The sequence below is a fragment of the Vigna unguiculata genome, chromosome 3, assembly GCF_037176805.1.
Source record: "Vigna unguiculata cultivar grain cowpea cultivar isolate G323 ecotype 2 chromosome 3, ASM3717680v1, whole genome shotgun sequence".
NCBI lineage: Eukaryota > Viridiplantae > Streptophyta > Magnoliopsida > Fabales > Fabaceae > Vigna > Vigna unguiculata.
In genome coordinates this window covers 50839876-50899433 of record NC_140794.1, presented here as the reverse complement: position 1 = coordinate 50899433, position 59558 = coordinate 50839876, and the positions used below count along the sequence as shown (strand labels likewise).

Below are 59558 nucleotides of genomic sequence, written 5' to 3'. Positions count from 1 at the left end.
AACACGTATAATTTTTTTTAATTACAAAAATTAAAAAAAAAATAAAAAAGGTTAAAAAAAACAAAGGCTGACACGTGACACACTGTTAATGTCGTTAATATTTTTTTTTTAAAAAGGACATAATTAAAATAATTTTTCAAAAGTTGAGACGAAATTGAAACCTTTTTAAAAAGGAGTACTAAATTAAAACTTCTGAATAAAAATGAGGTACTATTCCACTAATTAAGGTTATACTATATTATCAAAGGTCAGGAAGTAACAACGGTTGAAGATCAGTCTTTATTTCTTTTCCTGCGTTAGTTTTACATAAACAAAATAAGCTGGAAAAATGAAAAAACAAAAAAGTTTCGATTAGGTGACTAGAATTACATGGCAGCGTGGGCGTTTGAATGGAGAGGCTTGGAGTTTTGGCGGGGTTGCTACTAGTGTGTGTTGAAGTAGGGAAGATAGAATTTAAATAAAATGAATATATAATTAAAATTATTAAACCAATATTATAGTTTTTTCTTAATATACTAGAATTAAAATATGTCAATACTAATTATTTTGAAATAACCGTTTACTCTAAAATAAATTATAAACCATGAATTTAGTGATACATGGAGTAGTATAAATTAGGTAAAAATGAAAGCAACGAACGAAAAGTAAAGTAAAATTTTAGAAAGGAATGAATCGACTACGGACAATGAATGAGAAGTAAGGAGATGTTACAGGAAGCAGAAAAGGAAGGGAGTGACTAACATAGATATAACTTAAAGTTGGTACTTTGAAAGGGGAAACAAATCACAAATAGGTAGTGGGCACCATTAATCATCCCTGCGAATATTTTCTTCAAAGTCTTAAAGAGTGGCTAGTTTTCACCACCCACGATTCCTTTCACAGACAACAACATCTCTAATCAAACATCTACATTACTTATTTCTTTACTACATTCGGGGTTTGGTTTGGTGGGCCACGCGATTTTGCTGTTTTTTTTTTTTATTATTATTATTAAAGAGTGCTAGATTAATGAAAAAAAAAAGACTTAATAAATTTTTTTTTCCAATATTTGAAAAGTTTATTTAATGTGATTTTTTTATTTTTTTTATCTGTAATTAAGTTTATAATTGTGATTCTGTTAAATTAATATTAACACGGTTGGATGGTGATCAAATGCAGTGATTTTGAGTTTCTTAAACCCTTCGTTTGTTTCTCTACTCACTACACTTTAAGCCGCCTCCGGAGATAATTGCTCTTTTAGTCCAACATCAATTTAACGAAAATTATTCTCTTTTAAATAAAACAAGGACCAAAGTAAGGAGAAAAATTATTAAGAAATCAAACATTAGGCAAAAGGAATATATTAAGTCAAAAAATAAATAATGTTATTTCGATTTTCTTAAAAGAAATGGAGATAACTTGAGACGAAGAAAAGATTGTGATATCATAAAACAATTCAATCGAACAAAAAATGAAAACAAAATGATTCAAAAGAAGAAAAAAAACCGATAAATTGAAGAAACTTAGTTAGTTAGACGAAAATAACTCAAGCGAACAACCTAAAAGCCAAAAACAGGCTACTTTTTATCCAATTATATAGCTTTTTATTTGATTTAGAAAACTAGTTTAATTTAATAAAAACTTATATTTATTTTATGTTTTGTTATGGGATATTTTAATATTACCCACTTCAAATTATTTTTACCATATAATTTATTATTCATTCAATATATTCAAAGAAAAATTAAATATAATTTATTATTCATTCAATATATTCAAAGAAAAATTAAAGAGTGTATTGAACTGTGATTTTAAATTTAACAAAAATGTTTGTGAGTTTTAAAACAATATATATATATATATATATATATATATATATATATATATATATATATATATATATATATATATATATATATATATATATATATATATAAAGAGGAGACTTGTCGTTCCTTTTTTATCCATATAACTATCATCATTATTTACACTACTTAAATCATACTTATCTTCTAACACCACATAAAATATTACTCATTATTTGTTTAACCATCATTTTCTTTTTTATAAATATGGAAGTGTTTTTTCACTTGTATGTAATAAAAAATGTGAATTTTATGCTCTAAGATTTGTAATGAAATTCTAATTTTTCCATAATAAAAATTTTAAGAGACTATAAATTTATAAGATTTGGAAAAACTTCATAAATTTCAATAAAGCATTCAAAATTATAAAAATCTATAAAAAAGATAATAAAAAAGAAAATAGAAAGAAAATATTTGGTTTCAGAGGTTTATATGTTCCTTATAATATTTTCCATATACATAAAGTTAGATCATATGTAGTAGGTCAAGTTTAATCTAACTTTAACTAATTTAGATAGATTGGGTTCAGTTTACTTAGCAGCGCAATTGAGACCGAGTAATTTAAAAAGATAATTTATTAAGAAAAATATTTCAAAATAAACATTTAATTTGCTCAAATCAGATAAAGTTATGTCTGTAACACGTTATTTAAAATGAAAAAGATATTTTTTTTATAAAGTTTAACTTAAATTTGAAAATACTCCTGATTAAAATTTGATCATTATTTAGTATGTGCATTTTTAAAATAATTATTTTTATCTCTATATTAATATATTAATATATATATTAATATTATTATTAACAATTATATAATGATATTATTATGATTATTATATAATGTTATTATTATTAATAGTATTATTATTATTATATATTAACAATGATTTTTAAAATGTATAGAGATTAGGGATCAAGTTTCAATCATAAACTATTTCTATATTATTCAAATTTCATGGAAAAAAACATATTTTTTTCAATATTTATGAAAAGCGTGGATTAGGTCAATGCTAGTTTTTTATTTTATATAAAAGATTAAATAACACGTGGCACGCCATCCAAAAATAAAGATAAAAAACAATAATTTTAAAGGTATAGGAAACAAATAGTAACCAAATTTTAATCAAAGACCATTTACAAATTTAGGTCAAACATCAGAAATCAAAAAATATATTGTTTTCATATTTTAAATATGTGATAGTTGTACCAGCTTTTTATAAGTATTTATGATAGTTAATAGCTAAGCATGCAATAATGCATATTTTTAGCATTTTGTATGATCTCTAAATTATATGTTGTTTAACATTGTACTAACTTTTACACTTTTTTAATAATCTAGAAGTTAAGTTTAATATAACATTAACTTTCGTGAAATGTTAAAGTATTCTGTATTTTTTCTAAATACATATTTCACTGTGGTGCGGCATGTATTTTAGAGATTACAATTTAATTATTATAAGTATTCTACATTATTTATAAACTAACTTTAACCCTATATTTTTACGTGCAGTAAAAATTAAATATAAATATAATAATTATACTCCAATAATATAGTTAGATTTGGTTTAAAAATAATGAAAGAAATATTTAATAAAAAAGTGAATTTTAATAATAAAAATTTTAGTATAACAATTATATAAAAATTAAATTTGGTTTCAATTTGGAGAGAGACAAATTTGGGTCTGAATTGAATATAAGACAAGTGACACTTGTATTGACTGAAACGTGGCATTGATATTAACTTAACACGTGACAGTGACATTGACTTGACACGTGATAATGATACTATCATGTAGCATAAATATTGCCATGTAATATAATGTTAACTTGCACGTGAAAGATTTTTTTTTATTCAAAAATAATTAAAAATTTTAAATAAAAATTTTATAAAATCATAAACTAACAAATAATACGCACAATTGATCATCCGTTAATAATTTAAACGTCGTTATAAAAAAAATAAAGTTTAACAAAATTGATAAAAATCATAACTTTATTAAATATTTGTAAAAACGAAACTAAATTAAACAAATTAAAAGGAAATATGGATCAAAATTGTATTAAGCAACAAATAAACTAGAGAAGGAGAGAGACGTTATCTTAAAATGAATCATCAATAATAATGGTCTTCGCCTGCCATTAAATGGGGGCGAAATGAGATTTTTTAACCCGGATTGTTTAGTCAAGAGTACATCCATGGATTTAATTGAACAAATTTGTGATTTCATTACATCATTTACCAAAAAATTCACGTCAATTTTAGTCTTTAAAATTGAATATATTAAAATCGGTCCATAGATGTAAACACATTAATAATTATTCCTCAACAATTAAGGATAAGGATCGAGTAAGAATTTTGTACTGTTGAAACTTGGGTTGTCCTTGTCAATTTTTTTAAGAACAGAATTAAGTGTTACGTATTTGCTTGATATTTATTCCTGAAGAATTTTTCTAATAGCTGGCAACATGCTTTGCAGATATAATAGCTAAGATGCAAAGTTTGTTGATGTTGATGTTGACTTGTTTGATCGATAAAATAGTCTAATTAAGAGTACAGTAGTAGAAGATATTTGAGTGTAGATTGGAAAAAAAACATTAAATGGTAAGAAAAATAAATTCGGACTATATAAAATGGTGAAAAATTTAAAGGATTTGGGGATAAGGATTCTTATTATTATTATTATTATTATTATTATTATATATATATATTATTTATTTAGTGTGGTGATTTTTTTTATTACTAGAATTTTTCATATTATTTTTTTTTAAATTTGATAAAAAATTTGGAAAGAAAAAATTATTTTTTGTTATTTTTCTAAGATTTTTAATTGACAAGTAATTCCTTCATGGATAATTATTTCCTACAAAATTATAAAACTCACAAGTATTTTTTACAATTTCTTTTTTTATAAAAAGTGTTTTACACAAAATATTTGAAAAAAAAAATGGAAGCAATTTCTTGCAATCGTTTTTTCATAACAAAATTTGAAAGTATTTTCTATAAAAAGAATTAAAAAAAAATTACAGGAAATATGAGTGTTTTTAATAATGTTTGATAATTGATGGATGGATGAGATAATTGGTTTGCTTGTTTGATATGTGGCATGGATATTGAAATAAAATGTAATGTGATAATGATGTCATTACCATGTCTAAATTGAGAAATATGATATGTGTTAATAAAATGTGATACTTGATTTTTTATGAATTTTGAGCATAAGGCTGATTAGATCCATGTAAAAGTTTTATTGTAGTGTGTTGTTTGAACTTGTTTGTAAATGTTTGAGTTAAGATTTGTATAGTTGAATGAATGATATTTGAATTAGATTGATTATTTTGAATCATTTAGAGGTCGTGTGACTGAAATGATTTTTAAAGATATTTTAAAAATTGGTTTGATTATACTGCTAGGTTGATTTTCTTGATATTTTCGTTGAAGTGAAAACGGAACAGAGATCCAAATCTTATTCTATCTCTCGCTCAAGCAAAAATAAAGTATAATATAATAATTCTTTCAATCCTATTTTTACTCAAGCAAATTATTTTTCACTCAAACAACTCAATCCAATTTTTGTCCAATTTTTACTTGAATGAGCATATTTTCGCTTAATCGAAAATATTTTTGCTCAAGCTAAAAAAAAATTCTTTCTTGTGATGTTTTAAACTTATTATATTTACGCTTTTATAAATATAAATGAATATAAATATTTATATTTGATTGATACATGGCTTTATTTTAATGGATTATATTGTTTTACAATTATTACTAATATTAATGAGAATTATATTATTGATATATATATATATATATATATATATATATATATAAAATTTAAATGAAAATAAATTAATATTAGGATATAACTAAGATTTAAAAGTAATGAGGGAAATTATATTTGATATAAGAAAGAAAAAAACATTTTTTCACGTAAAAGAAATTTTGAACAAAATTAACAATTTAAGTCTTTTATAATATATCAAATAGTTTATAAAATTACGTATTATAAAAAAGGATAGCTTATTTTATCATTATATAAAGGTAAAATAAAATCGTAGATTTATGATACCTATGTTTGACTGTATTTCATTCTTAACTAAGGAAAAATCAAATAGTACTGGTACATATGAGTTATGATGCAAAGACATAACATTATTGGTTATATGATCCGTTAGTTATATTTAGACATATCAAATTAAGACTTAATTAAGAAAGACAAAAAGATTTTTCAAATATTACATTGGTAAGAGAGAAATTTACCAGCTCAAAATCTGCCGTTTTAAATTAAATTAAATATATAATTATATATTATTTCTCTGGTAATTTATTCAACACATCTAGCATTAAAAATTCACCACATGTTGGTAAAATTTAAAAGTACGCCACCAAAAAGAAAAAAGTTAGGATAAGTATTAAAAATATATGTTTTAATTCATGTTTTCAAAGGCCTTTTATCGACATATTGTATTTCGTAAGTAAAACTTTATTATTTACGGATCTTTTCGTCGGTTATTCTGTCGTTTATTTTTGAGTAGGTTAATTTGGTTGATCCCTAGTTCAGTGTAATGTGTTTTCTAGAAACTGATTGGTGCATCTTGGAGAATATTTTGCGAACAAGAGACATGATTATCTATTTTGTGTGTGTAACGTCCCATTTAATTTAAAACGCAAAATTAAAGGAAATGTCACACCGAGATAACAATGTAGCGTAATCTTAGAGTCCTTAACATAATCCCTACTAACCGGACACACCTCGATGCCAAGGGAACACCAAATAAAAGTCTGACAAAAGAAAAAAGGGTAGCAAGGCGTAACAATACATGGGGCCGTAGCCCTAACGAAAAACATGAAGGAAAGAAATATAAAATCCAGCCCCGATGACTAAGCAGCGGAATCGCCATTTCCTTGTTGATCGCGGGAACCTCGCCCATATGCTCCCATCAATTAAATTGATGATCATCGCAAGGAAGAACAGCCACATACAATACAACCATACAACAAAACGGGTAAGCTAGAGCCAATAACATATTCATCATACAGTCAATTATATTTTCACCATCCCATACCCATACAACAACCAAGCATGTCATGACTCTTCATTCAATACACTACGATTCGACTCGACTCATCCGGATACGTATAACCTGGTCGAATTCAGTGGATGCTTGCACTTGTAGTGGATACCTCTGCTCACCTCCGAGCTATGTGTTACAAGTGTTACGATGGATCAATTTTCCCTCACCACAAGGTTAGCCCTTAGTGAATTTCAGGCCTCCTGCTACTCTCACCACAGGAGTCAGTCCGCTCTAAGTGAGACTAACTGGCTCCTTAGAGTGTCAGGATGCAACCTTAACTTGAATCCTTACCTAGTTATACAGATGGGACACCACCATAGGCACCCACTACCAGGGCCATGGGATTACGTCCCGACCACTGAAGCACAACCCTGAAGGTCTCACTTAGAGACCCTAAGGAATTTACACGCTGACACAGACCAACATTCATAAATCAGAAATAAAAGAACATTAAATCATATTTACAATTCCATACCAACCCCTGAGATTAATTCCTCATACGTATCACATTTCGAATCCATACCTTTAATCATCACCACCCCATGAGTCTAGGGCCTCATCTCATATCAATACCATGTTCCTTTAGTTCCAAACCACACATTCATTTCACATGCCAAGTTCCCCCAACACCCATCATTCATCATTTATGAATCATGTCACGCATACATAGCAAACCATTAGGCATATATCCATACATATGTACATGCATCTCATCATGGCAGTCATACCCAAACAATTCCAATCATAAGTGAGTAAATACACAACCCAACACCACACTGTCTCGCCCAATCCCTCGCTCAGGCTGAAGGGTCTCGCTTAAGCGAGTCCCCTTCGCCTAGGCGAGGGCTCGAAAAGAGCATCAGGAAGCAATGCAGGATCTCGCTTAGGCGAGACCCCTCTCGCCTGGGCGAGATGCTCGCTCGCTCAAAAATTTGAGCGGGTCGCCTGGGCGACCTCTCGCACAAATTGGTTTGGGCGAACCCCCGTTTGTCTCGCCTAGGCGAGACTGGCTCGCTTGGGCGAGATTAACAGGTCTCGCCATTGTTTCACCTGTAGCAGCCATGTTTTTCAAACCAACCAAACATACAAAGTATTCTCACGCATCAAATCGAAGGACTAAACCATACAATCAGCAACCAACTCAACACAGACCAAAACGACTGGAACTAGAAACCCTAACTTTCTGTACCTGGAAAAGGGCTAACAGAACTTCGACACGGGACCTCGGAGCACAGCAACTTGAAAGACGGACTTGTAGAACTGGCGGAACAGCGGAGGACACGATTATTTTTGAACTTTAATCGGTGGAAAAACGAATGTAAAGCTTTAGAAGTAAGTACAGTAGGTTTAGAGTCACTTACGTGGAGTAGAAATCGCTACTTGAGCTCTTGGGACGAACTGGTTCGAGACGGGAACAAATCCTAGCAGAGCTCTAACGTACCAGTTAGGGAAACAGTTGAGGGTTATGGGAATGCAAGGAAAATGGAGGCATTAGGGTAACTGAAGCAAGTTTATCAGTTGGGCCAACTCTAGGCCCAAACACAAGGGGCAGCCCTTTACTTTATGGCAGAAAGTAATAAGCCAAAATTAATGGGTCTTACGGTGTGAATTGGTGCAATGATTAATTGAGGTATTCATAGTTTCAAAATTGACTTAAATTGGGTGCAATCTAGCTTATTCGTGTTTGGTGATGCAATAAGTTTTAAATATTGTGAATTTTCTGTAATTTCTACTTGGAGATATAATATTGGGTAGAATTGTATGGAAAATATTGTTTGTTAAACATAGTTCAAGGAAAACCAATGTATAGTTAAATTGGAAGAGGGAAAACCAATGTTATGGCTATTTTAAATTGGACGCAAATGTTATTTTATAGTTGCAGTCGAATTGGAAAAGAGTTTTCCATACCTCTCTTTATGATTGTACTAGTTAAAAAAACATGGAAAATTATGTTCAAGGTGGCCTAATCAAACGGTTTAGACTTTATCTTTTGATAAAACACAAGAAAAAGACAATAAATTAGCGAATTTAACTTTTTTTACTCTAGAACTTCTAAATTTGAGCTTTCTACGACACATACTAAACTAACTATGAACATGACTCCCGGATTTACAGAATTGGGGATTTGTATTTTGCAGAGAGGGTTGTAGTTGTGCATGTTGATCCTGATAATGGTGGAAAGGGTAAGACTTTAAAATTTGGCACAAAACTTGCTCACTAGGTTTCTTGTTCTAACTTTCAACTCTAGAATTATTTTTTCTTAGTCATGTTGCTTTGTGTTGTAATTTATTGAAGTAATCTTCCTATGATAGAAATTCAATGCCATTCTATATAATATCTAACATTTGGTTTGGTTTATTATTATTATTATTATTATTATTATTATTATTATTATTATTTTTATTATTATGCATACTTTGTTTTATGAGAATGATATCATAGAAAATATTAGGCAATTAATGAAATTTAATTAACTAATCTCTTTGACATACCGAAAAGGTTTTTTCTATAAATAAAAAGGAACAATTCTATATAAAAGGTTATCTTTATATATTTTTACAATGAACTCTATGGCATAAAATGTTGAATAAATTTCTAAATATATTAAACACTCATTAAATATTTTTTTTTATTTCCTTATATGTTTTTTTATCATGTTATCTATCCAAGAATTGAATGCAGTGTTGTATGGGCCAAAATTTTCTTTCTTTATATATGATCTCTTATGTGTGATCTCTTTCTCTCAGACACACACACACACACCAAAGAGTAGTTGTGTTTCCCTTCCTCACGTACACTCTCAAGAAGACATTTTTGCTTCTCTCACAGTGATCAAATTCTCAAACCATGTCAGAAGATAAAAAAGTGCATGTTCTAATGGTGTCAATGTCCATACAAGGCCACATCAATCCCATGTTTAAGTTCGCCAAGCACCTTCTCTCAAAGGGCGTTCATGTCACAATCGCCACCACCGAAGATGGCCGCCACCGCATGCTCAAGAACACAAAACCCTCCAATCTCACAAACAACACAAACCTCAACAATTCCGATAACTCCAACAACGATTCAGGAATCGAACTCGTGTTCTTTTCTGATGGCCTTGCCCTCGACTTCGACCGTTCCGACACGGAGTCACTGGTGAATACTATCCGAGAAAAAGGTCCCCAAAACCTCTCCATTCTCGTCACCGACCTCACCAAAGTTCATAATTATTCATGTGTTATTGTCAACCCCTTCGTGCCTTGGGCTATCGATGTGGTAGTGGAGCATGGTATCCCATGTGCGCTGCTTTGGATCCAAGCTTGTGCTGCGTATTCCATTTACTATCGTTATTTGAAGAATATTAATCCTTTTCCTAATATGGATGATCTCCATGAGAAGGTGCACTTGCCAGGACTGCCACCGTTTGAGGTTAGGGATAGTCCTTCTTTTATACTCCCTTCCACCCCTTATCACTTTAAGACTGTTATAAAGGAATTGTTCGAGGCTATGGATAAGGTGACTTGGGTTTTAGGTACTTCGTGTTACGAAATCGAGGAAGAGATTGTGAATTCAATGGCCTCATTAACCCCTATTTACCCTGTTGGACCATTGGTGTCACCTTTTCTGTTGGGAGAAAAGGAAAGAAGTGATGATGTTAGTGTGGATATGTGGGTTCCTGAGGATTCCTGCATAGAGTGGCTTGAGACCATGCCAGATTCTTCTGTTATCTATGTTTCTTTCGGTAGCTTGCTTTCGTTGTCACAGAAGCAGGTTGAGAACATAGCAGTGGCTCTGAAGAACAGTAACAAGGCGTTTCTGTGGGTGATTAAGCCGAGTAATGGCGAGTCCAACTACGTTGCTGAATTGCCAGTTGAGTTTTTGGAGGAAACTAAGGAGAGGGGTTTGGTGGTGAAGTGGTGCCCTCAGGAGAAGGTGTTGATGCACCCTTCTGTGGCTTGTTTCGTGACCCATTGCGGGTGGAACTCCACGCTTGAGACTTTGGTTACTGGTGTGCCTGTTATTGCTTGGCCTTTTTGGTCGGATCAGCACACCAATGCCATGCTCATGGAGAAGGTGTTTCGCAATGGCGTTAGGGTGAAGTATGGGGAAGATAGGATTGTGGAGACAGAAGAGATTGAAAGGTGCATTAAGGATGTTACAGAAGGGCCAAGAGCAGAAGAGTTTAAGAAGAGAGCAATGGAAATGAAGGAGTTAGCAGTGAAAACATTACAGGAGGATGGTACTTCAAACAAGAATCTTAATAAGTTCATCATTGACCTGATTGTTGGAAATCCAGCTAGGGCTTGAACCCTATGTTTCTCTCTTACTTTAAGGTGCAATATGTATTGGTCATTTAATAAAATCATAGTTTATTCACATATATGTTTCTCGTCTAATTTGTTGTTAGTTAGGGTTTGTTATTATTTAGAGGTACAAAACTAGTAGTGATGTCTGTTTCCTATTGGTTATTTCCTTTAGTTTGTATCTCATGTGCATATTAAGAAAGTATAATTGAATTTGTAAAAGGAAAATAATTTTTTGACAGATTTGATTGACAAAGTTGACAAACTTACCAAATAAAGTAAGTTTTTTATTTTTTAATGGAAGTTAAGATAATAAAATAATAAAATTTTAGGGTTTTTTTACCAAAAATAGTTATTTGTCAAAAAGTTTGTCAAAAAAACTTTGTCAATGTATCATCTCTCTTTGTAAAATGTTGTAAAATGGTAGAAAATCAGAATGTTCATAACTTTATTGGTGGAAAAGAAATTATCATTATTGGAGATAAACAAATATTAGGATTAAGATTGGCTAATCAAGAATTACGGATACTCCTTTTATCTATTTCCATTTACTTATAATTTGTTTCCCTATGTTGTTATATTGTTGAGAGTGTTCTTTTTTTTTTTTTGAAATAGATAACTTAATTCAAATTGAAAAACTGGTGAAAAATGGCATTTTAAGAGTGGTAATGGATTAAAAATACTGATATTTGATTATTTTAATATTAAAATATTTTAGTATAAATAGAATTTTTATAAAAGAGTTTTATTATTTCAAAAGACATTATTTTTATAGAAACAATTTTTTAGAGCTCTATTTTGTCTTTCTGATCGTCTCATTGAAAAACTAAGATCGTATGATTGATTATCTCTTTATTTATTTTCATCTATTTATAATTTATTTCCTATATTGTTATACTGTTGATAGTGTTTTCTTGAAATAGATAACTTAATTCAAATTGAAAAACTTGTAAAAAAATACTAATGATCAAATTGGAAATTGTTACTGATACCACTAGAGATGTCAAAAAAATTATTTTCTGCTAGTATCCACAGATAAAACCCGCAACGGATAAAAAATGGATACCCGTGAATAATGAGTACGGATATCATAGTATCCGTACCCGTGGATACTCGTGCTCACAATACTCTATTTAAATTTAAAAAAAAAACATGGTTAAAATATTAATACATGGATTTTTTAGTTATTTTTTATTAATTGGTTTTAAAATAAAATCTTATTTTCTTTGTAAACTATCATTCAAAACTATTTAAATGAGTTATTTAAACTTTGTTTGAAATTTATAAATGTTATGTGTATTATATTTTATTTGAATGTATGGTTAAAATATGTTGTTAATTTTTTTTTTGTAAATACTCGTGGGTACCTGCGGATATCGGTGGATATTAAAAAAATATGCAGGTATCCGCATAACGAATACCCGCATGAATATGGAGACGAGTACGAGACAAATATTTATCCAACAGATATGGTACGAGGAAACTACTACCCCAATCTTACTCGTCTGGTTGACATCCCCAAATACAACTCCATAAATGTAATGATAATAGTCCACACATATTCCGTCAATCTTTCAAATTTAGTGACTTCGTGTCTCTTTGATTTTCGTTCAAGAGTTCAAACTCAAGTTTATTTTACATTAAAAATCATAAATAATGTTTGACAAATTTTTGTTTTATCGCTGATATCCGCATAACGGATATCCGCATAACGGATATCCGCACGAGAAAACTATCACTAAATACACACATACTTGATAATAGTCCACATATACTTGATCAATCTTTCAAATTTAATGACTACATGTCTGTTTGATTTTCGTCTAAGAGTTCTTACTCAAGTTTGTTTTACATTAAAAATCATAAATAATGTTTGACAATTTTTTTCTTCTTCATATAATTGGAGACATAGGTTGCTTTGAGATCAAAATCATAATTTTTTTTTCCTGAAATCTTCAATTTTATCCTACCAAACCTAATTTTTCTAATTGTAACCCAAACACACCCAATAAATTTTCGAAAAGTATCAAATTTTATACATAATTCATTCCCAATAATTTATCATGATGATAATTTTTCAATCTTATAATATTAATAGCACAATTTGTTATTATAAAAATTATTAAATAATTCTGAAGAACCCAATTTTTTTATTTTATAAATAATAAATTAGTAGTGTTCTGCTTATTAAATAAAAGATGAAAATTGCTTTTAATTTTTGTAGAGAACCCAGATAACATTTCTTAAAAAAAATTATTTATTTATAATTTTAAAAATTAAAATAACAGTATTATAATTTAAAATAAGCTTAATATCTGATAAGATTAAATAAATAAGACCTTTTAATTCTACATCAATTTTCAACTAGTAATCTTTAATACTACTAATACAGTCTTTAATTCTCCCTATTATTATTTTAAATATTTAATTAAAAAGACAAAAATATTTCTCACAATATTTAATGAACTCTCATTTCTTAAATTTATTTTAAACGGCTTTCATTCTAATATTTTTTTCTCAACTCTCTTTAATTTTTTCTCTCTCAAATCTCATTGTTAATTTCTTTTTCTTCACTGTTTTTTTTTCTACTTTTTTTCTTTTTCTCCATTACTTTCCCTTTTATCACAATAATTTGAACATGTATATTCATCAAACATTTCCTTTTTATCTTTACACCTATTATCTTTTATTTCTTTTCGTCTTTCCGTTCCAAAATTTTCTTTCAATTTGTTCTCCTTAAAACAAAATCATTAATAAATAATTTGTAATATACGTCGAGCTGTGGAGTATCTTTAAAACTAATTCTTGCCAGTTCAAACAATTAAAACAAAAATATGAAAATAAAAGAGAAAATAATTGACTGAATATTAAGAGTGATAAGTCAAATACCAAATAATAAGAATTATTCTTAGCCACAATGAATTTTAACTCTTATACCAAATAATGAGAATTATTTTTAGTCACAATAAATTTTAGACTTAATTAGGGTGTGAATAAATATGAACATATATGAATTTTATAAGATTATGTTATGAATGATGAATTCTACAACTTGCAAAATTGAAAAATAGAGATCTTGACTTGTAAAATTATAGACATACAAATAGATGTCACAAACAATAGGGTTGTGACAAGAAAAAGAAAAATTGTTATAAGTCACAAACAAGGTTGTCACAAGAAAAATAATTTTTTTTTTAATAAAATTTCTCAAACTAAATGTTAGAAAGATAGATTCTTTGTTTCTCCTTTTTTCATAAAAATAATTAGAAGTCACATAAGAAGACCAAAAGTGAAAGTTTAGGACGACAATTAAGTGATTCACTGATTGTGTTGAGTTCTATCTTTTATATTACACGGTTGAATATTCTCCCGTTAGAGAGCCACATGTTTTTTGAATTATCTATTTTAAATTGTTTTTTTTATGTTAATTTATTTCAATTACCGTAACATTTGATCTATGTCATATTTATCTATTTATTTATGAATAATTTTTCATTTAGAAAACTTTTATATATATATATATATATATATATATATATATATATATATATATATATATATATATATATATATATATATATATAAAAATTTATGTTTTGAGTGTTTAAGCAAGAAACCTCTTAAAATGTCCACCACTTTAACATTTTTTAAGTGACCAATTCATCCTTGACTGATAAGTTATATATGCAAATATCAACAAATCAGGATTAAATTTAATTTAGGATTTAGGATTTAAGTTAAAAATATATTTTGATAATTTTCTTATAAAAACATATTTAATCCAATTTACTTTGAACAAGTATTGTGAAATTCCAAAACATTGAGATATAATATATCTTTTCGTATTACTAACATTCCGTGAACCAGTTGAAATTATATAATTGGCAAAATATTTAAGTTGATGTTTAGATTGAATTTATGGAAGGTAAAGTTATCGCCTAACATAACATAACAACGTCATAATCTAACATTAATGACTCAATTAAAAAAAATTTAAATTTTAAAAAAATCATAAAAATTTAATAAAAACTCAATTAAAAATTCTCAAATTTTTATTTAATCTAAAATATAATTAAACTTTTTAATAATCCTCTCTCTCCTTATTTATTCCCTACTTAACTTTCACCCCATCTCTTTCCTTATTTCTTCCTTCAGCAACCTTCACCCTCTTCCAATTATCGAGACACTCTCTTAGGAAAAATACTGGATTTGGAAGGTTAAACAACAAATTTTAATTAACTTAAAAATGCATTAAATCAAATAAATTTAATTTTTATGTTAATTGAAATAAATATTTAAAAAACATACTATGTATAATATTTATTAAATTTAAATATAAAATAAAATTTTAACTAAAAAAGTAAACTGGAAACCCGATTAACATATATTAAATTATATTAAAATTTAAAATTAAACTAATTAAAATATTAAATAAATTTTATTTAATATTTTATTAAATTATAATTGATGCAAATCAAATAAATTTTTTTTATGTTAATTTAAATTAATATTTAAAAAAATATTATACTAATTAAAATAATTATTAAATTGTAATTTAAGACAAAAATTTAATTAAAATGTTAACCAAATTTTAAAATTCAGCTAAAATTTATAAAATTATATTAAATATTTAAATTAAACTAACTTAAATATTAATTTAGTTTTTTATTAAATTAAAATTGAACTAAATCAAATAAATTTTATTTTTATATTAATTCAAATTAATAATTAAAAATATATAATAATTAAATTATTTATTAAATATTAATTTAAAATAAAATTTTAACTAAAAATGGGTTAACATATATTAAATTATATTAAATTTATAAATTAAATTACTTAAAGTATTTATTAACTTTTTATTACATTAAAATTATAGCAAGTCAAGTAAATGTTATTTTTATGTTAATTCAAACTATTGTTTAAAATCGTATATTAATTAAAATATTTATTACATTTTAATTTAAAACCAATTTTAAATAAAAATTGTTAACCAATTTTGAATTCGGTAGAGATAGATAAAATTATAGTAAAATTTTAAATTAAACTAATTAAAACATTTAATAAAATATTTAAAGGCAATAAATTAGAGAAAATTAATAAAATTAATAAAATATTAAAAACTAAAAACAAAAAATAACTCACGAAATAAATGAAATTAACTAAAAACTAACAAAACAATAAATTAAAAAAAAATAAAATAACTTTTAAAATATTAGAAGAAAATTAAAAAAAAAAATAAAAAATAAATGTAATATACATATATCAGATTTTGAAATATGGTAAACTACTTAATCGGATTTCAAAATTTCGAAAGAAGATTTAATCGAATTTCGAAATTCAACAAAAAAGTTAATTGAATTTTGAATTCAAGTAAATTTCTAAATTGGATTTCGAAATTAGGTGAGTTCTTAAATTAAATTTCAAGATTTCTTAAACTAGAATTCAAAATCCAATAAATTCTTAATTCAGATTTTGAAATTGGTGTTTTTTTATATCGAATTTTGAGATTCGATGTTTTCTCAACTCGAATTTTGAAATTTAATGTTTTCTTAGATCAGTTGAACTACTAAATTGGATTTTAAAATCAGGTGGTTTTTCAAATCGGATTTTGAAATTTAATGTTTTTGTAAATGTCACTTATTCTTTAAAAATACTTGGAGGTATAATTTCAATAAATATATCGGATGAAGACAATAAATAATAAATGAGATTGATAAAAAGTAATTATCTTACTTAATTAATTTAAAATTTAAGATATAAATTCGATAGAACATAGTTGGAATCACAATAAAATTTAGCTGTAGACAACAACATTCACGGCTGAACAAAGTTTTTGATATTAAAATCCCATGAATTAGACTAGATCGTTCAAAAAAGTTGGTTAAAATTAACCAAACTCAATAAGCGAGTGATTATTTTGACAATTCTACTCTTTATTATATCATTTGCCACTATCAAATATTTCAAGATTGATGAAGATACATTTTCTCCTACTTATTGTTTAAAATTTATCTACAGAATGTCACTTTTATCTGACTTAGGAAACAAATTTAACTAAATCTTTCATGCTTGGAAATAAATATATTCCAGTGAAAATAAAATTCTAAATTAAACTAACATACAAGTCAAATTTAATTTTTTCCTTTTTATCTACAACATTTTTTTATGATTAAGTGGTGCATGAAAATCGAACTCATCACCACATTAATTTCCAACCACGGACAAAATAATATATCTACAAACATCTTACATCTTGAAAGGTTTGACGCAATATAATTAAAATGATGTAAATTTATTATCACTATCTATCTATATATATATATATAAAGAATTTGTAGTATAATATACAATTTTTTTTCAATTTTACTCTTTAAATTATCGTTATTTTAAATTAAAATAATTATGTCACTATTTTATCTTTTTAATAACTGCTTTCTTTAATTCAAATAATTTTTTATAATAAAAACTAGGTTTAATAATTCATTTAATTCTTACTTTTGTGGATAAGTATTAAGTTGGTCTTCTAATTTTTTTTTCTTAATTTGTTCGGACTTTCTAAAACATGATTTAATTTGGTCCTTTATGTGAGTACAATACAAACATGATTAAAGTTAGTGTCACATGCCACTTTGTGAATTTGTGAATGTTTTTAATTTTAATTTTAATTTTTTATAATTTTTTTCACATGTCATCTCAAAGTTGTGCCACCCAACACTGTTAGTGTGACATGATAATAGCAGTGTGATATAACAGTGTCACGTGGTAGAATTTTAATGATTAAAAAAATACCTTTTTGGTCCCAATTTTTGTCAAATTTTATCAAATTAGTCCTAATTTTGTTTTTCTGCTCAAATAGGTCATAATTTTTGTCAAATTTTTTCAATTTGGTCATTTTTTGCTAACACCGTTTAAATCATTAACGGTCATGAACAATGATTGGCACACGTCACTTCGTGGTTTTTTTAATATTTTTTTTTATATTTTTTAATTGTCCACATGTCAACCCAACAATGTGCCGGTGCCACGTGTCAAAGTCAAATTTTATGTTTGTTCAATTTAGTCGCAATTTTTGTTAACTTGAATCAATTTTGTACCTCTCCAAATTGAAACCAACTTTAATTTTTATATTAAAATTCACAATTTTTATTAAATGTTTTTATTAAAATTCACATATTTATAACTTATATAAAAATTAAATTTGGTCTCATCTTGAACAAAGACAAAATTGGTCAATTTTAAACAAAATTGGAACTAAACTGAACATAAATAACAAATATAGGGGCCAAATTGAATATAAAACATTGTCTTTGACACGTGGCACGTAGCTGAATTGACACGTGTACATTTAAAAAAATTTAAAAAATTAAAAAATCACGAAGTGACACGTGGCAGTCACTATTCATGACCGTTAATAATCTAGACGGTGTTAGCAAAAAAAGACTAAATTGAACAAATTGACGAAAATTGGGACTTATTTGAACAGAAAAATAAAATTAGGACTAATTCGACAAAATTTGATAAAATTTGAGACCAAATTGGAACTATTTTTATTAAAATTAAAATTTTTATTAAATACTTTTAAAAGTATTTTTAAAATAAATTTAAAATCTATATAAATTTATTTAAAATTACGTTAGTTAGACTGATTAGTAAATTTAATGTGAAACGAAACGTAAATTATACACAAAAAACAACATGAAAAAATTAAAATATTTAAGTTGAATTGAATAATTCCTTAAGATTCAAGTATTGAATATATATATATATATATATATATATATATATATATATATATATTAATTGTAATGAATTTAGGTTGCAAAATAAAAATTCTAAATCTAATTTTTTTTTTCCTGACGAGTGCCAAAAATTTTGAGATCAAAACTCAAGTATAAATTGCAGATGAAAAAACTACTCAATATACTAATCATTAAAGGTTTTAAATACAATCTTTTTAAATAATAAGTTTAAATTATTTTATATATTCCAATGTAGTATAATATTCTACACAACAAAAATGATTTTCCAAGTCTTCATTTCACACATAATTCCAACTATCCCATTTATTCACCTTTCCAACGACAGCGTAGTGAAGATAGTTTTTCTCTTTTTTTCGTTTTTCATGTTCAAAATGTTTTCGATACTTAAAAAGGTCAATATACTTGGGCTCGACCATTTTTTTCCTGGCTCATCGTGAAATAAATTGTAAAATTTCTATATAATAAGTTATTTTATTCATTATACAATTAAAATAAAACTACAATTATTTTAAATATTTTTTCAACAAAAAATTATTTAGCATTGAGATAAAAAAAAACGGTATCGTTGAGAGTGATTTTGTGTACTCTCTAATCTATTAATTAATAATTTCCATGAACACTGTAGTAGTATACTATTATACATCACTTCTTGACTGGTCAGTGCGACCTTTGCGAACGCAGCCCTCACCCTCTCTCCTCTTTTCTTACGCATGTTTATTCATTTTCTTTTCTTACATTTCTACACTCAATTCTTTTGCTGACTCAAACTCAATTCTTTTTCCACAAATTCAACTTTACCCGAAAAAACACTTTTTTTTTTTACATTTTTTTATTAAAACATATCTTATATTTATTATGTTATCATTATATATTTCAATATATGCAATCTAACGTGCTATTTTGGTTTGAGGTGTTTGAATTCAAGTATTAGGCTACAACTTACTGGTCATGGTCTTCGACTTGAAGCAGTGGGCACCAAGGAAAACTCAGTGACACGAGTTTTATTTACCAACTTACACAACTTGGACCCGGAATTATTCCATTTTCTAATTCCTTTCGTGCTATTTTTCTTCCATAAGTGTGCAGTGATGCAAGCCTTTCTCCAAACCTACAATTTTTCACATTGACTATAATCTTTCGGAACCACCTAGGTTGCTTCCTCGGCCAGAAAAAAAACATGTACACAATTTGACTCTGCATGTTAGATTCATTTTAGTCGACAACTTTTTGCTTCTCCCTCTATATAAACGACTCATTGCTTCTCAATGCTACACAATTACCAAACACAACTTTTCCCTTCTTCTCTCACTCTCTTAGATTCCCAAACAACCACACCAACATTTCTTTTGTAAATTAAAGATGACAAGCATCATCACCAAAACCCAGGCCTTTGCGGTTCTCGTTTTACTGGTGAGCACTGTTTTGATGGGCTTAGAAGCCCGTCCACTGAGTATCATTGAGACGGGAAACTCCGCCACTGGAGGAGCGGTTCAAGTGGTGGGCTTCTTCGATTGGTTGGGTCTGGGAGCGATTAAGGATTCTGGGCCAAGACCTGGAGTGGGACACAAGTTCACCAACAGTGATACCCTTGGAGGGATTAAGGACTCTGGTCCTAGTCCTGGAGGGAAGGGTCATCAGTTTACAAATAGCAACACCCTCGGTGGAATCAAGGACTCGGGTCCTAGCTCCGGAGGAGAGGGTCACAAATTTACCAACAGCGACACCCTCGGTGGAATTAAAGACTCGGGTCCAACCCCTGGGCAAGGACACTAACATGTTCATGCTCCACACACACCCTCTGTTTTAGGGACTACACTACATGCCAAATAATTCTTAAAAGATTACTTTAGTTGGAAAATAGGTTAATTGATTCCTTCATTTCTTTGATATCTGTCTAAATTTTTCGTTCTTCGGATTTTAATATTGTAATACTCCTATCGATGGACTATAGTTCAGAATTCAGATATTGTTTGTGCTGTGTTATTTTCCGTAGTGGCAATGCAATTCACATGTACCATTATTTATTACATTAAAAATTTGTCAACCATTTTGCTTATATCACTCATGCATATAAGGTCTTGGTGAAATGGATGTATGGAACTGTCTTTAAAGTTCAAACTCACCAGTCACATCCACGTGCAGACTATGGACGTGGTTCAAGGCGTAATAGAGGGAAACCAAACACGCACGCTAGAATTAAATTCCACGCGGGGAAGAAAATGTAAAAATGAGATCAATAGAATTTATTTTACACATTTTAAAAAATTGAAAGATCAGTGAAAACGTTGAGATTAATAAGTTAATTTAATTTATATACAAATATTTCATTTAATTCATTTTTTTTATCTCATTGAAAGTGCATCCCATAGTTCTATGTTGAAATATAATATAGTATTTTAAATTTAGTGTTTCATATATACAGCAAAATTTAACTACTCCTGTGATGTTTACGTTGGATTTGTTTAGTTCGAATTTAGTTTCATTTAGTAACACGAATTTAAGGTTGTTTTAATTAGAAAAACTATAATGTTTAGTAAAATGAAAATTTTGTTTTCCTTAATCAATTACTTGTATGGAAAGAAAAAGATAAACAATAAAAATAAATAAATAAATTTGAAAGTAACACAAAAAAGATTTTAACGAATTTTGTTGAAAATTTATTGAGACTTATGTTATATCTGTCCAAGTATATATATATCGTATAGTATTTGCTTATTTTTGTATACTAAATATACTTCGTCGGTAACTATTAAATGTTTACAGGATAATTTGAAATTAGGGAATGAATCTTATATTAAGACCAAGTTTAATTAAGTTTTAATTTATTTAAAAAATTAGATATATTTAATTACATAACAAAAAAAAAGTTTTATTAACAACTAATTTTAATGATAAAAAGTTATTAGTCACGATAATTATTAAATTATATTACAAAACAAAAAATTATTGATTATTAAAATAATTACTATTATGAATAAAAAATTATAACTAGTCTCTAAGTTGGTTTCTAAAATTTAACTATTAAGATTTTAGCTATCAAAGGAAATTGGTCACTAAACATTAGCTATCAAAGTTTTTTCTATCAAAATAACTTAGTTTCTAAATTAGTTTCCAATTAATTAATGACCAATTATAATCTTTTATTTATAATAGTGACTATTTTAGTAACAAATAATTTTTTTATTTTGTAAATTGATATCTAAATTGATTTTTGTAGTGACTAATAACTTTTAGTCACTAAAATTTGTTGCTAATGAGACATTTTCGTGTAGTGTTAAGTTTTAATAATATTTCGTGATATATTGAGTATTTATATTTTTATATTTTTAATTCAGTCTTTATTTTTTTTACTGGATAATGTAATTGTTGCTATATATTATTTTGTTTATATATTTGTTATAAATTAATGGTTATCCATTGTATCTACATATATGATCTTTCTATCAATAATAAGACGAATAGTAAAGTTGTTCCTCATCCTCCCTTTTTCATTATCTTCTTCTATCTATTATTAACTCTATTTGATGACATGTTATCAACATAATATTTCAACAAATTGAGGGTTAGTGAAAGTTTTTTCTCTCTAAGGACAGTCTTTTGTGTGTCTTAATCCAGATTTTTTCTAATCATTTATTCATTTACACTTTTATCTTATATTTTTTATTTTTTGTGATAAGACTTGTTTGACTTTATCAATTTCATTTGTGTCTTGTTATTATTATTACTTTTATTATGATTATGATTATGATTATTTTATGTGTTAGTTCTAGACATGTCAAACCTTACAAAATTTGAATTTGTGAACTTGTTATTAAAAAGAAAAATTACTTTATTGGATATTAAATATTAAAATACATTTACAAAAAATGGGTCTTGATGATGTCATTAAAGAAAAAAATAAAGTATTTGAGCAACTAATTTGCTTTCGCAACAATAATATGGTAAAAAATAATTTCACAAATATTATGAATTTATTTCATGTCTTTTGTGATTGAACAAAACAATGAAATTTTTAATGAAAAATCATGAGACATGCCCAAGTGATTATATTTTGAATTTATTTTGTAATGAGAGGGAGCCACAACTCCCCCAAATTTTTTTAATTTATTATATATATATATATTTAAATTATATTTATATATTATTTATATTAAGTTTATATTATGGAAATTATAATAAAAGATAAAATAAAAAATTTAATGAAGACATTGATTTATCATGAAAGTGTGTGAGGAGAAATAAATACAAAAAGATAGATTGGAAAACAGAGGTTGGGGAACACATAGATTGAGATTGACATATACATTCTCGCATGATCTCTCAGATATCAAGGTTAGTATCTTATTATGATTTACGTATGTTAGAGTTATGATTCTTTTTAGGATGTTTCTCCCAAATTAAGTTTATCCCAAATTAGTATAAACCCAAATTGTGATTTTAGGGATTCTTTTATGAAATTGGTATGAACCCTAATTATACTTTTCCCAAATTATTATAACCCTTAATTATGAAAATTAGGGATTTTGTGTTTTCCGCTACCTATGGTAATTTTTTTTTTAAGTTTTGAATTTATAGAGTGTTACTTATTTAATTAAAGTGGTATGAGTTTTGTTTTGTTTTGCATTGTGATAATATTGTGATTTGTGAATATAAATTTTATATTTTTTTCTAAATAGGTGATAGGTGATAAATTTATATTAAAAAGATTATGATGAAGAGTAAAAAAAATGATTTTTTTTTTTAAAAATAAGGTTTGTGATAAAGATGAAAAAAAAATGCATATACATTAACTAAACTTTTCATGAGAAATTTTATGAGAACTAAGAATTTAAGACAATGAAAAAAAAATATCTAAAGTTCCTATAGTTATATATAATGAATTTAAAAATTTATTAGAACGCGATCTGAGAAAAGCGTCCTCAAATTTGACAATACTCACCAAATTAAATTGATAAAGTATGAAGGGTTTACCTAAAATGATATTCATGGTTTGGTATCATGATATAATAACGAATAATAGTCATACTTCTTTGAAATCTATTATTATGTGTCATTGTTTTGAGCAGAGCAAATGAAGAGGAAAAATTAAGAATTTTTTTAACTAAAAGAAAATTATATATAACAAATCTATTATTTGACACCCCTAAATTTTTTGTCTAAGTTTCGCCTCTGAATGCAACAACAACAAGATTCGTTCTTGTGAGAATTTGTCGAATTTATTTACAAAGTCTTTAGAGAGGAAAACTTATGAGTAATTGGTTCATAAGATTAAACTTCCATCTTAATGATGTGTAAGTTTAGGTGAGATAAAGAAATAAAATATGTGATGAACTATATTATGTTGGAAAATAATGTTGTATTGTTATACTGTTTTTCTTTCACTAAATTTTTAACCAAATGAGTAATGAGTTATTTAATAGTTTTATATTATTAAATGAGATGTTACACATTTAACACATGTATTTTTACTTTTTACTAATAATTTTATAATAGTAATAGTATTCATACATACTTACAAAAAGTAATACCTTGCAGCTCTCTCAATTACATAAACTTTAATAATGTTATTTAAAGCACTTAATGCTATTTATCTAATAATGGTATATTATCTAAACTTTAATATAAATAAAATTATCTTATTTATATTAAGGCTTAATTACTTCATTTGTCCAAGGTTTGGTTCAAAAGTTTCAACTTAGTCTCCACTTGAATTTTTCTTTTAATTAAGTCTCATTTTTTTAAAAAATTCACTCAATTAGGTTTTTTCTATTTGTGTTTTACCAATGATGTTAAAAACATGTCATGTGTCAACATCTCCATTTTATAACTTTTTTTTTAATTTGTTGTCCACATTGTTAGATATGTGACGTGGCAATGACAGTATCATATGTCAATGTTAGTGTCAACTCCATGTATCATTATCTAGTTTTTATATGTCTTTTTTATTCAATTAAGTCTTAATTTTTTTAAATAGAATAATATTGTTTGCATCCAAATATCCAAATTTATTATTTGTATAAATGTTATACGGATACATAGACATTTTTTTTTTAAAACAATGTTTCTTTTTAATGGAAATGCTTGCCTATAACATGTATTTAACGTTGTTGATAGAATATTAACGAAAATTACTTAATTGAGTAAAATTTTAAAATTTAAGAGTTAATTGAAACAAAAATTCAAATAAAGATAAACTTGAAACTTATGAACTAAACTTGGTACGTAATTGAGCCTTATATTAAATAATAAAGAAAGTAAACTTAGAAAAATATAATTCTCTCTTAATTTGAAATTCTATTCCTTAAATTTATTATATTAGTTTTTCGGTTTTAACATGAAATTAACTATAATTAACAATAAAAAAAGAAAGATGATTAGAAAATGTCAAAAATTTTAAACTAACAATAATATTTTACAATGATTAAAAGCTAACAGTCTTGTTTATAAGAATTAAATTTATCATGTTTAACACTCAAAAATTTATTATGCACCTTAATTTTAATTAGATGCATTAATTGGAATCCAACCCATTAAGATAATTAACTCCAATTAATACACATCACCCATTAAAACTCTACAGTGTGACTTAGATAAAAACTTTACCACATCACAATTATCAAACCATTATGGGAGATCTACAAATGGTGAACTAAAGTTAGCAAAATATTAAGTTAGATTCTGTTAAAAAGCTTTAGGAATAAAATGTCAACAAAAAATGAATAAAGTCGGAAAACAAAAAAGAATGTAATGAATCCAATTAGGACTTTTCTTGCAACCCACGATTTCTTCCTCCACCCCCTCCCACAAAATTTTTAAAATGATATTTTAGTCTCCATAATAAATAATAAAAGTGTCTGCGATTACAAGTTTTACAAACTTTATAAAATAGAATAAGATTTTCGAAATAAAACTTTTGGAACAGAATTTTTGAAAAAATATTTTCAGAATACAATTTTGGGAACAAAATTTCGAAACACATTAAATACATTTTGAAATATGATTTTTAGAACATATGTAATATTTTTCTGTAATGATTTTTTCAAAACATTTCTACATGAAATATGTAAAAGATAATTCTTTTTTAAAAGAATTCTTGCTTTTTTCACATTTTTTTCTCTTCTTCTTTTTTGTGTAATGACAGTGATGATGGAAGTTACGATAATGACAACAATGGTAACGTGAAATGATAAGAAAATGTTTAAATATTTTTCTGTTATTATGGTGGTGCACTTAATAAATGGGGTGGACGAAACAAAAGCCTCCAATAAGTTATTGCGAAGTGGACCTCGACCCATGATACAGTGGTGAAGGATTTTTAGAATTTGCATACTAATCAGGGGTGCAGTCAGTAATCGTGGAATTAGAGAAAGCAATAGCACACTGTGTATCTTAATGCCTTATTAAAACACATGCACGTAAACAGTAAAGGATAACAAAATAATAAAATTAAAATAATATTTTATTATTTATAATTATAAAGTTAATAATAATATTTTATTATTATAGGTAACTTTTTAATTAAAACTTATTCAGTTAAACAAATGTGAAATTGAGAAAAAATATTAAATTTTTAAAAAAATTATTTAAAGGATGAAATTAATAAAATAATGATTTTAATTTAACACACTTTTATTTAAAAACTAAATTGTAAAGATAATTTACATATAAATATAAATGTATTATATATTAAATTATATATTATATAATTTTATATATAAAACAAAGGAACAATTGAAAAATCCAAAAATGGTCCCAACTCGGTAGAGTAGACACTTTATTTTGTTCACTGAGAGGTGTCGTTCCGTTCCCGCCCAGTTCCATTTCGCTCGCTCCGAACTCCACCATGGGAAATTCGTCCAAGGACGATTCCGCCACCTCCGCAGATGCATCCGCTGGCGACGTTCAGCCGTCCAATTCCGGCGTCTATTCAGAGGGCGAAAAAGTGCTCGCCTATCATGGTCCTCGCATCTACGAAGCCAAGGCACCGTTCACCTCTCCTCTTACCTTCTCCTTCAATTTTATTTCTCAACGTTCTCTTTTATTGATTTTTTTCAGTCCTCCTTGTTCCGTTTGGAATTTTATATTTACTGCATCCGAAGCAAACGGAAACTTTGCCGCTGCTAAATGCTCAGTAACCGCTCCGCACTGGGGTTTTTTCTGCTAGGGATTTGGCTAGTGTTCTTTCCTGTCATCTTTTTGTTTTTGTCTGTTAAGTTAACCAATTCTCCTTTCTTCGACCGAATTGTGACCTAACAGCGTTTATTGTTATGTTAAAGACAAACTTTTAAAAGGTCATTTCACAGCTTCTCCAGTTTCTCGCCCTTTACCCTATTTTCTTTTGTTCATTTTAATTAATATAAAGATATAAAGATTGAATGGTTGATTATATTGCATCACTTGTAATTTTCTAACGTGGGATCCATCTCATGTTGTGATATCCATCTTTTTCTAGCATTATTAAATTAAGAGTATTGTTAGGGTTATTCCAATCATCATTTTTTCTGCTACATTTGCCTAATGTAAGGCTTCGCAGTGAAAAACAATTAATCACTCTTCAGGCAGGGTGCGTTTTATACTTTTCTTTTCCCTTTGATTGTAGGTGTGTATAATGCAGACAGGGTGCGTTTTATACTGTTCTTTCCACTTGTCATTTTGTAGTTGTGACCTAATCTACTGTCTGATTTATGTCAGGTGCAAAAAACTGAGATCAGAAAGAGTGAATGGAAATACTTTGTTCACTACCTTGTAAGTTCAACCATAATATTTCTTCACCTGCAGCCTATTTTACTGCATTCTGTAACGGCTTTAGTAGTTTCTAGTGATTACCTCATCTCTTGAGTGATCACTGATTTAACTTTTCAAATTGATTAAAGTTTTAGCCTGAAAGATTTGAAGCCCTGAATCTCACTTAATGTTAAACATTTGAAAAGTGATTATGGGATATGGTATTAATTTTGGTTGTTTCATTTGCTATTTTTGCAGGGCTGGAGTAAAAAGTGAGTTTCTTATCTTTTACTTGTTTTTCATTTAATGTAACAGAAGTACAAATGGTAACCTTTCTATGAGAAGTCAACCTTTCAGTTCACAATTTGTTATGGAATATTGTAATTTTTATTTTGTACATGTGTGACTCAAAATTGCTTAAGAAAAAAGCATCAAGTGAGAATCAGAGTTAGTACTTGCAAAATTTCCAAGTGAAGCTCTCATTTTAAATGGCAATGGAAGTAGATCACGAGGTACTTGTTGGAAGGATTTTGTAATAGTTAATCTATTAATTTTGGAGAGAATCATCTTCATATTTTTGAACATAAGTATTTGCTATACATGATTATTATTACATGCAAAAGGTTACAAAGAATCATTATCATGGGTATTTCCAACAGTTGGGACGAATGGGTAGGTGAGGACCGATTAATGAAACATACAGAAGAGAATGTATTGAAACAGTTGGCCCTAGACAAAAAGCAAAATGTAGACAAGAATGTTAAGTCTGGGCGTTCAACACAAGCAAAGGGCAAAACGTCTACAGGTAATCAACGCTCTTTCAAATGGTGATAGTTTACGATGACGGTTTCTTGAAGCTTTTTTTGCTTATCTAGTTTGTTCATAATGAACCTATTTTGGCAAGGGAATCTGAAGTCCACTAGTTCATGATTGAAAATATTAAAGATTTTCTGTTCATTGCTCACTTGAACATTCGGATTGTGTATTTATTGTATTTATGATTTCAATTGTGTGTGTTTATTCCTTTTTTACTCTCCGAATGAGTGATCAATAATGACTGATGAGGTCCGCAAAGGGACCTATGAAAGTTTTGGTCATTATTTTATTCTGAACATAGATGATTTTTATTGGTAAATGGATATTTAGACTGGACTGTTCAAAAGGAAAAAGATTCCAGATTAAATATCTAGACTTATGAGATGCTTTGGATGCAAATTTCTACTATATAAACAATTCAGTAGGTTTTGATAAATGGTAATATTAAAAAGTACGTGTGATTTCCTTTAACATACTACTTTTGGGAAAAGAAAGTGAGTGTTTCCTCTGACCAAAACTAACTCTGGACCTTCCATATAAGCACAAGCATTTTTATGATGTCATTTCAACGTTGTTACGGATATTCAGCCATCTGTTATTTAAATTCAATTTCCCCTGTTTTAAATATTTGATAATACGTGTATGTAACAGATGCTCCTTTTTTCTGTAGCGTGTTGGGAAGAGTATACTTTGACTAATTTTTGTTTGCCTGATGTTTACGTTTGCTATGTATTCTGCAGATGTCAAAGTTGATAAAGAGGATGTCAAGAACAATGGTATTCATTAAATTTTATCCTCCACTTTCCTTTTTTTGTGTGTGCGTATGCTTGCTTCACACACATGTATATTTGCATTTTATATAGCAAATCATCATCTTTTTTTGTTTTTGAAATTTCTAACTTTACCTTCAGCCATCCCATTTTTATTTAGGCTTGGCCGGGCCCTCACTAGCCCAATATTTTTACTTTTACAATAAAGCCCAGCATATTGCAGTAATTAAAAGTTGGACCTCTTCTTAGTTGAATGCAATGGGATTGTCGATGTATTGAGTTTAAAAAATGTTATATTTTCTTGCACATTAGAATTTGTGTGTACTGATAAGTTTAGTACATCAAACTCTTTGCAGTGTCTAAAGGGAAGAAACGGAAGCAAGATGCTGGAGTTGAGGTTTGGTTTATTTTGTTGATTAATTGCATTCCTGGCATGTTTATTCTTTAACCTTGAAAGATTTATCATTCGCATTCAATTTCTCTTCATATATAATGAATTAACTGGTTTGCTTGCTTTTCGTTTCATATGATAAAATCAAAATGCCATAATAAATACCTGGTGTTTTAAAGGAGTAAGACTGAAACTAAAAGTAATAATAAGATGAAGAGATTAAGATTTCAATCTTTCTTCTTTTTTTCCTTAAAAAGGAAATGAGTTTGTTTGACATTTGATTTAATGTTTATGGAATTTCTAATTTTTTTCACTATTCCTAACTGAAATATTTTGCTAATTGTTATTTTCTAATTTTTAGAAGGGCAGCGGGTCTGTTGAAAAGCTTGTCAAGATTCAAATTCCTGCAACATTAAAGAAACAACTTGTTGATGATTGGGACTCTGTGACTCAGCAGGATAAGGTACAAGGAAAACTATTAAATTCACTCTGTAGTTGTCCTCTCATATTTACTAAGAATATGCACATTTGTAGAGTTAGAATTTATGCATGTTTATGGTTAAGGTGACCATAGCCCCATGAATCCTCGAGCCAAATTTTAATGTCACACAGCAATTTGAAGCAATCTGACTGTTTTAGGGGGGCGGTTAGTGTTAGTTGGTTAGTTAGGGCAGTCATTCTTCTGACTTTTATAATTTAAGAGAAAGCAATGTCTTGGTCCTTTCACAAGATAAGCCCTTGGAAGAGAAAAAGAGAATTCTTTGTCCCATTTTCTGTAATCTGTTCCATTTCATTCAGCAATAATCAGTTTTTGGGTTCCTAAACAGCACAGACTTAGTACTTTTACATTCTTGTAGTATACCATAAGAGTTCAATGAAACTTGTCTTACTTAGTAATAGTAACTTGTTGATAATATCGTTATATCTTAAGGTGTTGTTGGCTCTTCTGAAGTGCCGAGTGTGCTGTAGAGGAGGATTAAGTGTATAGTAACTACAGTTGATTTGGAAGTTAACATTGAGATTTAACGGGACTGCATAACAATGATCTTACAGACACCAGCACTGGTGTCTTCTCAAATTTTCCCGTATTTGTTTGGCCTTACTTTCCCCCAGAATGCAATCTTCTTTGTTCTACAGACTTATAATATTACGCTTTATTAATATTCTGAGGAAATTAAAGATAATTATGGCACTCAGATTCCATGGTTGAATTAATATGATACAATACATTACATACTTTTCTGAGTGCCCTAAGTATCATATAATTATCATATGAACAATATAATTTGAGTTTTTGTTTTTTGGCTTGCAAAGTTTGTTGAATGTATTGTTTTGGTATTGATGCTAATATGCTAGATGGACTGTTTAACATTTTGTATTATTTAATCATCACTTTAAAAATCATAATCCATTTTAATGCGTGAATCATTCCATAATGTTTTCTTTTTTTGGTCCCTGTAGCTTGTAAAACTTCCTCGTTCACCAACTGTTGATGAAATTCTGACAAAGTACCTTGAATACAAATCAAAGAAGGATGGCATGTAAGAATTGGTTGATAGTTAAAAATTCATATCCTTCCTCCCTTTCTATTCTGGCTTGATAGTTTTATATCATCTTGTACATTTCGTTGTTTCCATTAGATGCAAGCTTGGGACACCTTATACTAACGAGGAAACCATGTACTCTTTCTGTGTGATAACAGGGCTCCGGATTCAATAGGAGAAATTTTGAAAGGAATAAGGTGTTATTTTGATAAAGCATTGCCTATGATGCTCTTGTACAAAAAAGAACGCAAGCAATATAATGATACTATTTTGGATAATGTATCACCCTCAACCATTTATGGAGCTGAGCATTTATTGCGCCTGTTTGGTATGATTATTACTCTTGCTGATTCTAACTATATTTGAAAAAAAGGATATTGTTGTGTTCTTGGATTCCGTGTGTTTGCATTGTCTTGGGACACGCTTACTCATATCCTCATTTATATTTTTCTCTTAATCTGAGAGGCTCTAATAGGTTATTCTTTGTCTGCTAAATCAGAAGACAATTACTATTCACTCTCCCTCTCGCCCCCAAATTCTCTCTTTATACATATATGCCCTCTCCATCATGTTATGTTATACCTAACTTTTTATTTGCCTGTAAAAATGTAGACTTCTCTGGTCATATAATGTTTCCTGCCTAGTTGCAAGGGTTTAGTTGAGTTTCAATTCCATTAATGTATATTTGTATTTCTAGTCATTACGATGGTGGAATATAGGTACTATTAGGAGCATAGCATTTGAATGTTACCCTTGATCAACATATCTTATTGATTTTTATAACAAGTTTGGCAAAATGATAATCTATTGTTTCTCTTGTGTTTGCAGTTAAGTTACCTGAGCTTTTGACTTATGTAACTATTGAGGAGGAAACATTGAATCGCTTGCAGCAGAAATTACTCGACTTTCTCAAGTAAAAACCGAAACCCAGCTTATTCATTATATTTAGGAAATTAGAAACTATTACAATGGAATCTCATTACTTTTCAAAGTGTTCCAATACATACTGCACTATATCATCTGAAATAATAAGGACACAATTGTTACACTCAAACATTTATTAATGTATTTAATGGTTAATATATCACCTCTTCATAACCTTGATTACGTTCTCATGTTGATATAACACATTGAATTTAGTTTCCATCTAGAGATCAAAAGAAATTCATTTATTAATTACTGTTGGCTTACTGATATATGTTTTTGGTGATTAAGTTAATAAATTAAAATAAGTATGTCTACTTTCGCGGCATGGTTCCCCCTGCATCTCTTTTCCGTTGGGGAAAGTATTTCTTTTGCTGTCAGTCGAAACAGGGTAATGTTTATTATAAATTGTTTTGTTTCAAGGTTTTGCGGCTGATGGTTTTTGTTAAATAAATTTTTTGCAGGTTTTTGCAGAAAAATCAAAGTACTTTCTTTCTCTCCGCGTACGAGGGCACCAAAGTCTCTGAAGGAAAAGGAAAAGGGAATGATGAATGAGAAGAAACGTTGAACCCCTGGTCATCCTGTTGTATTCTTAATTGTTATAAAGAATATCATATTTCCCTTGAAAAATTTAGGGAAGAAACTCAATTGTTGTTGTAAGAATATTGACTAATTCATTCTTTAATTTTTAAAGTTTATACAAAAACATTGAAAGCTCTTGGTGGCTGAGGTATATATTATTATTATGTTACTTCTTAAGGTCTGGGATTAGGGGGGATGAGATGAGCCAAGGATCTCGTGCATGCATGTATCTAGCCTTGGAGTTGGTTGAGCTATCCCCCAGTTTCTTTAATTACGTTAAACGAAAGACAAGAAAGGTTATACTCTGACATCAGAAAATAGTTTACCCCGTTATTCAATTATGAATTATCTTGTCATGTCATGATTATTAAACTAAAAGACTTAGTTTGTTTCTTGTTTTTATAATTATAAAACGTCATATTGGTTTTTTGTTAATTACATTTAATTAGAATTATAGAAATACGGGTTTTGGTTTTACAAAAGTTGTTGATTGAATATTTTATTTTGATTGTTATTTAATATATACCAGGAACTATGAAAAGAAAAGAGTCTACTTATCCATGAATAAGTATTATTTGAATTTCACTTGTTAGCTCACGCTCAAATTTATCAATGAGTGAAATTTGTTTTCAAGGAAAAAATATTTGGGTTTTCATGATTTGCTATTTGATTAGAATCTGTTTTAGTCATCACTAATTTTTGGGTAAAATATGTTTTAGTTGTCACTAATTTTTGGATTAAATATGTTTTTATTCCGTAATTTTCGATAAAAGTTAGAATCAATATTTTCTCACAACTTTAGTCTAATTTAGTTCTTAAATTTTAAAAATGCATGAATTTAGTTATTTTAAAAGAAACTTATTAAATTTATTTAAAATTTTAAACGCATTTTATGATAATATTTGAGTTAAGATCGAAGTAAAAATGTGTTAAACAGTATAAATAATTCAAATACTATCATGAAATGTATTTAGATAAACTTTTGATTTAAAGGATTAAATTCACACATTACTAGAGATTAAATTGGTTAAAAAATTCAAAAAGACTAATTTCAAATTTTACGTACATATTTAACCCTTAATTTTTTGTTTGACATGACGATATTTCTGTCACAAAAAAATAAAATAAATTGAGGATGTAATTTGTGACGTTAAAAAAAGAAGATGCAAGTGATCAAAATTATAATTGAACTAAATGTAAAGGATAAATAAAACACTTTTTTTTTTTTTTTAAACAATGGAAGGAGAGTATGGCATCGATTAACTAATAAAAGCAAGTGAATCTATTTACCAATCAGGACGACCCTACTAGCAGTGTAACCAAAGTCTGGGAATGAGCACATTATGTGGTGGGGATGGCATAACGACGAACTGAATGGTTCATTTCAATTTCACTCTATAGTGACCCAGATTGAAGAAGGACCAGACCATAACTAGAATCATTAGACTCTCTGATGATGGTCGGAAGCTCCTCTTAGAATTTTCTATCTCAAGATGGAAACGCTTCCTTACTCGATCCCCTCCACCAAATTGCACTCCCTTCATTTTTACACCGGTGCTTCACGAATTCGATCCTCCAGGCTCCCTTTTCGCCCTCCCCGATTTTCAATCAAACCTTTATATTCCCCCAAATTTTTCATTCTCCCTCGTCACAGCCTTCGCTGCGTCGCTGAATCCTCCGACAATCACCATCACAGCCACCACCACGACCATCACGGTCACCACCACGACCATCACCACCATCACGACCATCACGAACATCAAGGTCACCACCACCACCACCACCACCATCATCATCACCACTCGCACGGCATCGATGTTGCTAATCTCACTGGGCCCCAAAAGGCGGTTATCGCATTCGCCAAAGCCACCAGATGGACGGACCTGGCAGATATCCTGAGAGAGCACTTGCATCTGTGCTGTTTCTCCACCGCTTTATTTGTGGCTGCTGCCATTTGCCCTCATACCTTGCCCAAGCCACTCGTCAGGCCTTTTCAAAACTCTCTCATTTTCATCGCATTCCCTTTGGTTGGGGTACGAAACAATCTCTCCTTTCCCCCACTTACTTCTCATTTTCGCTCTATTCCCAGACTGTTTTTACACTCTGCATGTGTGTTCCTATCAGGTTTCTGCATCACTTGATGCTCTTATTGAGATCAGTAGTGGAAAAGTGAACATCCATGTGTTGATGGCAATGGCGGCCTTTGCGTCAATATTTATGGGAAACTCTTTGGAAGGAGGATTGCTTCTTGCCATGTTTAATCTGGCGCATATAGGTGAGCTAAATTTTGCTTCGGTAACCGAGTTTCAAGTTTCATGTTCTCCAAGAAGTTTGAATAACCTGTGTGATGGATCCTGCAGCCGAAGAGTATTTTACCAGCCGATCTATGGTTGATGTCAGAGAGTTGAAAGAAAATAATCCAGATTTTGCCCTTGTTCTGGATACCAAGGATGATAAACTCCCCAATACATTTGACTTGGCATACAAGAGGATTCCCGTGCATGATGTAACTGTAGGATCATATATTCTGGTTGGTGCCGGCGAGGTAATTTTTTGTAAATTTGTTTCCTCGTCATAATTTTCTTCAGAGCTTAGAAGGAGGTTAAACAGCGACTGATGTCTTGTGATTGTTTTTGATGTTTTCAACTGGATAACCATTTTTTACTGTGATCGTTAACTGATGTTCATAGTAATTCTTGGTGATTTGGATATAGTTAACCTTTGCATATATGATTTATTACCTTGCTGCATAATGAATTAATATTTATAATAAATAAACCATGATTCCAATTCTTTTTATAATGTCCTTAGAATAATTACTAATAGTATGAAAAATATTTATACGACCAAACTTATTTTGCCGCTTAATTTGATCCAGAGTACACCCAACTCTTCTGTAACAAAGTATGTCACCGGGTGCTGAAAATGTTACGGACCAAATATTTGAAAACTTGTTTAGAAAGACTGACTTAGAATCTTCTCACTTGCTTCAGTAGTTGTTTCAGTCAATTCTCTTGCAATATTATTTTGTATTAAAAATTTAAAAACACCCCTTTATCTTTCATCGTCTAAAGAGCATTCCTGGTCCTCATTTTCTGTCTCCTTTGAATGATGATTTTTCATTTTTCCCCTTCCCTCCCTCCTAAAGAGCAAAAGGAAAAATAATTAGTTTAAGTCAAACCTTAAGTATCTTCTAATAAACAACACAGACTCACACAAACTCATACATGCACGATTTGGAATTTCAAGTTTTATACAGCAGATTATTGTTGAAGTATAATGGGGATGGTGTTGTGATTAGTCTGTACCAGTAGATTGTGAAGTATTCCAAGGCAGTGCCACAATTACCATCGAGCACTTGACAGGGGAAGTGAAACCTTTGGAAGCCAAAGTTGGAGATAGAATTCCCGGCGGTGCAAGGAACTTAGATGGGAGGATAATTGTGAAGGTATGTTGAACTGTACATCAATCTCTAGGGATTTCAGCAATTTTTGTATATTCTACTAAATTTCAAAGTCTTGTGTTTATATTTTACACTGGAAAAAGTGCTAAAATATTGGTACTATTGGAAAAATAAATAAATGCAAGTCTCTTATTGGCTATATAGATAAAGCAAAAAAAGCGTGTAAGTGGGAATAACCCTCATGTATGCTAGTTTTGTGGGGATGATTTAGCGCCAAATCCACATTCTGAAAGTAACTAATTACAAGTATCACTTGTCATTAACCATACCTAGTTTTGAGAATATATTCATATTGATGAAGATTGAAAATTAGGGCAATGAGTCATGCTCACAGATATGCATGAACAAGTTACTACAGATTGTGGTACTAGTGTTTCTGTAATAGTTTGTCATGTTAAACACTTAAACTTCTAAGTGGGTTTTTGTCTTGTTTGAAGTGTGTTTTTGTTGGAAACTAACCTTATAATACAAAATTAATTGATTGCAGGTAACAAAAACTTGGAAGGAATCGACTCTCAGCAAAATTGTTCAGTTGACTGAAGAAGCACAGTCAAATAAACCTAAACTTCAAAGGTGGCTGGATGAATTTGGTGAACGATATAGCCAAGTTGTTGTGGTGCTATCCGTTGCAATTGCTGTTATTGGACCACTTTTATTTAAGTGGCCGTTCATTGGTACATCTGGTAATTTTTGAATTTTTTTACTCTAGTAGCACTGTTTGATATAGTTAATAAATTTAAAAATTTGATTACTGATTGTGTTTTTATCCTGTTGTGAGTTTTGCTTTGTTTTTTGTGTGGGTTTGTATGTCATTCACTCCTTTACTTCAATAATCATTTCATAGAAACTTGGAATTAAAGTAGCAATGATCAAGTTGCTTACGAATTAAAGTAGCAATGATCAAGTTGCTTACAAGTTACATTAATTACTAAAATCACAAAGGAAGAGGAGGAGAAAAAAAATACATAAATTACTAGAGAGATTCAGCAAATGCACAAAATATCTCACTACTTCCCAAAAGCCCACCATTTTTCAATTCATTTCTACACCTTCTCACTCTTCTTCCTCAGATTTATCCCACCTTAGTTACTTCATTAATTACTCCCCTTTTTTCTTCTAATTGATATTGTGCTAGCTACTCAGGTTGTTAACAGCCTCTTTTATCTCTTTCTCTGTTGCGAGGATAGGCACTCCAATTACCTTTCCCACTTTGTCCCTCATTTCAAACACATGCAATCCTCCCTTCAACTTAGAACCAGCTTTATTATGGGGGTAGCACTTGTTTCTTTGTCTTTTATGGACTTGGGCAAGGCATGCGTCGTGGTTTAACAAGTGGTACTGAAGTCTCCTATTTATTAATGTTATGCTACAGTAATTATCACCAATTTAAAAAGTTCTCAATTCTCATGTTTTCTACTACCCTTTTGTGACAAGGATTTAGTATCCAAAAAATATGTTGTTGCATATCTATATATGATGTAACTTCCGTAATTCATTTTATTTAGTGTCTGATTGATGTAGCTTGCAGAGGTTCAATTTACAGAGCGTTAGGGCTTATGGTGGCAGCATCACCTTGTGCCTTGGCTGTGGCTCCATTGGCGTATGCTATAGCAATCAGTTCTTGTGCCAAGAAGGTACCAATTATCTACTCGATTATATAAATTCATGTCAAAATATATTTAAAAATTTAACATCATATAAGAAATTAGAGGTGTAACAGGTCTTCATCGACCTTGAATCCAATCAACTCAATCCAATCCAGTTTATATTTCAATAGATTGGGTTGGGTTGGGTCATTGTTTGATCTAGGTTTATTTTGGTTGATCCAATAAAATTATAATTGGGATATGTGGTGGGTTAATGAGTTTGAAACCCAATTAATTCAACCTATCTCAATATACGTATAAGAAGAGGGCTATAGGAATTCATTCTTTCTTGCACTCTCTCTTAATGGTTAAAATTTATTCGAAACTACACAGAAGAGAAAATCATTGAATTAGATCTAAGTCTCACTTTTTTGTAATTTCCAATAAATTTTAATCTATGAAAGAGAGTGAGTAAAAAATAAAAGAGTGTGTTTCTAGTATTTCTATACTTACAACATTAATAATTATTCTAATTCTGTTAGTCTGTATATTTGCATAACCCTACTCTACACAACTATTGATCAGTTTTGTCAAATTGTCCGAGACTTGAAGTATCAAACTGTCCATATTCATCTTTATTATGTACATAAACTAATTATTAAGGTTATTTGCGACATGTATTGTGCCATTGGCCGCATGTATTTTGAATGTTCTGACTTTGAATATATTTTGCTTGTGATGGTATTGGATTTGGAGAGGTAGACTTGTATTTTAATTTAGACTGTGCAATGTTTTTATTTAGAATAATTTTAACTTATTAGACACTTTCTGTATTTTATTTATTTATTTAGAATATATTATTATTATTTTAAACAGTCAATTTAATTACCCAACTCAAACTCAAACCAACTTGACAAAGTTCAAGTTGCTTTGGTTTGGGTTGCTTAACAAAAAACAGAAATCAAAAGACCCAACCCAACCCAATTATGTTTCATTGGATTAGTCTTGCATTAGACCAAACTCAACCCATGTCAAGCCACTTACACCCGTATATAAAATTGATCTTTAATTATGAAGTATTTGCACTGTCAGTGTGATTTTATGGCTTTCAATTTTGTATTCACCAATATATTTTGAAGATTCATAATCCTGCATTTTTTTTTTAAATCCTATGCTCAATATTTATAATTTCCTAAATTAGTGGGATCCTTGAGTTTGAGCCTTAATCCAAAAATCAAAGATGTTATTAAGAGTTAGTCCATTTCTGGTATACCTGAATTGCAACATTCCATGCACAGAGCTTTGAGCGTGATAGGATGTTTTGGAAAACCACTTTAATTGTAGTTACCCTTTAGCTTGCCATAATTTCTGTTTTAGTGGGGTGTGTTGAAATCTACATCATCCAGAGATACGACTTGAATAGAATATATAACACTTGGATAATCCTCACTTTACAAGGTAGTATTAGAGTTTATCCTTGATCTATTGTTGAGTTTCTTGCATTAGCTCTAGCCCATGGCCATGACCTGATGAGATGTGTTGAAAACTCATCTTAATTGTGCTAAGTCTCTTTGGAACACTTCTATTGTGCTAAGTCTGAGGGGGTGTGCTTAGTCCGCGTTGACAAAACATATGATATGACCATTGTAATCCTTGTAAAGCTTAAGCAATCCTGATCGTGTATGTACATTTTATGGGATTGAGTTATATCCTAAGCCAAATTTTAAGACCTTCTTGTGACTACCGTTGTGAAATCTTAATCATTATTGGCATCTAAATTTCTATTTACCCATTTTGAGAAAGATGAAGGAGCTTTCATTAATTTTCATGCAAAGAACTAGCTTCTAAAGCTTTGTATGTCAATTATTGTATATATGGAGTAGTGTTTTTTTTTTCAGTGCCAATCTCCACAGCCACATTATTCTAAGTAATCATGTAAGCCCTAAACATGATCATAAAACTTGATCTGACTTGTGAATTGTGAATTGTGATTGAAGAAAAACTAAGCCATGAACAAGTTTGATTTGTTCTATATTAAGGAAAAACTTACTTTTACGGCTTGATTAAATACTCTTGATGATGTCTGTCAATAATAAGGTGAATTGAATGGAAGCATTTCATTACACAGTTTAAGTCCTTTGGATTGTTTATTTGTTGGTTTGAGAGGAGTAGAAAGTTGATCAATTATTCCAAAATTAAGTATGGAATTTATTTTTATTTTTATTTTATTTTTCTTTTATGGAGGGTGTGACAGTTACCACAATTTGCAGGGAATACTACTCAAAGGTGGACATGTTCTCGATGCTCTAGCTTCTTGTCATACTATTGCATTTGACAAAACAGGGACGTTGACAACTGGTGGACTTGTATTCAAGGCAATTGAACCGATTTATGGTCATCATGTTAGAAACAATGAATCAAAATTTTCTTCCTGTTGCATTCCCACCTGTGAAAAAGAAGCTCTTGCGGTTGCTGCAGCTATGGAAAAGGGTACTACACATCCTATTGGAAGGTAACATTTTGAATAGACTATTTTTTTTTTGGTTTAAATACACATTTGGTCTCTATTTTTGTCAAAATTATTTAATTTGGTCCCTATTTTCGTTGTTTGTTCAATTTGGTCCTCATTTTGGTTAAATCGCATTCAATTGAGTCCTTTTGACAAATGGAGTTAAAATTTTTAACGGCACAGTGACACGATGTAACTGTTTGGGTTACGTGTCAAATTTTTGAATACATGATGACACACGTTGGCACAGTGTCTCGTTACAAAAAATTGGGGAAAAAAGGTTGAATAACGTAAAAAGGTAAACATGGTAAAGTGAAACAAAATTAAAACGTTTCAATTGAGGGTTTACTGCAACGAGAAGCGAGAAGTGTCGTTGAGTGAAGAACTAAAATTGTGCATTGGAGAGGTCGAGAGCATTCGAGAGGTGGAGAGATAGGAAAAATTTAGGGTTGGTGAAAAAGGGGAAAATTAGGGTTTTTGGGTGCATCATTGAAGATAACGTGGTTGAAGATAACATCAGTTAGGGTTTGCGATTGAAGCTTCGACATTGCGCTTGGAGGTTGTCATTCGAGATTGGTTGCCCCCAACTATTACAGCAAGAGGAGGAAGATGAATGGTGACGAGACATACCTCTCAAACGCGAATTTCGAATCACCAACTGGATTGTGCACAAGATTCTTGCTGGCCACAGTTTTGCTTCAAACCTCTCAAACCCTAATTTTTTTCCCCAAATCAATTTCACAAACTTTTAAACCCACAACGACCATAAAATTTCACTGTGCCAACGTCATTGCCAAAAAATTGACACGTAACCCAAACAGTTACACTGTGTCACTGTGTCGTTAAAATTTTTAACTCCGTTTGTCAAAAGGACTCGATTGAATGCGATTTTACCAAAATGAGGACCAAATTGAACAAACAACGAAAATATGGACCACATTGAATAATTTTGACAAAAATAAGGACCAAATGTGTATTTAAGCCTTTTTTTTTTTAAATTATAAGCTCTCCTTTTACTAGCAACAATTGTGGTTCGTGTAGTTCTCTTGGAATTGAATTTTATTCGGTTAATGAAAATAGTTGAATTGGAATATAATATATGAAAGCATAAACTAACTAGTTTATGGCCCAAATACCACAACGGTACACTAACACTGCCTCTCAAGCTAGAGCATATAGATTATATGCCTCAAGCTTGTTACACATAAACATAATTCAGGAGTCCCTAATAGACCTAGTGAAAATATTAGCTAGTTGTTCAATAGAACTAGTGTACATTACTAGCAAAAAGAACTTTTTCTGTAATAAATGACAATTCACTTCAGTATGTTTGCTCCTCATGAAAAATTGGACTATGATAGAAAATTTCTATCAAATACAGTATATTATGCAGTAAGAGGCAATACAAAAGGAAAAGAACTAAGCTCCCAACCGAAGAAACCCTTTGAGCTCCAATTACAATTCAAATAAAACTGTATCTTCAATATTCCTTTATTTTCTTATATGATATATTCCACTAACTTTTCTCTCCTGTAGCTAACTCCTCCTTCCCATTATGCTTATTATCTAAGGTGAGAATTAAGATCCTGGGTATTTGGGCCATTGGATATACATCTTAATAGGCTTCTTCATATTACTGCTTGAGATCCGTAGTACTTGGATTACAATCAGATTGGAAGTAATATGAAAAGCAATCTGATTATCAGAAAACTTCATTTGAGAGAACTCAACAAATTTTAGTTTATGAATAAATTGCTTTATCCAAATAAGTCCGTAGGTGATCAAGGCCATAGCCTGATACTTAACTTTAACACTAGATCTAGCTTCAATCTCTTGCTCCTTACTTTTCCAATATACAATATTACCTCCTACATGAACACAATATGTTGGGGTGGAATGACAGACATCTATTCTGATCAGCATCTGAGTAGTTGACCCTACATTTATGAATAAAATGAACCTTGTCCAAGAGATCATTTGAATAGTTGTATGAGTAGTTGCATCCTAATGACTATTTAAAGAGAAGGAATTCCACTGAAGCAACACGAGAAATATCTGGACTTGTAATAGTAGTATAACTTAGCCTACCAACTAGCCTGTGATATATTCCCAAATTAGTCAACGACTTCCCCTAACTAAGATGAAGTTTAAATATTGGTTATTGTGGTGCAATGGCGTTGTGGAGCCACAAGAAATGCCATTATGACCACCTTGCACATCACAGGTTCTGTGCCATAGATTGGGCATAAAAGAGGTGGCAAGGTTTCAACTCTTCGCAAACTCAGAGTACATCACGGATCAGGTGGGCATCTATGGTTTGCCCTTTTTATTGATCAAAATGGCAAAAAGGGTCTATTTGGGTTTGTAGGTCTCCGGGACAAAATTAGAGAGATGGAATTGGGCCTTGTGGATCTCCTCCTCCACTGTCGGTCATGTTTGAATTAGTAAACACTTAAAATCTCACTGACCCTTTAAAAATAAGTCAGCAGTAAGTGTTTTGCTTGTGTTTATTTTCTCCTGTTTATTTATTATATTCTATTGTTTTTTACTTGGGTTTCCTTAGTTCAATTGGCCTAACACTGCAGAAAATTATTAAGTGGTTTTGGATTACCGCATGTCTATGGTCCCAATCAATGTTTCTATAGCACATTCAAAATTATCAATTTATGAGAAATAATTAATAACACTTGATTATGTACTACACAGAATTGTAGGACTACAGTGATCCAGTGACACTTAAGTAAAGTTTCGACACTAACCTTTTGTTCCATGCTCCCCAATCTTTTGGCAATCAACATCGTTTAAATTTCTTTCCTTTCCTCCGAAGCTTAATCGTCACATGTTCCTTGCACTCAAAACTCAAAAGAAAAGCTATTCCGCACCACCCACCATTTTCCAGAAACACCTCTAATTTTATAACTAATTTCTTTAATGTTTTACCCCTCAACAACTATTGCGGCTTTTGCCATCTCCCTGCAGATTAACAACACTGTTTGCAGTCTGACATGCAAGTTTCTTGAAGTATCTCCAAGACACACTTCCTTTGAGAAACGACACTTCAATATTGGACCAATTCAATTTCCAAAAAGTATCGAAGTAAGCTCTTGCTCTAAAGTTGATGGAACAAATGTTTCTTCAATTTTTCAGAACCATTCTGATCATGTCCTATTATGATCACCAACATAAGTTACTAGATAGAGCGTCTTGAATAACAATAGGCATTGGAGCAAGAAGTGAGTGAGTGTGAATAATTTGGGTAGCTATACGATCTCTGCAATGATAAATCTGTACGGTTTTGTATCAGTAAAAGGTGTTGTGTTGAGTGATAAGAAAAGAAAGTGTTTTCAAGGTAAGGTATAATTAAAGGGTTGGCTGTGGTTTGTTTGTACCTTGTAAGTTGTCCCACGAGGTCTCTTGATTGGAATCATTAGCTTTGACTTAAGTTGAATTTAATACTTTGAGCAAAGAAGCTTTAGAAAGCAGTCCTTTTCGCTACCCTTTTAAGAATACATAATGTATGTAATGTAGGTGGAAGTTACCTTAAGTATAAGTAAATTACTTCTAACCATTATAGTCAAAATCAAGATTTTACTCATAAAATTGAAAGGTCGTATGATTTTACACATTATTTCCGATTTAGATCCCAAGCATGATTGTGGCCCAGCCAAATCGTTAAAATCGTCGTTGCACCACTTATTCACCTTCTTGGGTGAATAAATTCAGTTCAAATAAAACCTGAACCTAATTAAAAGTTAATGTAATTAATATTCACCTTATTATGCACGTTTCAGTCACAACACCAACCAGTTAAAAATTAATGTAATTAAAATTCACCTTTATTCAACTTCACCACCTATTCACTCTAGTAAATGCAGATTCAATTAAAACAAAATACAAACCCAATTAAAAATTAAGGATGTTTTTTGTTGCACCCTTCACCTTCCTTGTGGAATGGGTTTCAATTAAAATGAAACCCAATTAAGATCTATGATCTATGATCTATGATCCTAACCACAGTCTCAATTTTAACTATCTTGTTTGTAACCTACAATAGCTTGGGATTCATATATATCTATAACTAACTCATTAAATGCTGATCTCTTTTAATCAGATTCTCCACAAAACAATTCAATTCTTTGAATGTTCAGTTTTGCCATCTTAAATGTAACAGTGAAGCATGATATTAAACTAATAATCACTTTTCTGTCCTTATGCATTTTTTTTTTTGTGTAAAATAAATTGCAGGGCTGTGGTTGACCATAGTGAAGGCAAAGACCTCCCATCTATTTCCGTAGAAAGTTTTGAATACTTTCCTGGCAGAGGCCTTACTGCTACTGTTAACAACATTGAGGTATGTTGTTATTTAACTGGATACTTAAATAGTGTGTTGCTTAACTGGATACTTAAATATTCATTTTGCATGACAAAGTGAGATTTTGAAGCAGACATGACCATGTATTTTTAGTATCTCAAGCTCATATTGCATACATTTGTCATAGAGATCTCCCATTTGGGTTTCATTATTTTGCAATGATTTCCTTTTATATATATATATATATATATATATATATATATATATATATATATATATATATATATATATATATATATATATATTAGCGGAAACAGAAGTGTTGCACGCTTGTGTCTGCATTTTGATCATGATCTTATTTTTTTGGGAGTTAAAAATTTAATGTTTATATTAATGTTAGTTTTATATATAACAGACAAGGTGTCCTTACATGAGTGAAACATACTGGTGTCCTTACATGAATGAAAAATGAAATGTTAAAATATTAAGAGGGAGATGAAAGGTTGAATAAAAGGCAGATAAGTGAAGTCCTATAGTGTGAGGTTACGTTTATAAAAATTTGTGTCTGCATTTTGATCATGCTATCTTATTTTATTTTTTTGGGAGTTAAAAGTTTAATGTTTATATTAATTTTAGTTATATATATAACAGACAAGGTGTCCTTAAATGAAGGAAACATACCGATGTCCTTACATAAATGAAAAATGAAAAATGAAAAGTTAAAATATTAAGAGGGAGATGAAAGGTTGAATAAAAGGCAGAGAAGTGAAGTCCTATTGTGTAAGGTTACGTTTATAAAAGTTATTAGTTAAGAATGTGGACAACAATTTCTGAAATATTTATGGAATAAGAAGATGTTACTTTTAAGGCAGTTTTGTGGATGTGACAGTTTCTTGGAGCACTCGAAATATAAATATTTGTAACATTAATATATATTGAAGGGTAAACCAAGATAATAAAATGTGTACACTAAATGGAATATCCTAATTAATCTTTTGGTACTCACTGCCCATAAAATAATATAAATACTCTTATATTGAGGTAACTAAATTAATCTTTTCAATTAGAAACTTTTTAATAAGATAGTTTTTACTTATTTTCTCTTTTAGGCTCTTTCAAAATTAAAGGTGGTCAATGTGAAGTTATTGGTGAGCAAAATATCAATTGAAAATTTTCTAATTTTTATTTATTTGGTGTAGCTTACTTTCTAAGTTTATTTTACTCATGTTAATGAGAAGATTTTTCTCTAACTTTATTCTATTGGAATTTAATAGACTAATTTGCATCTAAATTTATATATTTGAACGTATGTTTTACTTTTTTAATCAAAAAAGAAAAAAAAAAGTACCTATTTTTTTAATTACTTTGAATGCCCATAAATATCTGGAAGTGTTTTTTAAACGCATGAATAGTTGTCAAAGAGGGTACCCAGAGGTTCGAGGGAGTGCTTGAGGGCGTTTTCTACATGGGGAGCTGGTAGTGAGTAGCTATTACCCATACCTGTTGCCATACCAATTATTGGTTTGGGAGTTAGCTGGTTAGAGTGCGTAGGGCAAAGGTTTAGCCTCGGAGAAAGTGCAGAAATAGGGATCACAATTGGATTCAAACTCTGATTAGCACCAACAAAATTATGCACAATGAAGAGATGAATTAGTTGCTAAAACTAGTTCGGGTTTGGGTATTTTAGTGCACAGCTCACTGCAAGCCCTCATATTTAATTACTTAAGTATATAATAAGCTTAGTGCTTATAAATTAAGTTTGCTGGAAATTACACACAGTAAAGTGAATGGGTAATAATGGTCTGCACAACTTTTTGGCAGTCTCTGCAAGTTCTAATACGTCCTTAAAAAATCTTTAGGATATGGATTTATAGAGTTAGCACTGCTGTTTAATAATTTGATATGAATCAATGTGAAGTAAACTATCAAATTTGAAATTGCCACGTTTCTAGAGTGCTTTTACTTCATTATGTAGGTTATTGTTATTATAGGGTATTGATTACCGTGGCTTCACTCCAATCAAGCATGATTTTGTCACCCATTATATATAAAAGATCTTGGTGGTTGACTCTAATTCTTCCTGAAGTAGTATAATCCAAGAATTGTAACGTGATTTCTTGAAGTATGCAATATGTATTAGATAAAACAAACTTAATGAGCACTTAACATGTTGGAACTCCTATGAATCACATGCCGAGTTTTTACTTAGTTAGGGAGAGTCGATCTATAACTCAAAGATATAGGAAAAGTTTGATTTATGTTACAAAATTGGCAAGTGTACTAAATCGTACAAGTAATAAAGTGGATAAGTCCAAATATCATTTTCCCAACAGACTCACGTTGCTTAGAAAAATAATTATTAACTAATTAAATTTATGAAATTAAAATATATGGTAAATATTTCATTAGGGTTGGATTTCATGCATCAAATCAATATGAAAACACTAACAATATATTTCTAATTTCTGATTCTAGCATTCACACCACTATGTAACAAGCCCTAATGTTTTAGTGACAAGTTTAATAAGAACCCTAATGTGTTAGACCTTTCCTTATTAAAAGTATTAAGCCTTAAGTTTGGATGTTAAGCATGACCAATGATGTACTCTATGTCTAGATGCACAATCAATTAGTTGTTTATTCTAGTCTAGGTTCTAATATCATGTCCAATGATTAGATATGGAAAAGTGTGAAGATACATTGAATAGCAGAAATCACAAAGAATTAAGATATATTACGTCCAACCACTGTATATAGAGTAGTTGGTTACTCTCTTATGCATTCTGAACACTATAAAAAGAATAATGTTGAATGCCTCCAACATCAAGAAGGAGTCTCCACAAAAGAATCAAGTTCCCTCTCTCCCTAAAAAGGGAGGTTTATTCCCTTAAAGGGATGTTGATTTTTAACTTTGTAGAGCCTTCTATTTAAAGACTGTCAGAACTGGACTGGGCTTGGAATTTGTTCTTGAATTTGTAATTGAAGTAACCAACTCTATTGGTAATTGATTATGTTGATGACTTCTTAAATCTCTGAGATTTTCACTTATGTGCAAAATATAAACCAAATGCTTATCATTTCCACTTTATTAAATAAAAACTTAATTATCCAATAAAAGATAAAATACTTATCTTTTATAAAATTATTTAATAAACCCTTAATTATTTAAAAAGATAATAATAAAAACACCAGTAAAAGATAAAAAATTAACATAATAAAAATATGATAATGACAATTATCAATTTAGAAACTAAATTATCTCACAAGTCTTCCTTTAGGATATTTGGATGCAATAATCCACATTCTGAAATGTATTAAGGGGAGCTCCAAGGAAGGTGTCTTAGATGAAGGCAAAGGTTGTACTTATTACTCACCAAGGATATTTCGTGAGGTTTGTTTCTATTATTTGTATTTTTATTGGTGATAACCTGGATGCAAACACTTGAAATTAAAGAGAAGAAGATTTTAGAGTGAATTTGAGAGTGTGTGTTCTCTCCTCTTAGGTTTCAATATTTATGGTGCATGAGATACAATGGATGAGAGGAAAGAGGAGAATTCTAGAAGATGCTCCTAGGAACTAGAACTAAAGCATGCTCCTAGGAACTAGGACTAAAGCATGCTCCTAGGAGCTAGGACTAAAGCATGCTCCTAGGAAAATTAATCTCCTTTAAGACTATTTATTCTAACATTCCCCCTCAAGCTGGAGCATACAAATTGGATGTGCCAAACTTGGAACATATAAATTCAATCCTAGGACCTCTCAAGGATTTTGTTAATACATCTGCAAGTTGTTCATTTGATCCTACAAATTCTGTGCAAATTTCTTTGGTCATCAATTTTTCTCGAATAAAGTGACAATCAATTTCAATATGTTTGGTCCTTTCATGGAACATTGGATTAGAAACGATGTGGAGAGCAACTTGACTATCACAATACATCTTCATTGGTTGAATGTTGCAAAAACCTATTTCTTGTAGAAATTGTTTAACCCATATAAGTTCACATGTTAGGGATGTCATTGCTCTATACTCTGCTTCAGCGGATGATCGTGCAACAACATTTTGCTTTTTACTTTTCCACGAGACTATATTTCCTCCAAGAAAAACACAATATACCGTGGTAGAACATTTATCCATAGGAGAACCAGCCCAATCAACATCACAATATCCAAAAACTTGAGTATTCCCTTTATCCTCATAAAGTAGTCCTTGTCCTGGAGCTTTTTTAAGATACCTTAGAATACGAATGACAGTATTCCAATGATCGATAAACGGATTCTGCATGAATTGACTCATGTTGAGAATAAAGAAAATAGGGATTGAGATTAATATCCCTTGTGTATAAACCACACATAGGGTAATTTATTTATAATAGAGAGAGGTACAAGTAAAAAGAGTAACTGAAAATAAAAAGATTAAATAGAAGATATTGTTTGATATTGTGGTTATCAATATCTAACAATATCTTAATAATATCAAACTATATCTAACACTCCCCCTCAAGCTGGAGCATACAAATCGTATGTGCCAAGCTTGTTACAAATATAATCAATTCTAGGCCCTCGTAAAGACTTCATAAAAATATCTGCTAACTGACCACTTGAGTTAACAAACTCAGTCTTGATGTCTCCAGTCATAACCTTTTCCCGAACGAAATGACAATCAATCTCAATGTGTTTGGTCCTCTCATGAAAGACATGATTAGAGCTAATATGAAGGGCAGTCTGATTGTCACACACAAGTCTCATTTGAGTAATATCTCCAAATTGTAACTCTTGAAGCAATTGCTTGAGCCAAACAAGTTCACAGGCAGCTGAGGCCATAGCTCTATTCTGCTTCTGCACTGGATCTTGCTACAATACTCTGTTTCTTACTTTTCCACGAGATCAAGCTACCACCAATGGAGACACAATACCCAGATGTAGATATTCTATCAGAAGGAGATCCTGCCCAATCAGCATCTGAATAGCAAACAAATCTTGTATGGTTATTAGAACCATATAACAATCCTTTTCCAGGAGATTTTTTAATATACTTCAAGATGCGAATGACTGCATTCCAATGATCTTCACATGGAGAATTAAGAAATTGCCTTACCACACTGACTGCAAAGGAAATGTCAGGACGAGTAACAGTAAGATAATTCAATTTCCCAACCAATCGTCTATACTGCTCAAGATCAGATATAGGCTCCCCCTGATTTGGTAGAAGTTTAGTATTGGGATCCATGGGTGTATCAACAGACTTTGAACTCATCAACCCAGTTTCCTCTAGAATATCCATGGCATACTTTCTTTGAGATATAACAATACCATCATTGGACTGTGCCACCTCAATACCCAAGAAATATTTGAGTTTGCCAAGATCTTTGGTCTGAAAATGGTGACAAATATGTTGTTTCAACTGAGAGATGCCATGGTTGTTACTCCCTGAAAGAACGATGTCATCAACATATACTATCAAGTAAACACATCCAACACTCGAGTGTTAATAAAAGACAGAATGATCTGCTTCACACCGAGTCATACCAAATTGTTGAACAACATTGCTAAACTTTCCAAACCAAGCCCGAGGAGATTGTTTTAGGCCATATAGGGATTTGCGAAGACGACATACCATCCCAGAAGACTCCCCCTGAGCAAGAAATCCAGGAGGTTGCTCCATATAGATTTCTTCTTGCAAATCACCATTGAGGAAATCATTTTTAACATCTAGTTGATAAAGAGGCCATTGTTGAAGAGCAGCCATGGCGATAAATAAACGAACAGAAGCCATCTTTGCCACGGGGGAAAAAGTATCTCCATAATCCAACCCAAAAATTTGAGTATAACCTTTGGCTACAAGACGAGCTTTGAGGCGATCAATAGTACCATCAGGTCCAACTTTGATAGCAAACACCCACCTACAACCAACAACAGATTTCCCAGACGGCAACGGGACCCAAGTTCCACTATTATGAAGAGCACTTAATTCATCTGCCATGGCCTGACGCCAACCAGGATGGGCTAAAGCGTCACGGACAGTTTTTGGAATGGTCACAGAAGAAAGAGAGGAAAGACATGTATAAAAAGGTAATGACAAGCGATGATAACTCAAAGCAATATAATGGGGAGAGGGATTACGGGTAGAACGCATACCTTTTCGGAGGGCAATGGGAAGGTCAGACTCAGGTGTCAAAGTCGAAGGAGACAGAGTAGTTGGCACTGGAGTGGAGTCACATGGTGGTGGTTGTGATCGATTACGGCGACTATAAACTTGAAGAGGTGGTGGAGGAGCAAGTGACTGTGGAGCAGGTGACTGTAGAGCAGGAACCGAGGGTGAAGAAGACACAGTAAGAGGGTCACAAACAATAGGAACATTAAAGGTATTAGAAGAGTTGTCAGGATTGGATGGAGTCAGAGGTGAAGAGTGACTCTTAAAATAAAGGGAGAACTCATTAAAGGTGACATCTGCAGACACAAAATAACGGTTAAGAAAAGGAGAAAAATATTTGTATCCTCTTTGTGATCTTGTAAACCCTAAGAAAACACACTTATGTGATCTAGGAGAAAGCTTGTCAAGACCAGGACTAAAATTATGAACAAAACATGTAGACCCGAAAACTCTTAAAGGTAAGGGATGAAGAGGTTCATGAGGGAATAAAATGGAGTGAGGTATGTTATTCTTTAAAACCGAAGAAGGCATACGATTAATGAGATAACAGGCAGTAAGAATGGCATCACCCCAGAAATGTTTAGGAACCTCGCCATGAATTAAAAGAGTGCGAGTGGTTTCCATAAGATGTCTATTTTTACGTTCAGCTACACCATTTTGTTGAGGGGTATAAGCACAAGAAGTTTGATGCAGAATGCCGTGAGAAGCCATAAATTGTTTGAAAGAATGAGAAAGATATTCACGACCATTATCACTACGCAAAACTCTAATAGAAACACCAAACTGAGTTTTAATTTCATTAAAAAGAGATTGAAAGATATGAAATAATTCTAAACGATGTTTCATTAAAAATAACCAAGTGCATCTGGAGTAATCATCAATGAAAGTAACAAAGTATTGAAAACCTAAAGTAGACTTAACGCGGCTAGGACCCCAAATGTCAGAGTGAACCAAGGCAAAAGGGGACGAAGCATCACGTGACACTACGAGGAAAAGAAGTACGAGTATGCTTGCCTAATTAACACGACTCACAATCCAAACAAGACAACTTGGACAAGGCAGGGACAAGCTGTTGTAACTTGGCAAGGCTTGGATGACCTAACTGAGCATGAATAAGAGAGGGAGACTCCATAACTGCACCAATGTGTGTAGAGGGACGGAGATGATAAAGACCATGAGACTCATATCCTGTGCCAATCACCTGTTTCGAACTCCGGTCCTGTAAACAGACAAAATTGTTGGTAAAAGAAACAACACAAGGACCAGGAGAAGAAGATTGAGTTAGACCAACAAAAGATGTACCTGTGTGAGCAACAGATGCAGTGGAACTAGAAAACTGTTGATCCTTATACCATTTGAGAATTTGTTGTGCATAACAAGTATATCGGATGAAACATAAGAGATTTCAGAACTGAAAGAGGCAGCGGAAGATGCCATGGAGGAACTGGAAGAGACGCGGCTTCAAATGGCGTGTGAGGGACGATCAAAACTGTATGGTCGCCGGTCGGAACTAACACTCCGGCGACGACGACTCGGCAGCGACGGTGGTGGCGACTCCGGCAGTGGCTCCGGTAACAGCTCCGGCGCCGGCGGCTCCGGTGGCAGCAGCGACGGTGGCGGCAGAGACGGAGGCAGCGATAGTGGAAAAAAAAAAAACCTTAAGCTCTAGATACCATGTTGAGAATAAAGAAAATAGGGATTGAGATTAATCTCCTTTGTGTATAAACCACACATAGGGTAATCTATTTATAATAGAGAGAGGTACAAGTAAAAAGAGTAACTGAAAATAAAAGGATTAAATAGAAGATATTGTTTGATATTGTGGTTATCAATATCTAACAATATCTTAATAATATCAAACTATATCTAACAACTCACAACACCAACTGCAAAGGATAAATCTGGTATGGTAATAGTAAGATAAATAAGTTTTCCAACGAGTCTTTTGTACCTTTCTGGATTAGAGAAAGCTTCTCCCTATTCTGCCATTAATTTCTGATTTGGATCCATGGGACAATCCACTGGTTTACAGTCGATCATACATGTCTCTTTAAGGATGTCAAGAGCATATTTCCTTTGAGAAATTACAACTCCTTCCTTTGACTGGGCTACTTCCATAACTTCGGAAAAATTAAATGGAAAAAATTACTTGTCTTGGTCTGCATCTGTGGAACTTTGGTTCCTTGGTCAAGGGTTTCATGATCATTTGGAAGAAGATGGAAGCTCAGTGCCACAAGATCAAATTCAGCAATGGAAGAAAACTGATTTTCAGCTTTGTGCCCTACTTTGGCAATCAGTAGAGCCTAATATTTTGAGTACGCTTAGGGCATTTAAAACATGTCATTCTTTTTGGAAGAAGGCCCAAAATATATTCGCAAATGATATCCAACGGCTCTTCTTTAAAGCAATCTGACAATGATATGGTAACTTTTATGGCTGAAGCTCAATCTGCTGTTGAGGAATTAAAGGTGTTCTTAGAAGTGAACTCATTAGAAGAAATAAAAGGAAAGTTGGATAAGTTTTACATGGTTATGATTCTTCGAGAAATGAATCTCCTTTAAGACTATTTATTCTAACACAAACAATGGATTTAGATATGAGCATATGATTTATCTAATAAGACCCAATAACTCATGGAATTCATTCTTAAAAGCTATGGAGGGAGAATAAAAGACTTAGATAATCCGCTAAATATCCCATACTATTTGATCATAATATTGAAGTCCCGATGTGGGATGTAGACCCTTCATAATACTGAAGTCCCTCCTATCATAGCATCATTCCCAACAGTTGAGTATCACTGACTCACTCTACGGTGCTGCATGCAGTGATATTTCACTTAACTTTCTGGTTTGTAGGAATCCTTTACCATTTAGAATTATCTGCAAGCAACATTTTTCGAAACATTGACGACCAGCTCTGCTACCTAATAAGCAGTTAAGCCACTTGAGAATTGCCTGAGTACTTCCATGGACTCTAAAGTTGCTATCCACTTCAGTTTGGGTTTGAAATCAAGGCATTTTCTTTTATGCGTAGGTATGTAGACAATTAGTATAATCTAAACTCTTTTCATTGTCATCCCTGGGTAGAAAGGAGCATCGTTCTGCTTTGTATAAACTGAAAACTATTAATCTGCTCTTGTAAAAAGTGGGAACTGTTGGCGAGATCTTTCTCCTTTTGTTTATTTTCAATCAAGAAATAAGCTTATTATTTCTTGAGTTTCTTGAATGAGGTAAAGTAACTTACAATCAAGGATTACAGCTTCATTATTGGGAGGGAGTCCATTTCTAAGCTTAGGCACATGCTGCATCAATTTGTGCAAAATGAAAGATATTCTTCTTGATGATGGAGGTGCCAATGGGAAAGTCCTTTGAGAAAATATTTAATGCAGCATGGGGCTGAGTGGGTGAATATTGCAATCCATGAAACCAGAAAATGACTGTGAAGTGTTTTCGAAAATAAAAAGCCTGACCCATTGAGTCTTGTGAATCCTATCTAGAAAAATTAAGAAACCATGAGATACCTAGGAGAACAAACCTTTTTGTAAAATTATGTTTACCAATAAATAGTGAAGTTGCATAGATTATTTGAACTGAACCCGGAAGCATTAACTTGGGGCAAAATATAAAATGGGCAGAGGACAATAATTCCATATTAATTTGAACCAACCAATATGCTCCATATTTTGTAAGATTTGGGCTAAAACCATAAAACTGTTGTAATATGCCTCTTTACTAGTGTCTAGTAACCATGTAAAGGGTATATTGGTGATTTGACAGCAAAAGCAATAAAAAATTCGATATGGAATATTATTTCCAATGCAACAGGGTGCAGTGGTAAGCTTTTTCATAAACAATTGTAGGAGAAGAAAATAAAGAAAAATGAAATGAATTTCCCATATGCTAAAATTAGCATGTATATCAAACTATTTTACAGATGTTTTTTCATTTTAATTTATCAAAAAGTTGATTTTATGTGTGGAAGCTATAATTTTAGCTTACGAGAGAAACTTATTTCACTTTTTCATTTACTTAAGTTTTACAGAGAAGCTTATTATTGAAACAAAAGCTTAATGTTGGTTTTTTAGAAATATATTAATTCATGCTCAGAATTCCCATTCATGCAGATAAAAAGACAACTTCCTGTTCTTACATGATAAACTTCATACCTTAATACAAACATTTCTTTCCATCCAACATGGATGTAGAAAACGAGGAATTGATTCTGATTCCCGTTTATAAAAAATGTAAATGTCTTAGAAAAAATTGGTCCCTTTGAAGACTATTCATTGAATAATTGAAATGCTTGAGCAACTGGCTGAGCCATATCTTTTTTCTCATATAGTTTATTTGTGAAAAAACAAGTAAAATGACTCAATTTTTTGTTTTTGTTTTATTATAGTCAGGAATTGAAGGTGCCAAACTATTAAAAGCATCACTTGGGTCTGTAGATTTCATCACTTCATTTTGTCAATCTGAAGATGAGTCAGAAAAGATCAAGGAAGCGGTTAATACATCTTCTTATGGAAGTGAATATGTTCATGCTGCCCTTTCAGTTAATCAGAAGGTGGTATACTGTAATCTACTCATCTTTTTTTCTGGGAAAGAAGGGATGATGCTTTAAGCTTTTTCATAGATCTCTCCAGCTGGAGAAGCGGACAGCTTACCCAAATCTTTGAGCCTCTCTGGCCGTTTACACCCCCTTCATTAAGTAAAAGGCTAAATATATTTTTGGTCCTTCAACTTTTGGTAAAAATTGGGATTAGTGCTTTTTGGAAACTTTGAACTAATTTAGTCCCTCAACTATGTACATGTGTGGATTTAGTTCTTTTAGTAAGATTTTATTAAGTTTATTTGATGTTTCAAACATATTTCATTATAGTATTTTAGTTTGTTACACCGTTTGACATATTTTCGCTTCAATGTTAGCTGAAAAACGCGTTTGAAACGTCAAATAAATTTAAAAAAAAATATTTAAAGGCCTAAATACACATATTTTTAAAGATGAGGGACTAAATTAATTCAAGGTTTTCAAGATGGACTAATTCTAATTTTCGCTAGAAGTTGAGGGACCAAAAATATATTTAACCTTTAAGTAAAACACATTATCCACCGCAACCTAACTGACTGGTCACTTGATGCAGGTAACATTGATTCATTTAGAGGATAGGCCGCGTCCTGGTGTTTCTAATGTTATTCAAGAATTGCAAGATGAAGCACAGTTTCGTGTGATGATGTTAACCGGAGATCATGAGTCTAGTGCTAGGAGAGTTGCAAGTGCTGTGGGCATCAATGAGTTTCATTGCAACCTGAAGCCTGAAGATAAGCTGAGTCATGTGAAGGATACCTCAAGAGATATGGGTAAGTTCCTCGATAACCATTTTTGTGGATTGTCTTCTGTAATGCGTACTTATGGTTATTATTATTATTTTTGGGTACTTGCACACCAATGGTTCCTTTCCAATAGAAGTTTTTTTGGTCCCCGCTTGTAGCTTCAACTATACAAGTAAATTGTGCAGAGCTGAAGCTTAAAATATTACCTTTACATGCTTCACTTTCAAGTCTCGTTTTATGGTACCTTTGTTGTTCAGTTATGAGACTCATCATTTTTTTTTCAAAAGAGAGTATTTTCTTAAATAGGTTCCTACATAATATTTAAATTGAGTTGCTTGGATGTCTTTTACACATATGTTTTGGTCTCTTACGCCATTTTGTTTATACCTGACAGGGGGAGGCCTAATTATGGTGGGTGAAGGCATCAATGATGCCCCAGCACTAGCTGCAGCAACTGTTGGGATAGTTCTTGCTCACCGTGCGAGTGCAACAGCCATAGCTGTTGCAGATGTATTGTTGCTTAGAGAAAACATTTCTGCAGTGCCATTTTGTATTGCCAAGTCTCGGCAGACAACTTCACTGGTAGTTTTATAGATGTAGTTACTATACATTATTTCATTAGCTCTTGGATGCTGTTGACTTATATCTGAATGTACGTGCAGATTAAACAAAATGTAGCTCTGGCATTGACGTCCATAGTTATAGCTTCCCTTCCATCAGTTTTGGGATTTCTGCCACTGTGGTTAACGGTATGAAAATTCAATTTATATTATCTTTCTGCTATTCTGCTGTAGAACGTTTGTAGGCCTTGGTGGCACTATGTCCTGATGTTTCGAATGACTTGAACAAGCATTTTTTTATCTGGTTGCGGTAACAAATCTCTGAAATCACGATTATTTTAGTAAAGATTGTCACTGGGTATGGCCATACCAATATCACTTGGTTGAGGCAACTCCCCACCCTTGGCGTTATTGTAAATCGAATTTAGTAGGTGCTACCTCTATAATTAAAGTATACTCGGCTTAACTTATTGTTGTGATTGTTTAGATTGTCGTTCCCTGCCAGGGAGTGTAGGTTGGTTTTCCAGTGAGAGAAGCATCTCAATTGTATCTTTTGAACTAAAAATAGTTTTGGAGTTTTCAAACGGAAAGACAAGCATAGGCTTCATTTCTTTGAATTATAGCATCTCTCAGAATATGTTCTTTATGGTTTGAATGGTCCCACTACCTTAATTGCATGATTTTCTTCGTTGATTGTCTATATAATCATGTCTCTTGTTTATGCATATGCAGGTTCTTTTACATGAAGGTGGAACCTTGCTTGTGTGTCTCAATTCCGTACGTGCTCTGAATGAGCCATCTTGGTCCTGGAAGCATGATATCTTACATTTGATTAGCCAGATTAAATCTAGTCTTCTGTCTATCACAGGCTCAAACAGTACCATAACGGCGAATTTGTAACGTAGTGTTGTAGCTTATTGCATATTTTTAGTGTATTAAAAAAGTGTCAATATCGCTTTTCTTGTATATCTTTTTCATCTCAGCAAAATTGAACAATGCCTCTGTTTGAGGTTAGTTTCGCTTTCTTTAGTCCTCCTTTTCCCATTCAAATGGAATAAAATTTAAGGGAGAAATGTGCATATACATTTCGCAGTCATAAAATAAATATTGACATGAAATATCGACGGAAAGAACATTTTACTACTACTCATTTACTTGGATGATCTGCCCTCAAATTTAGAAATTACATCTTAAGCATTTACTCTGCGATGAAAGGCTTTTCTTTGGTGGCCTGAATAATAGCCTTTTTCAGAAAAATCCCTTTTAGAAATTACAATATTACTTTTCTTTCGGGGTCTAAACAGTAAATTCAACTGTTTTTCTGACGTGTGTGCAAGTACTGTTTTAGTTAGAATTGTGTTGATGTTGAATAGGCAAATCATTTGATGAATTTCTTTTCATATTAATTAATTAAGACGTTTAAGTTTTTTTTTATTGAAGTTGATCAATTTCGTTGTTAATTTTATTAACATTTATTCTTTTTATGTTTTTAACTTTACTGTAAATGTATGAAATAATTAAAGGCTGATCTAAGTAAATGACAAGTTGTTTTATTCTAGGTATGAATATATTCTTTGTCCCATATTACGTAAATGGCTTATTTTGGACAAACCGAAAATAGCATTGAATCTATGGTATGACGTGTAAACGACATTTTGTTATGTGACAACGTCATGAAATGATAGTTCATTGAAAGTATATATTTATTCTAATTATTAATCGGATGAGCTAATGATAATGGGATTTTGCGACGTTGCAACAATTTCATTTGTCCATTTTATGGCATATTATGTCACAAAATGCAATATGTCAATTTAAAAATTAACAAACAATTAGTTGCTGAATTAGATTTCGTTGATATGAAAAAGGGTAATGCCTTAATCATTAAAGTTACAAGATTAAAATCACCCTTGTGTAATTAAAAAAGCAATCTAGCCATTATATCAAGATAACTTTTTTATACATATGGTGTGTTTTATATTATTTACCCTGTCTAAAAAATGTGCTTCTTTAGCATTTTCTTTTTATATTTTGATATTTTAGTGATAAAATTGTTAACTAGAATAAGAAGATACACACTTGTGATACTTTTTAAACAAGAATATTATATAATATTCAATTTTTGAAAATATAAGGGGTTGTTTCTAGAACACTAATTTGTGCTTCGTACAAAACGGAAAATTTAAATTTATGTGGAGGTACCTGCAGTTGAAGGAAGGGTGCCAAATGGCAAATACAAAAACACAGTTATTTTGAATGACCTAACTAATTATAGTTTGAAAGTTTAGACATGACAGTGCTTTAAATCTACATGCCTCGAAAATAACGGCTATTTCCAATTAGATGTATGTAAGTCTTTAATTGAAGGTTTGATAACACGGCAGAGCCTTGCGTTACGTTACAGTTAATTTCACTGCTACGTCTGAAAGCAATTATAGCCCAAAATTTATGGTCGTTGACCATTTAGAGTTTGAAGCATTGTTGGTTGTGGCTGCTTTTATACTACCCTGCTACTGCATCTGAAACTAATTATAGCTCTAAAATTATGGTTGTTGACCATTCTTGGATAAATTGGTTTTTTCTGTACTTCTACATCCTATTTTAATGTCTTTAAGTGAAAAATATATATATGATTTTCTCTCATTTTAAAAAATTAATAAAATAATAACTGTTGTTTAACTTTTATACTAAGTAGTGATAGATTCGTACAATGATTATATAATTTTAGAGGAGAAAACTTACATGCAATTTAATTCATGTATTTCGTACTGTTTTTGTAATTAAAATTGAAGATTTATGTTGAAAGCTTACGGTGACATTTGATGTAAACATTATTTTACCAAACAATAAAACGTCAACCAATACTGTAGAGATTAAAGTTTGTCTAGATCTGCCATATGTGTAATTTATTATTATTATTATTATTTAT

At 30.9% G+C, this 59558-nt stretch overlaps 4 protein-coding genes across 4 annotated transcripts; all 4 read left to right on the top strand.

The window, feature by feature from the left end:
* The first annotated feature begins 9706 nt into the window (after positions 1-9706).
* Positions 9707-11228, top strand: LOC114175489 (UDP-glycosyltransferase 84B2-like). The gene has a single exon (XM_028060245.2). The coding sequence runs from the start codon at positions 9762-9764 to the stop codon at positions 11202-11204; it is 1443 nt and encodes a 480-aa protein (XP_027916046.2). The 5' UTR covers positions 9707-9761; the 3' UTR covers positions 11205-11228.
* An 8996-nt stretch (positions 11229-20224) lies between these two features.
* LOC114177294 (uncharacterized) lies at positions 20225-20937 on the top strand. Its single transcript, XM_028062575.2, has one exon. It carries the CDS (start codon positions 20323-20325, stop codon positions 20734-20736), a length of 414 nt encoding a protein of 137 aa, XP_027918376.1. The 5' UTR covers positions 20225-20322; the 3' UTR covers positions 20737-20937.
* A 5765-nt stretch (positions 20938-26702) lies between these two features.
* LOC114176398 (MRG family protein) lies at positions 26703-32883 on the top strand. Its single transcript, XM_028061438.2, has 11 exons — positions 26703-26944; positions 27655-27708; positions 27946-27959; positions 28347-28492; positions 29244-29279; positions 29630-29670; positions 30026-30127; positions 31126-31205; positions 31367-31536; positions 32037-32121; positions 32597-32883. The coding sequence occupies exons 1-11, from the start codon at positions 26807-26809 to the stop codon at positions 32685-32687; spliced, it is 957 nt and encodes a 318-aa protein (XP_027917239.1). The 5' UTR covers positions 26703-26806; the 3' UTR covers positions 32688-32883.
* Positions 32884-34013: 1130 nt separating this feature from the next.
* Positions 34014-57708, top strand: HMA1 (heavy metal atpase 1). The gene is made up of 13 exons (XM_028063452.2): positions 34014-34747; positions 34839-34989; positions 35075-35259; positions 36016-36162; positions 36665-36860; positions 37699-37811; positions 40034-40275; positions 44518-44623; positions 55138-55302; positions 55880-56096; positions 56464-56651; positions 56732-56818; positions 57362-57708. The coding sequence occupies exons 1-13, from the start codon at positions 34208-34210 to the stop codon at positions 57527-57529; spliced, it is 2505 nt and encodes an 834-aa protein (XP_027919253.1). The 5' UTR covers positions 34014-34207; the 3' UTR covers positions 57530-57708.
* The last annotated feature ends 1850 nt before the right edge of the window (positions 57709-59558 follow it).

Coding starts and splice junctions, on each gene's coding strand:
- HMA1 (XM_028063452.2), top strand. CDS start 34,208: ATGGAAACGCTTCCTTACTCGATCCCCTCCACCAAATTGCACTCCCTT. Junction 34,748..34,838: donor TCGCATTCCCTTTGGTTGGG/GTACGAAACAAT, acceptor TGTTCCTATCAG/GTTTCTGCATCACTTGATGC. Junction 35,260..36,015: donor TTCTGGTTGGTGCCGGCGAG/GTAATTTTTTGT, acceptor TGTTGTGATTAG/TCTGTACCAGTAGATTGTGA.
- LOC114176398 (XM_028061438.2), top strand. CDS start 26,807: ATGGGAAATTCGTCCAAGGACGATTCCGCCACCTCCGCAGATGCATCC. Junction 26,945..27,654: donor CTCGCATCTACGAAGCCAAG/GCACCGTTCACC, acceptor GATTTATGTCAG/GTGCAAAAAACTGAGATCAG. Junction 30,128..31,125: donor CTGTGACTCAGCAGGATAAG/GTACAAGGAAAA, acceptor TGGTCCCTGTAG/CTTGTAAAACTTCCTCGTTC.
- LOC114177294 (XM_028062575.2), top strand. CDS start 20,323: ATGACAAGCATCATCACCAAAACCCAGGCCTTTGCGGTTCTCGTTTTA.
- LOC114175489 (XM_028060245.2), top strand. CDS start 9,762: ATGTCAGAAGATAAAAAAGTGCATGTTCTAATGGTGTCAATGTCCATA.